This window comes from Dreissena polymorpha, chromosome 10 (assembly GCF_020536995.1).
Source record: "Dreissena polymorpha isolate Duluth1 chromosome 10, UMN_Dpol_1.0, whole genome shotgun sequence".
In the NCBI taxonomy this organism is placed as follows: domain Eukaryota; kingdom Metazoa; phylum Mollusca; class Bivalvia; order Myida; family Dreissenidae; genus Dreissena; species Dreissena polymorpha.
This window is the reverse complement of record NC_068364.1, coordinates 44,832,878-44,904,966: the sequence shown is the minus strand read 5'-3', so window position 1 is coordinate 44,904,966 and position 72,089 is coordinate 44,832,878. Positions and strand designations below refer to the sequence as shown.

The window sequence follows — 72,089 nt, the reverse complement described above, 5'->3', positions numbered from 1 at the left end:
CAACTCCAGTGTCAACAGTGTGGGTAGGCCATTATGGTTTCAACTCCAAGTATATAGATATATGAATCAGTGTTCAACTCCAAGTTAGTGCCAGTGAAAACATTTTTTCAGATCCAGTAAATGATCAAAATTGGAAAGCAACTCCAGTCAGTTAAATATACAGTAACAACTCCAGTCTTAACAGTGTGGGTATGCCATTATGGTTTGAACTCCAAGTATATATATATTTGGATCAGTAATCAGTGTTTAACTCCAAGTTGGTGCCAATTAATTTTAAGACATGTAACACTGGCTTTGAACTATTAATTTCAGCATTTTTAAAATTTCTTTGATACCAACATTTTATCTCCTAGTGTGCACTGATAAAAAAACACCCACAACAGGTAACTATGTATGCGCAACTGTAGTCTTGAAATATGGCATGTGATAGAACAAAAATTATTTATAATTTTTCAAATGATTATTTAATTTTTTCAGCAAAATATATTAATTTATGGTCTGACCAATAATTTTCTATTACACCTGATAAACCTTAAAGTTGAGTGAATATCAAATCTAGAGTTGATCCAAAGTCTGTTGTGGCAGAACTGATTAACTGTTTACATGCATAGGTGTCCAACATCATATGACAGAGCATGTTGTCTGTTTGAGCATTAATGTTAAAATCTCCAATAAATATTGTATTTATAGATTGAATTAAACATTGACTTAGATGGAATTGAAATTTTTCTTTAAAATTTGTGAATGACAAAGACGGCGCTTTGTAAATGAATACAATTTGTTTTTCATCACAACCAATTTTTACATGAAGGTACAGAATGTCAAGGTTTTCATCACTGAAAGTAATGTTGTTAAGAATTCTTAGATCTTGTTTAATATACACAATCAAACCATGTGGAGGTCTGTTATTTGGATTTGTTTCATTTTGATCATTCCTTATCACACTGAATCCTGCAATCGAGTAGTTTTCATCGGAATCTTTGGAACATAAACGTGTTTCTGCAAATGCAGCAATGTGTGAAGATGTGAAGTACATCAAGATCAACTTTTATATCATCAAAATGCAAGTTTAAAGACCTGCAATTATTTAAAACAATTTTGAAAAACTGATTTGAATCAAGATGCTCCAAGGGTGTATAACACAGTTGATGTGAAGCATGTTGTCGCAATCTTTCCATTTCTGCATGCACATGTTCATCAACGTGTTTAAATACTCTATTAGGATTGAAGAAAATAAATTATTCAAAATCAATAGCTTCTTCATCAGCAGTGTCGCCTTCCATTTGTTCGGTACTTGGTTATATGTCATCAAAACCATCACAGTCTGCTTCAACTACATCTATAGCAAGCTCTAATTCATCTGCAAAATGTTCATACTCTTTACATTTGGCATCAATGATTCTCTGCATAGACAGATAGTGAGATTTGTAAGTATCAAATTTCCCGAGCAAATCTTTGTCTTCATCTTTGCATGGATAAAATAGCAGTAGCTTTTTTCTGAAGTGATTTTCTTCATCAGTTTTTTTTTATTGAAACGGACATAACGAATGACTTTCTTATTTTTCCTTCTACATATTTTTACACTATTTTTTAATGTAAGAATAGTATCATCAGTTCCAAATGTGACATCATCATACTCACGAGAATCCTTGTCATCATCTGCAGCAAAATTGTCCTCATTTTCTTCATCATTTAATTTTGTCAAATTTTCTGGATAATGAATGTTGATCTGAGAAACATAATCAGCTAAGCACCAATTGTTTAAAGCTGATGGACGCCTAGAATATCTTTTTAAGAGGTTGTCTGACATAACATCTGTTGAATCATTAGCATTTCATCAAGCAGTGATTTTTGCTTTAACAATTGAATACGTTGATTTTGAGGGGAAGTGATTATGAATACAACATCTCTGGTGCTCTTTGTGAGTGACATTCCAAGAACTAAATACACAGCTTCCTGGGCACTTACTTCAACACTATTTGAAAAGACATTGCCAATATGTCGCAATTGTCTCAAGATTTACATTTCTTGCTTCTTTTGCTGCAGCATGCATTAAATTACTCATGCCTCTCTGTGATTTACTTATGTATGAAACAATGTACATCGCACATGCTTAAGGGTCAAGAACAAACTGAATGTCTATGTTTGCCTTCCAAGCTTTGAAAACAGATTCATTATATAAATTGACTCGTATGTCTTTAGGAGATCGCTTTAAGGAGAATTTGGAAGCTGCCAAAGAACTTCGTATGCACTTGATGTATTCTGCTTCAGGCATCTGCACAACAGTTTTGAGAAACTCCTCATATGTTATATCATACCCATCTTTGTGATCATTTATTTTCTTTTGAATATTTTGATACAATTTATAGTATTTGCCATCGTACTATCGCATTGTCGCCATCGTACTAGCGCATTGTTGCCATCGTACTATCGTATTATCGCATTGTCGCCCTCTGGATTTTAATGTGTAACCACGATGGCACTAACGGTATTCCGTACAAATTAATCACTTTGCCAATGTCCTTGATCGTAGGTCACAGCCTTCTCGAGTTTTTATGTAAGAACGAATTTCCTGTTATAGAACAGAACAGAAAATGTGCTTTATTATGACTTGCACAATGCACATCGTCAGTATAACAAAACAAACAAAGCATGGTTAATAAGATTCATCTAAGCTTAATCATATAATTTTAGTACCTACGGTATACATTTCAGTATATACGTATACATGGTCTTTATTATAAAACATATTACGTTTTATTATGATATACACACATATTGTGTATGGGTCTTTGTTTACGGGGATGAACTTACATTTAACAATCAGCCTCTTTTATTTAATGCGTTTTTAATAAAAACAGAACTTTTAATTACATGTATTTTGTTTTGTTATCAATGCCCAACCCATGTGAACATGACCTTTTACCGACAGACCGACAATCCGCCATGTCTATATTGTGTATTAAAAGCCACTTTTTAGAAAGACCTTATCTAGATTTGGCAAATAGTATCGTGTTCCAAGGGGGCATGCGTATACGGGAGCTTACCGGTTTTAAGTGATGTTAGTTGGAACTTACTTCCAAGATGGCGTCTTTTTGTGTTTTTCGTGAAGGAGTAGCTGATATTTTCACACGGTAAGCCACTTTATATATATATTTCTGTTTAATGAATACGCCCTTTGTGCTCTACGGTGTTTGTTCTCCCCTCGGTTTTTGTTTCAATACCGTTGACGTCGGAATAAAAAGTTATTGAAGCAAAACCGTCCACAAATGTGTCGTTTAATTTCTTGACCTTATATATTTTGGATGTTCGAATATCAGTTTCTCTCATAATAAACAGTATTTGTGCATGTTTACAATAAAATATAATATAAATCACATTTATGTTGTTATCTCAACGCGCTGTTGTGCCTATTAATTCATTTAATGCCGAATTATAACGGTTTATTCCCCTTTTTGGAACTGACTTCCTTTTAAGCATATTTTGGGACTTGACTTCCAAATGACAAACTGTCCTTCCTATGTTAGAAGATTTTAAACGAAATAACTGTCGTGGATGATTTGATGCGAATATTTTGAGGGACATTTTCTCTTTAGAGATCAAGAGTTATCATTTTTTTAATATTTGTATTAATTGGTATATTATTATTTATTAATATTTTATGTTTTCTCACATTCTAAACGCTAACATTTTGTGTGCGTAATATAAGGCATTTGACGGTATTGTTTACACAGTGTAATTTTTACTTGTTTGTTTTAACACATATGAACATACTTATGTTTGAATGTGCCTCAAACGGAATATACTATGCTTACTATACGGAATACTATGCTTACTATTTTCAGTTATCAAGACGCCAGTTAAAGACGTTGAGTATGCTAATATTAAATCAAACTACTGAAAGTACTGGTTTGACGATGCTTTTGAAGAGGATGGATATATATATATTTGTTGGATTCGGTCGAATATCGATTTTCCCAGAAAAACAGCGAAAAATATCGATATTTTCACTGTTATTTTTCACTGTTTAAAACAGTGAAATACCAGTTTATTTCACTGATATTTCTGTATAAATCACCGGCAAGCATAAAATAAATAAGCATCCATTTAAGTTAATCTACATCACCGCAATTGTGTAATTGTTATTGCTTGTCATTTATCCGCAGGTCAATAGTTAATGGTTGTGGTGCAATCGTTTTCGTTCTTGGACACTGCACTCCCTTCAATGAGATTTATTTACCTAAATATATCATATTTGAACTTTCAATTCTTTTGGGAGTAATGGTCCAGACAACTGGATAAAACAGCAACAATATGCTAACCCATTATTTTTCGAGGAACATAATTGAGATTTCCTGTGCTAGCCCCCGATCACAGTATGTTGGGGTATAATAATAGTCAAATTTTGTTTTTCTTCTCAAAAGATTGTCGTAGATTATAAGTTGAGGAATATATCATCCAAGACTACAACTTTTAGAGAGCCATTTTTTTCATTTATTTTTATTGATAAACAAGGTTTTGTAACAATCTATACGAGGAAAACCATGGAATTATCTAACAATATATACCTGGCCCGTTCATGTCTCCGCGTATGTGTGGTATTTTTCCTGTATTCCTCTTTTTTTAATATAAATATAGGGACGGTGAAAATAAATTAAATAGTAAGAAGATATACATGGCATGGTGCCCGATGTATTATCGTATTATAAACATAAACAATCTACATTTATGCAATATACTTAATAGCATCGTTGCAAATGAAACATAACTTAAAACAAGTTAAGCATTTGCTCGTTGTTGTTTTTTATTAGCTGATTGTGCATAATTGTCCATTTTTAACTGCCAAGGTCACAATAAAAACCAAATATATTTCTTAAAGGAATTTCTTGTTCTAAATTTTTTTTAAAGATATTAAATAAAAAACAAATAAATTTGCACAAACACAATTCAATATGGTAGACGCTTTTTTGTTTGCCGGATAAAAAAGTTCATGACATACCGGAAATGCTCAAATTAATCCATTTTAGGCTCTCATATCTCAGGTAAAAGGCCCAGGCTCTAAAGGATGTTTGTCGGTTTTGATAACATGTTTTTTTGTATTTTAATTTTATGCCATTATTTTTACGTTTGGTTAATAGATTTTTGATGTATATTATAAAATTATATAAGCGTAATGCCGATATGATTGAATAAAAAAATGAAATATTAATACAAATCCTGCAATGACGCCCCGATTATCACGAGATTAATCGTTTGACTCGTTTGAGTGTGTTGTTGTTAGAAGTGTGCATGCACCTTTCTCCAGGCGCCATGTAACATGTCTTATACGCGTGTTGCAATTTTATCCAGTGTCAGTGCCTATTAAAATCCAGAATGTTCACAATAACAATCAACTGGTATAAAATCATCGATATTTTCGCCAAACAATGTTACACGTTCAACCTTGTTCTGAAATTTGAAGCGTCCGTGATTGGTCAAACTGGTCAATTTGAGATGATCCGTAAGACCGCGACACCATTGCGGCATTAATCAGACTAATCAAGCGGTGATCATCGAACTTTCCTTACATTCATCAGGCCCTCAAACAAGTGGTTTTTGTTTCAACTTATCCATCCGATCCTAATTGTGTGTGCCGAACTTGTTTTCGTATTCCAAGTTTTATATACGTTCAATTTTGCTACATAGGACCATTAAATGGAATAACAAATTAAAGAAACTAAATTAACTTTCAATTAATTTAACAAAAACTAAGAAAGAATGTTAAGCAAATATCTGACATGAAACACCCTTATTTTAGTTTGAAATAATGTGTTAATCGTAAACAAAGGTGACCGGAAAACCTATCAAGTCCTCTTTCGATGTTAGTGGGAACAAATGCCATGTTATTTTCGGTCGTATAGGTAACCAATGACGTGCCATTTAATCAATGAACCGCGCGACTGTTGTGGTACTTAAAAGTTTGCACGGAGTGGAACGATTGCGGATATGGGCACTGTTTCCTTTAGTCCGATGCGGTATCATCGATCTGCCACGTGACTTGTGAAAAGTGAGGCAGAATCTCTGAGGCGGAACTTGATGACCATCGGTCAGCCATTTGAACGCTCATAAACTGAGAAGATCGATGTTGCGTGATCCATTAGCCCCTGAATGCCTGTAAGGTGTCGGTTCAACGGTTACTGATACTATACGTATTGATTGGATGCAACAATATTTGGTGTGTCCAAACACGGAGCGTATATTGAGACCGTAATTTCCACGCAACGAGATAATGAAACTGGTTTTAATTATTTATTGTCACTAAGGTAACACTGAATAAACAGTTTCTGACGAGGATAAGAATGGGAACAAGACTTTTCCAAAAAGCGTAACCTTTGTTGAAATCGTAGATACCGGTATTAGATCTGATGACTGGTTGTGTACGGTGAATCATGATGCATTCGAAAAATTGTCACTGTGTGAAACTAGTTTGTTTTAGAATTTTGTAAATAAAATTTGAAATTAAACGTTCATATCTTAGAACTCTTAATTTGGCATGATGCTTAAAGGCTAGTACACATTTACATATTTATTGGAAAAAATAAAAATTGGTTTCAATAATGGTTGCCTTGTGGCAGAAGTGAAAACATCTACATGTATATGAAACAATAAATACATGCAGCGTTTAACTTGAACGAATTCGTAAGATTTTTGTAAAATGACGTGGAAGATAAGCAAAAGAAATATAGTTGTCAATGAGTACTTTTCGTCCGAGCAATGGTGGAGATAGCTGTCCGGTTGGTCATACATGAGACAACGAAAAAGAACAATGATTTCAGGGTGAATTTCTGTTCAATCAGACAAGAAATAATGATATAAGCATAACACGCAAGTACATATGTATAATACAACTGACAATAAATAATGAATTTACATCTCATTCTATTATTGATACAATTGTCATTTTTCAGCTGAGAGCGCCAATAACATTGACGTGTAACATTATCACAACGTATAACAAAGTAATAAATAATGTATACGCAAATCGTGACTTATAGCTGAAGGCTAGAACTATCACATTTCCAATACATTCCAGGAGGGAATTCCCCAGTGAGTAACTGTCCAATGGCGACTTTTCCACCAAGAAATGTTGATGATGTAAACGAGGTATGTTTCAGTGGTTAATAATAACACAAAGTGACACGATAAATTCAATTAACTTTCAATCATTTAACAACAATTTTTGACATACCTAAGTGCGGGTATTATTTTTTTCTGCTTGCCATGCATTACATTCGATAAGAGTAAGCGTTGAGAAAAAAACATAAACACATTGCTATTGGTGCACTGGACAACTTTGGCTGAACCACTGCTGACAGTTATAATATTTAATCACATACTACATGTATATACTTTTGTAAATAAATTTAAAAAAAGTCTCACAAAGGTGTACATTTGTGCTCTGTTATGATTGAGTCCTTCAATGGATTGTCATGTCATACAGTGTTCAAATCCTGTGTTGATAAATTAACAATTAAGACATATAAACCCAAAATATAACGTCGACATTCTAGTTAGTCACGTGGTTATTGCTCTTTTAAACCCGTTTCATTAATGTTAGTGTTCATGTCGAGTCGCTTATTGAAGCTCTATTGAAAAAGGAAGTAAGACAGCTAAATAGCAAAAGTTTGACAATTAATTGTTGTGTTTTTAGCTTGCATAAAAGAGCTACTTGGTTAACTCGAGAAATGCACCGTCCATAAAAGTCAATAATTGTAATAGGTTGTCCCAAAATCCTAAATTGCATGAAGAAGTTACAGTCCGGATACGGGATCGAAAGTAAGACAAATTACTAGTATGTACAATGTAAACACGTTATACTGTTTTGTTCTTTAGGTTCACTTATCGAGAGTGCACGTCACTAACAAACGTTGTCCATCACTTTAAAGTATCTCAACTCTGCATTATTCTACAGGAGCTTGTATCTTTTGTTAATCAATCGCGTCCTGGAAACTCGCCCCATCAATGCGTAAGCGAAATCACCTCTCATCCTCATGGACGTTAATAAATTATACATGAACTTCAGCTATACGTTGCCTTGTGAACAACCGGAATAATAACAGACAGGCAGACAAAGGCCAATGGACAGGTGAAGTAAATGGCAGGTATCGGGGCACAAAATCAGCAACATGTTTACCAGTCGTCAATAGCAACGCGTCTGTATCGAACCAACCCTGGCAACGGCCTGCCGGTCTGCTATAAAACTGATCCTCCTGTACCTCGGGTAGCCGGTTATAGTAGACACTTGGAGAATACAGGTTGTCGCCCACGTAAAATACGTAATTTAAAATGGCATCAGCGGCGGTGTTATTTTTGCCTTGTTTCACGCTTTTCCTCGGATTCGCAGGTAATATACTAGAATTTATTTTAGTATTGGTGTGTATTCAACTACAAATTTGATCTTTTTACAACAGCTGCATGACGTTATTTGCAAGTTTGTACTGTAAACAAATAATTAAATATTTTTTAGGAACCCAATTTTGTTGAGCTCAAAGATGTTATAATGTTTAAAATTAATTGTGACGGCTAATGTTAATTATAATAATGGTGATACTGATGATAATGATTAAAATAATAATAAGTTTAAATGAATTAATTTTACAGACATTTTTTTGTGGTTCAAATAGTAAAAATTATAATGCCGAAATAATAAATCAACAAGTTGGCTCGGGCGTTTTCATATTGTTTACAATGTTTCATCAAAGATAGTTGCTGTTGGAAATATAATAATTCTCGTAAAATCGATAATTTCTAGTGTAAAATACAAAGAACAATTTATTCATTTTCATCAGACAGACAGACAGTTTATTTCGACTTGTACAATGTACATCGTCATGAACACCTAATGACAACAGCACATCACATACAGAAACATACATTACGTTTTAAAATATGTACATTTCGAAATCTCTTTTTCTTTTGTTTTTGTTAAAGGTTAAAACATAACTGCATATCCCCTTAATCCTGTATAACTGATTGACAACAATTATCTGACAACGTGTGCCCAATTTACAACGAAACCTTCTTTATTTATTCGTATTTGATCGTGTGTTTTTTTAAATTATTTATTTTTATTTTCCATTGGGGAACCGTTCGAATAAATTATAATTTTTATTTGCAAACATGTTTAAATTCATATGCCTATACTAGTATTTTAACCCATTTATGCCTAGCGTCAAGAAAAAAGACCTTGGCAAACAGCGTAGCATCATGCGGCGTCTCATCAGGGTCTGCGCTGTTTGCTTAAAGGAATTTCTTAATTCTAAATATAGAAATAAAAATAATAGAAATCCTTAATTTAGGAAATAAATTGATCCAATTAAGATGGATTGGAGAGTCCACTCGGCATAAATGAGTTAATATTTATGTTTTACTCCTGATTCAAGTTCACCACTTCGTAAGTTAACATAAACATATACATTTAATATTCCGATTCACAAATTAAATTTACTATTACAAAATAACAAAATAACAAATTTTGACTTCAAAATGAGTATAACTTATGTTATCATGACTGCGAATTCTCGAAAGTTCAACTTATATTATTATTACTGCGACTTGTCATTAATTCAACTAATATTATCAGTACTGCGATTTCCCGTTAGTTCAACTTATATTATCATAATTGTGCTTTCTCGTAAGTTCAACTTATTTTATCAGCACTGATATTTCTCGTAAGTTCAACTAATGTTATAATTACTGCGATTTCTCGTAAATTCAACTTGTGTTATCATTACTGCTAGTTATAATACATAACACCTTAGAGTACTATAACAGCAACTTCCCCGGTAGAACAATTTACGAACGTATGTTTCCTCGGTTCAAGTATGTGGACAATGCCCTCGTTAGTTACGTAAATATTGTACACGTCACTTTTACCAGCACAGGAATGCTTCTTTCACGTCCATAGATATTGACAAAGTTGTTTATTTTCTTTTGCAGACGCAGCGGTCACTGGTTGGGATGTAGCTCCGTTTACATTAACGGCCGGATCTGCTACTACTCTAAGTATCACTGGTACAGTCACCGCGAAGGTCCCGGAAGACACGCCTGCCGGCAACACCCTTTTCTCAGCGGTTGCTACAAAGGGTTCTGGCGCTGTTGTGTACACCATTACTTCCGGTAACACTGGCAGTGTGTTGGAGATAGATTCAAACGGTGCCGTCATGTTGGCTACCGGCAAGAGTCTCGACTTTGAAACCACGCCTTCATATACCTTAATAATAACGTAAGACTTTTCCATACCATTTTTAAAATAACGTGTATAATAATGTAAAACTTAATAGTGCGACATTGTAATAACGAAAGACTTGATAATACTTCGTTGTAATAACGTAAGACTTGACAATACTCCGTTGTTATAACGTAAGACTTGACAATACTCCGTTGTAAATTATAGCTGCTATAATCAACGGCACGACATGACGTCATTTTTTCGACAAAATGACGTCATAAATCCTGCGAAATTATCCAGTTTTGTTTAAATAAAAAGATTTACTGAATAAAAAGTGGGATAAATAGAATAATAGATTAGTGTTGATTATAGATCAGGTTTATCCTGCACGGCACGAAAACGAAAAGGCACTCGCCAAGACTCGTGCTTTTTGTTTTCTAAGCCTCGCATGATAAACCTGATCTATAAGCAGCACTAACCTATTATTCTCAATATTAACTGTAGACGGTACAAGCGCCTTCCCATGAACTGAAGAGACTACTCTTTGTCGTTATAGCGTGGGCAAGTGCAAATATTTGCCTTTGTGTAAATAGTAAAACAACAACAAATAATAATTATTACGTGTGTTCAAAAGCACAAAACGTATTTGTTAAAATGAAAGGCTTTATATATTCTGTTTGTTTTGATCCAAGAACAAATCAATTACACAACATAAGAATGAGTAAAACAAATTATAATGAATTCGCCTTTGTTCGACTTGCACTGACAATACGACGGTAAGCTTAGGGTCAAACATGATTGCTCAATGCCACACTGACCGCAAGTACATTTGATAAGCTCAATCGCCATGATTGATTAACCCATCTAAGCCTAGTGGACTCTCCCATCCTTTTAAATTGGATTAATTTATTTCCAAAATTAGGGATGTCCAGTATATGTATTTCTATATTTAGAATATTTCTTACAGAAATTCCTTTAAGCAAACAGCGCAGTCCCTGATGAGACGCCGCATCATATGGGTCTACGCTGTTTGCCAAGGCCTTTTTTTCTAGACGCTAGGCATAAATGGGTTAAGTTTGCTTTTCTTTTACAGTGCAGTGGAAACCGGTGCGACCACTGCTACAGGCACCGCGACTTTGACGGTCAGCATAAAAAATGTCCTGGAATTCGGACAGACCCAGTATGGCGTCTGTATGTCTGACGGAGCGACCGCAGGTAGGAGGTTGTTTTGGAGATGTAGTCTGTTGGTGAACGCCAGCACGATCTTCCTTAGTCCGTTTTTAAGGAACTAGTTCCTAATTTATTTAAAAAAATACAAGTACGTTATTTAATTCGTATGTACAATACATTATAAGTAGGAAAAACGGAACGCTTAAATCAATTGATTTATTTTATGATTTGTATGGTCCGACCAGACGTTTTTCGGTGCTATCAGATGCTTGTTTTCAGAGCCAGTCGCATGTACATGTTTATACAGAGCTGTTCTGAGTAAAGTAATTCTTTTTTCGTTTTCAGACACGGTCGTCGGAACTTACAGCATTTCGGATAATACGGCTAGCACAACGGTGACGTACGCAATAGATTGTAAGAACACTTTTATTTAAATATTGCTTGTTGACAATGCATCATACGTTAAGCTGAAAGTTACACATTTTTACTTAATTGGCGGCCAATAAATAGTCTTCATTCAGTATTAGGATTGCAATTTTGCATTCTACGTTATTCGCAATATCGGTTTATTCTGTGCTGTTATCACTTTGATATTTATAGATTTTTTTTAAATCAATTGCAGAAATACTTTTTTCCCAACAGTTGAGTCCCGTGTTTTTATATAATATTATAATGTTATTAATTAGTTGAATTCATATGGGCTTTGTTATTGAGCTGAAGACAGCCGTATTAATAATAGCAATAACCACGCACCTGCTATGCAAATTATTGCGCAATCGGTGTTCAGGCAAAAAGTTGACCGAAAAATGTGGGGTGTTTTTAACGCTTCACTACGAGCATGAAAGAAGTAATCCAAATGAAAAATTTGCATATGTGGGAGGAGATATGTCCAAATAAGCAGTATCTGACCTTGCCATGACCGGAAAATAAAAAATCATTGCTCAAAAGTGAAAGTGAAAAATTCGAAGGCCAATATTTTGCAGAAAGAATGCAGATTCACTTGAAATTTAGCTTTTAATAAATCAATTATTGTGTTTTTTAATAAATTCTAACCATTTGAATCAGGTATATGCGCGTGAAATAATATATATTTATTTATTTCCAACACCACTATTCCTGTGCAGTAGAGTTACTCCCCTTTACGCGGAATTATTACATTGTTGTTACGGTGAATTCGGGAGCGATCTTTTGAGCAGTTTTATGGATATCCGTACGATAAACACACTATTTGTTTGGCAGGAAGAGAAATCGTCTCATTTGGTATCGATGCAGGTATGAATTCACTTAAATCACCTAAATTATTGTGTTAATTATGTCAAAGAAAATCTGTTCCAGATCGTACCCGCGCCATGTCGTACTGGACTTGTCTTCATTTGTAACAAATGTAAAATGTAACTTCTGTGATTGATCATAATCATAAACTTAAAAGCTAAGTTACGTTATTAGTTTTAAGTTGATTATACATTTAGGGAGCATTATAATTCACACACCATCTCATTATTAGTTTTGTTAACGTGTTAAAACTGCTATAATTAATTTCAGTTCTTATTTCATTTACATGATTAATATACAAAAAATAAATGGATATTATTATATATAAAGGTTAGATTCTAGAATTAACCTTTGCAAAATTGAGGATGCAATGCTAAGACTCTGTTATTATGTGTCGCAGGTTTTGTGCATACCGGTATTGAAATTCTATTTTATTTACTTTTTATTTTATAGAGAACATGACTGACAAAGATCTATTGGACAGTGATTATGATGGGATTTCACAAATACATGAGCACAGTTACATTGTGGTAAGTAACATTTTAAGCAGTTGCATGTTGAAGACATTGAATTTGATGGTTAACAATTATATCCTGAATTTAAACTTAATTATTTAATAATACAGAATATACACATGCCCCTACTGTAAGAAATAATATTATTGTTGGAAATGTACTTTGTAAGTATGATGACAAAAATATGTATGTGTCTGTTCATTTGCATAGATATCGGACTCTGACGAGACACAACCACCTTCACCTTTTGGTTGACAGGAATATTCCAGTGAAAGATCAGTTATTTAACAGCCTTTTTGACAAACAGTATGTGTGACTGCATCTTATTATTAATTTTAATATTACTATTAAAATAAAATTGGAAATTACTTCAGTTGGCAAAGGAATTCCAGTTATTTCATCATATGGCGCTACATTAAAAAGATGACTTAAATGGATGAAATATTAAATGCCCTTACAATTGGCTAATTTTGATCTCAGCATGATTTTTTAGCAAACTTTGAAAAAAGAAACATTGAATCAGTAAAAGCTTGTAGAAAACATTTGCGGTTAAATGTTCTGTTCTTTCAGTTTGTCAGTATCACTTAATTAATAATTGCATGCAGTGCACTATTATATTTCAGCATCTTTGGAGTTCCTTTCATGAAGAAAACAAGCTCTTAATTAATGTATCGACAATGATTTACTAAATCCAAGAAGTTGTTTAAAGATATTGAGCTGTTACATACATTCGCCTATTATGAGTTCGAAACTTCTTACAGTAATTATTATAATATTTTTTTAATTATTTTATTATATGTTTATCTTTTTTTGAATAGGTGTGTGTTAAACTATTCTAACAAATAGTGTTTCTGTTTCATCTTACAAAAGTATATAAGATTTAATTTAGCAATGCATTGTCGATCTTTCAGAATTCCTGGTGCTGCCATTCCTAATCAACCGACATATCAGAATTTTGGATAAGAATTCAGATTACTGGCTGCATATTCAACCGTAAGTGTTTTTCCTGTTCAATTTAACTGCTAGTTCATAAATAAAATTTTGTTTAAGAGAAATAATATTTCTTAGAAAATGTTCTTAAATACCAGGTTGTATCACATTTGTATTGGATGGGTGGGGCAGTTGTACATGTTTTGGATAATGTTTTTTTTTTAAATACTAACCAAATAAGTTTTTGTTTTTTCAACATTTATTCTTGTTTTGTTGTACATTATTTCAACTGTGATATTGAATCACATGCAAATTTGCAATTTAGAAAAATCAACTTTTTATTGTCTATTTCAGGAATTTTTGGGTCCTGGGTTGGTGGGGGGTAACGTGTTTCAGACCAGAATCCTGCCGGACCATCCTATTGCAAGGACATCTAACATAGCTGAAATGTATCTGTAATGAATTATTAAAAGTTTGGATAAAAAATGTGTTCTTAAATCATTATTTTAAACAAATTATACACCCAGGTTGACTATTTTGAAAAAATGACAATTTTTACACATGGGATTTTTCAATGTTTCCGCATTCACTAACATTACTTTAGCATACATGCCATAATTTTTTAGGTCCAAAGCGGGACATTCCATAAAAAATTGTCGGGACATTTGACCAAAAAGCAGGACACCTAAAACGATCTATCATTCCACGTTTACTATAGTCAGTATAGTACTAACAAAAACTCTTGATACTTTTATTCAAGACATAAAACATCTGATATGAAGCATGAAATCTTAAACATAACAATAACAGTTTTATTAAATAAGACAATAGCAAACAACGAAGATAATATTCATCTGTTTAAGAGTACAAAATCTAGAACATTACGACAACAATACTCATTATATTAAAATCAATGGCAAACATTAACGCAGGGGAGGCTATCCAGTTGACTGAAAGTACGGGTTACAGTACACTATCTACGGAACAGTTACATCAGTTACACACGGAATGCGCGGCCGTACACATTTCCGTATTTTGTTTTTTTCCTATATACACAGATTAAACTGAATTGTGAATTTTCAGGCGCTGTATTGGGGTAGTGTCAAACTGTCATGAATAACAACACGTTGTTTTTATTACAATAACACAAGACAAGATGGGTAACTCTTTTACTGTTTGTTGCGATGTTTTTTTAAGCATGTGTCCATGCGCAGTTTGTTACTTGTCAATTGCCGCGGCTTAATTGGAGTAGGGTCAAACTGTCATGCATAGCACCTCGTTGTTTTTATTACAATTACACTAGACAGGATGGGTATCACTTATTGGACTGTTTGTTGCGATTTTGGTATATTGCACAATCGGATTATCCCGCTATATTGGAACTAAACATTGAATGTAAAAGACTCATTTATGACGTAGCGTTAATTTTACAAAACAATTGTTTTGTAAACCGTTTCAAACAAATACAAAATAAACACATTTTCAACATTTATTTCATTATAATAAAACTATCGATAGCAATAAGCGACCACTATCTTGAAGACCACCATGGTGTGAATGCCTGATGAAATCAATAATTAGCCGATAAATCGCTGATAAGGTGTCATAAACAACACTGGTACACACGATAAGTAGAATCGGATTGTTAATTGGAGGGCAATAAAGGGATTAGCGGTGTTAAGTGTTAGCGAAACAGAGCTTGAATAGCGAATTTTATTGGGAACCTATACACCTTACATCGTTTTTTACGAATGTCGGGACAAATCGTCTCATGGCGGGACGGCGGGACAAAGGGCCCAAAAGCGGGACTGTCCCGCCGAGATCGGGACGTATGGCATGTATGACTTTAGACAATGTAAGATAGACAAACCATACATATTTGGAAATGGTTTACTAATATCTATCAGAAAATGTATAATTTTACTGGGTTTATGTCAATTTTCAAAATCAGTGGTTATTGCTAGTATTATGCAAAAATTACCCGAATAACATTCCAGCCACACTGGATCCACTACCGTTGTTTTTAATACAACTCACAAAGACAATAAGGATTGAAAACTTACTAATTGCCATTAGGAATTGCATTTGTAATGTATAAATCCTCCATGATTTCGAATTAGTTTTGCTTTCAGCGATTTCAAGATTGTAGCGTTGTTATTTATGTACGCTCAAGTATTGAACCTTACTGCTGTGGTTACACTGCACTATTATTATTGTCGAAAAAGGGAGCTGAAAATATTAGGGGCTGAGTACTTTAAGTATTTTTTAAAGGTTTAAACTTTTGCACCAAAACTAAGCATACAACTTCAAAATTGCGTCCACAATTGTCGAAATTTTAGATTCTCATATAAGGACGAGTTTTTCCTGGTTCCTGATTGGCTGAATCTCGTATTGGTCGACCTTTTACCGTATTGGCCTTGTTTTTTTTCCATATTGACCGACTTATTCTCGTATAAGGCGAGTTTCGAGCTTTATTGGCGAGGCTCAACTTATATTGGGCGAACAAATTGAACACATTCTCGTCTAATATTGTTAAGTTAATTAATAATATGAAATATTGATGTTATTAGAAATTTGACTAACGGCCCAAATTTCTGTGTGGGGGGTCCTTTAGTCTGTCCGTCTGTCCGTCGACACATTTTGTTATTGCAGAAATACTATAGAGAGTTACAGCTGTTGATTTTGAAACTTCATAGGCGCAGCAAATACTATTAAAACATGTTCCAGATATGAACCGTTACTGACTTCTTTGCAATTCTAGAACATTTCCAATTAAAAAAAAATCATACTTCGCACAAAGTTAACGGTTTTCATTTAAAAATTCAAAGTATGTAAAGATATTAACTAGAAAAAAATAACGGTGTTAAAGCGCCTCTATTTATTATTAAATTTAACTGCATTGCGTTGTTCTAAGTATAGTGTAGTGGAGAGGTTGAAGCCGATGTCTACAGGCTAACACATTGAAGGGAACACATAACAGTGCTTCCAGGTGGCAAGATTCCAAGCCGCCATGCTGTATGCACCGGAGGCGTGGGCATTCTCTACTCGCTATTGTAAAGCTACTCTTACACTGCAACTCTGCAATAATTTTCACCAAAAACCTTTGTGTTTCTTCCAGCCTCCGGAAACACCAACAGCGCCTTTACGATCACTTCCGCTGGCGTGCTCAAGGTAGCCACAGGAAAGACGCTCGCCCAGAAGACCCTTGGCGGATACGAGATTGATCTGACTGCAACGGAATCCGAAGGTGCCGCTGACGAGGGAAGTACCACGGTCTGGATCGCGGTCGGAACGTGTGGAAGCTCTGCCATGCACGTGGTGGCGACGCTGGGTGTCACTCTGCTCGCCCTGATCGTTGCCATGTTCGCCTAGAGCGAGGCCCGCGGGCGATGGACGCTGGCAGACGTTGTATGTCTGCATGTGTCGTTGAACGAATTCATTCCTTTCCTATACATTCCAAACAGACAAATGACGTGTGTTTGATTTTGGTGTGGTAGAGCCTTGCGATTATGCTGGAAAGGGAGATAATATATTATATTATTATGTAAATTATCTCCCTTTGTAGTGATGATAACTAACAGTATCGTCTAGAAAACATACACATACGATTTTGCCTCATAAACTTTTATAATACATTCCAGAAAATCGTCTAGGGAACGGGTTTACATGTATATTACTGATATTTATTTTATTTAAATATTAAGCAAAAAGCAAAATCCAATTATTTAAGTTGACCTAAATATCCATGACATAGGTATAAGTATTTAAATATATGTATTCATACTAAAAGTTTTTTTTCAAAAGAAACAAAAATACAGGCTTTAAGTAATTGCTATTAGTATTTTTAAATATGATAGCGTACATATGGGGTGATGTCTATTTAACATTTAAAATATTAAAGAAATAAAATGGTTTGCCACGTTCAATCGCTACGATGTCAAATATGATTTTGTTTATATATCAATGTGTATATGTTGTTATATATATAATGTAATATATATATATATATATATATATATATATATATATATATATATATATATATATATATATATATATATATATATATATATATATATGTGATACCTTTCATTCGGTAGGGGGCGCCAGTATGAATGTCCTTTGGGATGTGACCTTTGGTCGTCCCCTCTGAACTGTCAACTGTCGCGATCTTTTACATTCGACCTTTGGTCAATTTTCGTGCGTTCGGGTTGTTATTGATGTCGTAAAGTCAATAGAAAACTATTTGTTGATTTTCTATTTCTTTATGAACTGTGACATCGTCGAGCGGGAGTGTTCAGTAAATGGACTGTATATAATACAAACATTGTATTGATGATCTCTTTTTGAAAAATGTTTTCCATTAATGACGGTACTTCAAACTTTTCAGATTAACACCGTTAAAGACTTTGTTAAATTCATAAAAGCGTCCGGCGCATTGGATAATAATGGTGTAATTTTTGATGGGTTTTGTATATTCGAAATTCAACAAAATCACAACGAGAGAACGAATTTTTAAATGAGTATAATATTCACAAAGTACAGTAATTGACTTAATAATTGTAACGAATAGTTTGTTTTAAAGATATAATTAAAAAAATCGACAGAAGAAACAAGAATGCGATCGTGATTCTGTTTCTCCTATTTCTACTCTTGATGTGTTACTTTTTTATAGTTTTGTACAAGTGATAGAAACTAATAAAAGCACATTCTGTGCATTGTGTTGTTTTAGTTGACTATGTTGTAACATAATCCAAGAACACCATACGTTGGGCAATAAAAACCTGACCTTACATTCGCGAAATCGCGAACTACTAACGTTCTCACTACACCTGGTCGCCACCTCTTGCCAGGTTCTTCCGAGAATATTGTCGACACTCATTACAACATATTTACTTCTACTAATAACGCTAACAAACACATCTACCAGATGCTTTCAAGAATATTGATGACAAACATGACACTGCCGATGTACTTCTACTGTCTTCGTACTCAAACGCTTATCGAATGCTTCCAAACATATTGATAAGATGCATGACAACTCCGTTTTTTTTGTTCTACCATACACGTTCGTAGACACTTGCCAGATCATTCAAAGACTGTTGATTACATTAATTACACCGCCTAGTTACTTCTACCATCAAAACTCACATACACTTGACAGATCATAACAAGAATATTGATGACAATCATTTAACTACCTAGTAACTTCTACCATCTAGACTCGCACACACTTGCAAGATTTTAACAAGAATATTGATGCCAATCACGGCGCTGCCTTTTAATTTCTACCATTCAGGGTCACAAACACTTGCCCCCTCCTTCCAAGAATATTCATAAAAAAACATGACACCACCAATTTACTTCAACCACATACGCTCACTTGCCTTATGCTTCCAATAATTTTACGATCAGGACACCAATCCCAATTTGTTAATACTAACATTAATGTTGCAACATCAATAAAATATTGATAACAATTAAATGTATATACACGTATTATGACACCATTCCTTCACCCATTGTGAAAAGGATGGGTAGCACATTTAATCTTAGTGACCGTATTGAGATATATCACATCTGACGTGAATTTCATGGCAAATAAGTTATTATGGAAATAAGTCAATGCCAGACTTTGCATGATGTGCCTATACTCAATGGCTGATCTTTCAACTTTAATCTTAAAGAGTGACCTTCATTTTGGGTACTGCATACATCGTTGCCTACTGTTAATAACCCCTTACAATACATGCATTTCAAAATTAGACAGTGCATTTACGTGTTACAAATCCTTAACAGCTTGATAAAAGTATGCCATAGAAATTGGTTTGTGTTTAAGAAATTGTTCGAGCCATTAGTTCTTACACGAGCATCTAGGATTAATATGAACACTTTCTGGGTCATTTATTGCAACAAGAATTACTATGTTAAATCTCAATGACCATTGGTGGTCGCGGCCATGTTGGAAGAAGTCCGAAATTTTGCCCAATGTACCATACATTTTTGATGCAATTAAACACCAAGTCCATGAGGACCTCCTGTTGGAAAAAACTTTGTAGTTGGGCTGTAATTTCAAGCTATACACATACACAAAACATACAATTTAATTAGCGCAAACATTATAACATATTCTAATGCGCTTCACAATTACATTATAGGAATGTAGTTGCAAAATAGTTTACCGTATTCATTTCTGCTCCAGAGCTGTGAAGCAAATCTGAAAATAATGTTTTACTAAATAATAATGCAGACGTTATGTTAATCCGACTTACATACTAATTGTGTGTGTACTTGTCTTTACAGTTTTGTTTTCAGCCTTGATCTAAAACTGGCTTCAGATTGAGAATCATTAACATACTAGTAATCAGTTAGATTGTTTAAACATTTTGGGCCGTCGACGGAAAAAACTGTATCTAGGGAAGTAGAACTTTTTCTCATTGTGTGACCATAATCTGTGAAGTTTTCGAGCAGGTAAAACAATTCACGTGAAGTTCTCGAGCAGGTACAACAATTCACGTGAAGTTCTCAAGCAGGCACAGCAATTCACGTGAAGTTCTCGAGCAGGTACAACAATTGACGTGAAGTTCTCGAGCAGGTACAACAATTCACGCGAAGTTCTCGAGCAGGTACAACAATTCACGTGAAGTTCTCGAGCAGGTACAACAATTCACGTGAAGTTCTCGAGCAGGTACAACAATTCACGTGAAGTTCTCGAGCAGGTACAACAATTCACGTATTTTTATGTCATTTAATATGAGTGCTGATATATGTTTAATTTTTGTAATAGTCTTAACTTAGTTTTGTAATAGTCTTAACTTAGTTTTGTAATAGTCTTAACTTAGTTTTGTAATAGTCTTAACTTAGTTTTGTAATAGTCTTAACACAGTTTTGTAATAGTCTTAACTTAGTTTTGTAATAGTCTTAACTTAGTTTTGTAATAGTCTTAACTTAGTTTTGTTATAGTGTTAACTTAGTTTTGTAATAGTCTTAACTTAGTTTTGTAATAGTCTTAACTTAGTTTTGTAATAGTCTTAACTTAGTTTTGTTATAGTGTTAACTTAGTTTTGTAATAGTCTTAACTTAGTTTTGTAATAGTCTTAACTTAGTATTGAAATAGTCTTAACTTAGTTTTGTAATAGTCTTAACTTAGTTTTGCAGTAAACAAAAAGGTTGAACAAAAATAAACCGGGATTCGGAACCGTGTTTTATGAGACCATAAGCAAATGCGCTACCACTGCGCAAGGCAATCGTGCATGACCTGTCGCGAAACATATATAGTAAAACAATATTAAACGGTATCTAAATCGTCTTCCAACATCCGGGTATTTTTCCGACCGCAAAAACACGCACCTTACTGTGAGACGGGTTTCTGATTTCCAGCTCTAAAGTTTATTGGCATATTGCAAACAGACTAAATATATTGCGCTGCATTGTATCGTTTACACAAAATTATCGTGATATGTGCTTAGAAATCTTTTTATGATAAACGTTTTATGTATACATTCCGATGCATACATCTGCACTTAAAGATGCAGTGGTGACACAATATTTGCCATTCTGTGAGTCGACTAATTAATTATTTAAGGTTCGACTGTGGTTTGAAACTTTCAAAAACTTACGCATCTGTACGCTGCTTTGTATTGAAATAATAAAACGAACATAACTTAATGTCCGCTTTAATGAGTAGTGTTTCGTCTGAATTATTAAAACAGGTTAACCGTTAAATTTACAACACACAATTTACAACAGAGGCGCGTGTTTGGAATAAATATTGACGGTTGAAAATATAGTAACTGAATATAGAGATATACACGTGACCACGTGCGAACGAATGGCACGAGTACATGTGCGGAAAAATTTGACTACAATTGATGAGTGGATCTTTCACGCTGCAGCCAAATAGTAATCACGATATAATGGGGACAGCGAAAATTGGAAATTTCCGCGTGCGAAATAATATTTTGATTTTATTAACGCCTTGGCTCAAATGGTACATATAGAGAATACTAGGTTAGCGTTTAAATACAGAGAAGTTTATGTTGCGAGGCTTAGAACGCCGGGAGCGCGAGCCTTGGCGAGCGCTTTCGGTGTTCGAGCCGAGCAACATAAACTTCTCTGTATTCAACGCTAATCCTAGTATTCTATTTATCCAATTTGATTTTTTTTCAACGTGACATTTAACATAAATAGATCTAATTTTTAACTTAACAATAATTTTAATTCAGTCTTAAAAGCGCTTAAAATCTAACGAATGTAACCATGCGTAGTGACATAAATGTATTTGTTCTGGTACGCAAAATAGCCTTTAAAAAATTCACACACAAACTGTAAAACAAGTAAAAATATCACCATATGCCTCGATTCAATTTTACGCAGTATGCGAATTGTAACACATTACGACCGCGAAAAGAAGATTTTACTTTACTATAATTCATTTTGTTTTCGAAAGAAAATGATCAAAATCCAATATGGCGGCGATTGCTCCTGACAAAATGATGTCGATGTCAACATACATGTACACTATCGACGACCTTGACAATTTCGACGAGTAAACAGACAATTGCAGCGACCGAAACTTTATTTGACTTAATATATAGGGCAATACTTTTTCCGACTTCGGACGACGAATTTAAGGACGCGCAGAACATGTTTTTTTTACATAATGTTATGGGTATGCCGTGTGTGATCCGATGCATCGATGGCGCCCATGTTAAAATCATTTCTCCGAGAACAGGGAACGACAAAAGTACAAAAATAAACCAAAACGCGTTCGAACTAGTAACATACCTTTAATTATCCTTTAAAATCCATCTTATAATCCATTTAACTCAATAATTGACGATTTTGCATCTAGGGTCTTTAATAATTATTTTAGCATAGTTAAATAAAGACCCTTATGCCATCCTATCACTATATTCAAATGAGTTTACGAACTCAATAAACTTTCTTCTTCGTCACATGCAACGTCATGTACTCTTTGTAAATTACTGCTGTCAAAATGAACCGGAGCAGTTTCTTAAATAATAGCCGTTGGTAAACTCGGTTGCATTTGCAGATTTCTGCATACAAACATATTTATGTTTAAACTGCACAATGTTTTATTTGTCTATGGTAAATGCCATTATTGTACAAGAAAATAAATAAATATATAAATGCACAAAGAATGGAAAACATTCCATTACACAACAGATAAATGAGTGAATAATACCCGTGTACAAAATGGGACGTTCCGAATTCCAGTGTGGTACTATTTTTACCATCTTATACTTTACACAGCTCTATGCTTAAGGTGAATTAAATCGGAAAGCTTTTATTGCAGATTATTTATGAATTGTGCGATATTTTGATGGCTTGTTGTACATTGTATAATATCAAAAGTATATATTATTAACAATGCACATTACACGAAATAGCGAAAATGTGATAAATTGACAATTCAAATATGTCGATATACAGTACATGTACATGTGAAGTAAGTCGCGTTTATCGTCAAACATTGTTTGGGGAAAATGACGCAATAAGTATGTCATTTTATGACGCCATCAATCAGCTGATTTATTATACGGATGGCGAAAAATTATGTCATATGACTAGATGTAAAGGTTGAAGGTCGTATAATTTTTAAGCTTAAGTTTTCTCGACTTTATTTCTGATTAAAAATCATTCAGTGGTAAAGTAAAAAGTAGTCCGTGCACGCGACAGGTATATCCCACAAGGTTGAATACAGGCTAGTATATTCCATAAGGTGTTATACCGTCAATGTCGCGTTGAAAATGGGATAAATACATTTTAATGAACTTGCAGTGGCGAGTCGGATCAATGATCTGCTTGGAAAAAAATTCAGAACAATTATAAAATGCATGTTTACAATTTCTAGTTTTGTTTCGATCCTGCATTTTACATATCCCTTACTCTCATAGTATCGGTCCTCCTCATAGTATCGTGCCTTTGACAAAAAACCTTCAAAAAGTGTCGGGAAGTTATTTTTTTTTTTCAATGTTTAGAAGTTGTTATTTATTTGATGGTTATCCATGACTATTGCGACGACCATTATCATGATTTTCGGTGTTCGTTGGAATATAGGTCATGTTTATTCCCTGGTGATGCGATGATTTTTAATTACGTAACACACAATTATGTTAATTTGTTTATGGATTAATAGTAGCTTTATCAAATGTTTTATATGCCACTTATTTTTGAATAAAATGTAAAAATATTTTAAGAACAATATGAGAAAGAGCTTCTTTTTTCCATGAAGTTACATTTTTTAGAATAAGCACATGCGCATAGTAACAAATCTTAGCAACCAATCAGAAGGGCCGATACTATGTGACAATTATACATAAAACATATCACTAGAGGGAGCTTAGTCTTGCCAGTATTTTGTCAAAACTTTGCCTATTTAAATGCAATTTGTTTTGCAATGTCGATGAATACCCATTTGACTATAGATTGACATATAACACATGCGTTTTTTTGTATTCATTAAGAGGACCGATACTACGGATAGACATGCTGGATGGAATATTTTTCGAGTATTCAATTATAGAAACATGTTCCCTACTGTACGCCTCACATGCGAGTTAGGAATATATATGCGCAATGGTCTGAGCAAACTGGGCTTAATGCATGTGCGTAAAGTGTCATCCCAGGTCAGCCTATGCAGTCCGCACTAAACTTGATTTTTGGTAAGGAGGGACTTCATTGAAACTAAAAATTCCATAACAGCAGAAAGTGTCGTCCCTGATAAGCCTGTGCGGACTGCACAGGCTAATCTGGGACGACACTTTACGCACGAGCATTAAGCCCAGTATTTTTCAGAACGAGGCTCACGTGTATATCAAATATGACATTTTACTGATTGCTTGCATTTCAAACTTATGAAACACATTACCCTCCAAACATGCATGCTGTTAATTACCACTGACTTTAAATCGACAAACTAATCAATGTTATTTTGTAACACTTAATACATGAATACGGTCACATGTATGCTGACGTAAATATTAATTGAAGTTTTAATAAAGTTTTTTTTTTAAAGTAGGATATCAAGGATTATCTCGAGTTGCGAAGTTTTGAAAGAAAACACGAACGCAAACACTGTGTTGTATTCTAAGACGCCTTATCAAACGCTGCTAAACGTCGCTATGGTGTAGTGAATATGGTGTCCGCCTAGCGACCAGGAGGTCACGGGTTTGATCCCCACTTTGAGCGTTCTTTCGATCTCCCCCAAAATTATATACTTATACTCAGGTCGCCGTGGTGTAGTGGGTATGGTGTCCGCCTAGCGATCGGGAGGTCACGAGTTTGATCTCCACAGTGGGAGCGTTCTTAAAATCTCCCCAATAGAAACCGAATACTGGATCTTAGTCCCCGGACACGAACTCGAGAGTGCTTCAATAAGCCTAAGGCTTTTTTTGCCATCGAGCTAAAATAAGTAGTATTAAACTAAACGCAGTTTAACATTTTAAACAATACATCAATTTAATATATACTATGTTATTCTTTAGGTTACGATGACAATTGTCCATGAAGTTGTCCGAGATGGTACATTAAACGTTATTTCCTCAAATTCAATGAAAAGGAAACGCTGTGTAATTATTATGTTAAACTTGCATAATACCCAAAAAATGTTATGTCTTAATGATTGTCGTTTAGTTAAAGCATCTTTGAAATAAAAAATGCATCAAAATTTAATGTTTAGACATCATCATCATCATCATCATCATCATCATCATCATCATCATCATCATCATCATCATCATCATCATCATCATCATCATCATCATCATCATCATCATCATTATCATCATCATCATCATCATCATCATCATCATCATCATCATCATCATCATCATCATCATCATCATCATCATCATCATCATCATCATCATCATCATCATCATCATCATCATCATCATCATCATCATCATCATCATCCTCCTCCTCCTCCTACTCCTCCTCCTCATCATCATCATCATCATCATCATCATCAACATGTCAAAAGCAACAAGCAATCTCATCTATCGTTTTTCTCATACAACAAAACTCAAATTTTCTATAACGTTTTAATTGTTCTTACTTCAACAACTTTACAACATATACAATGAAAACAGTTTAATAGTTGACTTTAAGTAACTCTTATGTTTTTAATGTCACAATAAATGTTAATTGATTAAAAATGTTTAAATTGATGAAACAATAGCCATTACAACATATATTATCATTTTAGAGCAAAAATTAAATGTTCATTTATCCCTGTGAGAAGACAGTTGTTGATTCTTTGGAAACTTTTTTAACATTGTCCCTCGAGACAAGTTCCATGCTTAAAAGATTGCGGGCACTTTCAAGATGTCTCCACCCCAATCACATCTGATAGTATTCCTGACAAAGCGAGAATGAGTTAATCGATAACGTGGAAAATTTACACATGTGTGTTATTTTTCAAAGCTTTGCTAAAAAATAGCACTAAATACAGTAAAAGCTAGACATCATGGATTCGTTTAATAATTGCGTATTCCTGTTATGGCTAGTTTAAAAAAGCTTTAATTGGTCTTTTATAGATGTGCCACATGAAAGGCTACAGAGTAAAAATTGAAACATCGCATTTTAACCTGCAAGCAGATTTTAAATCAAATCTTTAACATGAAAACAAAACAGCTTGTTTTAGGTAAGATCAATATCGTCAATAATTCGAGTACTAGAATCATCACTATGTGTCCGCGTATTTGAATCTAAAAATATAGAATATATATTTTACATTTTTGAAGACAATAGGCTCCGCGCACACTTATTGCAGAAGAACCCGCACTTAACGTTCTTCTGTATGTACCGAAAACAAGCCGCCTGTCGTTTTATAATTAGAAATAATTGATCAATTATAATTAATGGTATTATTACTATATAAGCATACTGGACATTTCTCTATGCGCTAGTATAACCGAAACAAAAACTCATTCTACATTTAAAGAAACCAAGCAAATTAAGTGTTCACGTTTAAAATTTGACCTTCTGACGAAAAATCCACTGTGTCCTCACAAATGACACCTGCTTATAGTTCTAATACGCCACTTAGAATTGATAACGCTTAAACAAATCCCACTGCGCGCAGTTAACGGGTAAGCTTAATAGACAAAAGGATTTGCATTTACTCTATATATCTTGTAATGACGTGTTTATACCAAATATAAGATTAATAGAGCTGATTTCAATTTGGAGCTTACGTCCTTTATGCAATCTTGGATTGACCGTTATGCAAAATGACAGGTTTCGTATTATATTGGAACGATTGTCTAGTCGTTTGAATGTGGGTCGTAGATGTTTAATAAACCTTCGTTCTTTATAAGCTTGAACAGTTATTGTAAAGTTCCACGATATAGGTCAATCGAATATTGAAAATAATAGAAACGGCAGAATTTAAATAACATAGCGCATGCGCAAACACTGATGTTTTGATATGTCTAAGGTTTCCACGGTCTCATACATATCACTGCACACCGGATTGAAAATGATTATTTTTTACATTTGCTTCATTCTTTAATAACTTTTCGTTGGATGCAAAGAAAAGAACATATAAAGAAGTTTACCTTCTTTCAAAACAATAATAATATGCATAAAAATAAATACAAGGTAGACATAATTTCATTAACAATTACTTCAAAATGTTTTAAACGTGATTGTGCCGTGACACCTCGATGTACTATAAAATTGCCATTTACAACATGAATATATAACTTCAGAAATTTATTTAACAACTACACTAACAATTATTATATTGTATGGTTTTTGTTGTATTTTCCCGGTCGTTGTATTTCTCTCTCCCCCCCCCCCCCCAAAAAAAAAAGGTCGTTCGACCATATTCTTTGCAAAACATCACAAGCAGAAATGGGGACTTTAAATTTCTGCTATCAAGAAGTACTTACTTTAATGAAATGGGTTACCGGTATGCAGTTTAATTGTTAATAAAGCATTAATTATGAACGTATAGTGTACTCATGCAAACTGGACAATCGTATCATTGTTGATAATATAACTCAAAGAAATGTACACACAAAGAACAACAGCACAAAAATAAATAAATCTACCATAAGAATGGTGATAAAACAATGGAGTCTGCATTCAAACTGCCAACTTTTGCTAGTCAAATAATATTCCGTGTGATCTCTCTAAAAATAAAAATTATGAAAAATAATGGTATCACAGAGTATAGAACATTTTTATGTAAATTAACATAATGTCATGTAATACGTGACGGCATCGCTCACATTGTGACGTCATCATGGATCAGTCGTGTTCCCACCCACAACGAGTCCTACTAGAAACCCAACGTTAATGGCGACAGTCACCGCCAGGAATATAATAAAGACGAATCTGTCCAGAATAATAGCCACATCCTGCCAGGTGACGCTTGCATCTTCGTCTGTGACGCTCTCTTTGCTACCCCCAGCGTTCGTCCTACTCTGCTTTCCAGCCGCACTTTCATGACCATTCACAGGCATCACCGTCACCATTTTGGTCGAGCCCCGTCGCCCAAAGAGGTGTCTTTTGGACGAGCAGATCAACGTAGCGGCGACACTGGCGAGTAGAAGAATGCATCCGCTTGACACGGACCTCGAGTCGCTGATGTCAACCTCGTTGTGGTACACCATCAGCAGCAGGACCGTTATCAGCATCCCTACCGCCGCCAGGACCGTCACGATCCCGAGGTACAAAGCTGTAAACCAAAGGCCAAAACACAAATTAGTGTCATTAAAATATGCAAGCGCGTTCCTTCGCAATTACGGACGAAACTTTGCGAGTGACGTATTATTATTTGATATTGTTCGTTTGGACATTTTCGCGTCATACACATATACCAGAGCGTATCGTTGCAATAACGGATGAAGCGATATTGCGAGTGCCGTATTTTACTTTGATTGTGTTTGTTTGTTTAGGGTTTTCGCTCTCAATAATACGTTAGTCAAATCAAGACGGACAGTAAACCTACTCAGACTTTTCCTCGGTACGCTTGTCCACCAGTACTAAGTATTCATACTTATGTATGGATCGTCATAGCTAGCATAACACGACAACGGACAAGTATATTTTATGACTATCTTTACCATTATATGATGTTGATTTTACATACTATGATGTTACTTTGGCATTATACGTTAATAATTAATGATAGTATGGTGCTAATTTACCATGATATGATGCTCACCGTTATATAATGTATGGAACGCCATTGCTGTCTTAACTTGACAAAGTATATTACATGACTATCTTTATCAGTATATGATGTTGATTTTACATTATATGATGTTATTTCGGCATTATACGTCAATAATAAATGATATTATGATGATAATTTACCATGATATAATGCTAACAGTCCATTATATAATGCTAATTGTTCATTATATGATGCTCACTGTACATTATATAATAATAAGTGTCCATTATATGATGCTCATTGTACATTATATGATGCTCACTCTCCATTATATGATGCTCACTCTCCATTATATACCATTATATGATGTTCACTCTCAATTATATGATGCTCAGTGTACATTATATGATGCTCACTCTCCATTATATGACTCTCACTCTCCATTCTATGATGCTCACTCTCCATTATATGATGCTCACTCTCCATTATATGATGCTCACTCTCCATTATATGACGCTCACTCTCTATTATGTGATGCTTACTCTCCATTATATGACGCTCACTCTCCATTATTTGATGCTCACTCTCCATTCTATGATGCTCACTCTCCATTATATGATGCTCACTCTCAATTATATGATGCTCATTTTACATTATATGATGCTCACTCTTCATTATATGATGCTCACTCTCAATTATACGATGCTCACTTTCAATTATATGATGCTCATTTTACATTATATGGTGCTCACTTTTCATTATATGATGCTCACTGTTCAGTATATGATGCTCACTCTCCATTCTATGATGCTCACTCTCCATTAAATGATGCTCACTCTCCATTATATTATGCTCACTCTCAATTATATGATGCTCACGGTCCATCATGTGGTGCTCACGGTCCGTTATATGACGCTCACTCTCTATTATGTGATGCTTACTCTCCATTATATGACGCTCACTCTCCATTATTTGATGCTCACTCTCCATTCTATGATGCTCACTCTCCATTATATGATGCTCACTCTCAATTATATGATGCTCATTTTACATTATATGATGCTCACTCTCCATTATATGATGCTCACTCTCAATTATACGATGCTCACTTTCAATTATATGATGCTCATTTTACATTATATGATGCTCACTCTCCATTATATGATGCTCACTCTCAATTATACGATGCTCACTTTCAATTATATGATGCTCATTTTACATTATATGGTGCTCACTTTTCATTATATGATGCTCACTGTTCAGTATATGATGCTCATTCCCCATTATCTGATCCTCATTTTTCATTATATGATGTGCAAATTTCATTATACAATGGTCGAACGTACAACAAGTGTATTTCTCGGCAAAGTGAATCATTTACTGTATTAGTAGCGCGAGCAAGCACATGCTTTTTATCAAGCGCCTCAGTTCTCCTATATATATTACATGAATATATAAGGGGAGGATTCTATGTAGAAAAGATGGTCGAAACGTATTTTTAAATATTCCTAAACACCAATACAAGTTTTTCACTGTTGAATAAAATTGTGTCATTGTGTCGTATGAACAAATCTGCATGTAAACTACATTTGGACTCAAATCGTACATCAAATCATTTATGTATTCAGTTGTCAAAACACCTTTATACACTGTTTGATTCCAATAATGTCGCTTTAATTGAATTACCATTTTTATTCATTTGCTTCTAAATATTAAATCACCTAAACTTGTTTTATTAGTAGCACAGCCCCATTAATATTTTTATTTTGTATTGCCCCTGGAATTTGTTCACGTCATTATGTCACTATGGATTTTTGTGACGTCATACGACCGACTTTCCCAGTTGTTATCTAAATGCATAGGTCATTGGGTTTATAACGTTCCATTTTATTTATATTTTCTCTCTGATAGGCGTTTCTTGTTTGATTTAATTATTTTTATTTTTTTAGCAGTCACATGAACAACCAAGCTATGTAATATGGAATTTTTACACCCATTATTGCTGCTTCTTCCTGTATTTGCGCGATGATTATCTGAGATATTAACTCCATGATGCTAAATTCTCAAATCTTTTCTATAAAGAAGGAATCTAGTTGACAATTGTTAATAGTTTTATTTGATCGTTCGTCAAAAAGTTGTAACTCCGTTACTCTTGTATCTCCAATGCAATTGAGTAATTAAATAGTAATAGAATTAAATGCGTTTTAATTCCCTTTTATTATTGTTTAATTTGAGTTACAATGCTATGACGTTAAATTTTATTTACATTTAAATGTATTATGAATATTGCTGTGCCAAGTGTGAGGTTGAGCGCTCTATAACCAGGTTTAAACCCCCAATGCTTTGCATTGACCGTTCCAAGGCGGTGACCCCAGCTTTATTCATATTTTGTGTTTATGTTGGTTTGTATTGTGCTGTATTGTGCTGTTTTGTTCTGTTTGGGCAATCGGTCACTTGCCTTAAATAAAGGACCAACTAATTGTTTTTAATGAAAATTCAATACTGCTCCAGCAGCTGGAGTTTCACTTCTTTATATTGCATTGATCTAAGATTTAAATTCGCGGCATCATGTTTATATTAGCCGTCTTATGAACATGTGCATATCTGCACGGTTGCCTCCCTTTGCTGTTAGCTAACTAAAGAAGCATGGCCGTCCGCAAAATGGTCGAAAAAGTGTTGCAAGAAATTATCCTCCATACACTGTTAGCAATTTTTTTGTTGGCCAGGGAATCGAATTTGAATCGTTGACCCACTTGTAAGACAATGAACTCGGTCATCCACATGTATCTATCCTATCGATTAAAACGTTCACATCACCATGAACAATTCAGCCTTAACAATAACACCCGGCAATAACAATTCATCAACATGGACATTTAATTAGCCTCCAGTCCCCCAATAATATTCTGAGCATTCCATAATTATAAATAATGAGCATAAAAAAAAGAACTAGCACCAGAATATAGCAAAAGGATCAGACATCATAATCGATCATACATTGAACAATGAGCATCATATAATGTGCAACGATATTCATATAATGGACTGTGACCATCGTATAATGGAGAGTGAGCATCATATAATGGAGAGTGAGCATCATATAATAGACGAAGAGCATCATATAATTGAGAGTGAGCATCGTAAAATTGAGAGTGAGCATCATATAATTGAGAGTGAGCATCATATAATGGAGAGTGAGCATCGTATAATTGAGAGTGAAGATCATATACTTGAGAGTTAGCATCGTATAATTGAGATTAAGCATCGTAAAATTGAGATTGAGCATCATATAATTGAGAGTAAGCATCATATAATGGAGAGTGATCATTATATAATTGAGAGTGAGCATCATATAATGGAAAATGAACATCATATGATTCAGAGTGAGCAACATATAGTGGAGAGTGAGCATCGTATAATGGACAATTAGCATCATATAATAGACAGTAAGAATCATATCATGGGCCGTGAGCATCATATAATGGTAAAATATCCTCATACTATCGTTAATTAACAACGTTTGATGCCAAATAAACATCATATAATATATATTCAACATCATATAATTATATATATAGTCATGAAATATATGTCTTCATGTTAAGGCAGCTATGGCGTTCCATAATAATGCCCACGGTCCATTATATGATGCTCATTGTTAATTATATGCTGCTCATTGTACCATATATAATGATTAGTGTCCAATGTATGATGCTCATTGTACATTGTATGATGTTACGTTTCAAATATATGCTGCTCACTGTATATTAAATGATGCTCAATGTCAATTATATGACGCTCACTGCTCACTATATGATGCTCACTCTCCTTTATGTGATGCTCCCTCTCAATTATGTGATGCTCACTCTCAATTATGTGATGCTCACTGTACATAATACGGTGCTCACTTTTCATTATATGATGCTCACTGTTCATTTCATGATGCTCACTGTTCAGTATATGATGATAAGTTTCCATTATATGATGCCCACTGTACATTATATGGTGCTCACTTTCCATGATCTGATTCTCATTGGTCATTATATTATGTGCACATTTCATTATACGATGGTCGAAAGTGGAACAGTGTATTACTCGGCAAAATTAATCATTTACTATACTAGTAGCGCGAGCAAGCACATGTTTTTTATCAAGCGTCTCAGTTCTCTCACCTATATAATACATGAATATATATTGTGGAGGATTCTATATAGAAACGAAAGTCGAAACGTATTTTTTTAATATTTCTTAACACCAATATAAATGTTGCATTGATTTAAGATTTAAATTCGTGGCATCAATGTTTATATAAGCCGCCTAATAAACGTGTGCATATCGGCACGGCTGCCTCCCTTTGTTGTTAGCTAACCAAAGAAGCATGGCCGTCCGCGATACGGTCGAAAACGTGTTGCAAGAAATTGGCCTCCATGCACTTTTAGCAATTTTTGTTGGCCAGAGAATCGAGTTTGAATCGTTGACACACTATTGAACCTATGAAGTTTCATAATCCTAGGCGTAAGCATTCTTGAGTTATCATCCGGAAACCGTTTTACTGTTTCAAGTCACTGTGACCTTGACCTTTGACATAGTGACCTGAAAATCAATAGGGGTCATCGTCCAGTCATGATCAATATACTAGTACCTATGAAGTTTCATGATCCTAGGCATCAGCATTCTTAAGTTATCATCCGGAAACCATTTAACTATTTCGAGTCACTGTGACCTTGACCTTTGATCTAGTGACATGAAAATCAATAGGGGTAATCTGCCAGTCATGATCAATGTACCTATGAAGTTTCATGATCCTAGGCCTAAGCATTTTTGAGTTATCACCCGGAAACCATTTTACTATTTCGAGTCACTGTGACCTTGACCTGTGACCCAGTGACCTGAAAATCAATAGGGTTCAAGTCCTTATTAATATACAGACACAGAACAAGTTTGAAAAGAATCGGATGAAAACTGTGGACTTAATCGCGTAAACAAGAAAAAGTCTAACGCACGCACGCACGAAAAGACAAAAACCACGCCATCCCATAAGCTTTTCTGGCCTTTTGCCAGTAGAGCTAAAAAAGACGAAGTTATGTCATTTTTTATGTGTCATGTAAACTTGACATAGCAATATCGTCTAAAATCTTCACTGTGACACCTACAAGGCCACAACGGCTCATACACACACCATGATTGATGGAAGAGATTCAGTTTAACAACAAATTTGCAATTTGTTGAAGTAAAACAACTTTAAAAGTAAGAAAAAACCCGGGGGGGGTAGGGTAACGTAACTTCCTTTATACGGGTATATAGGGGTGTGCCGATTTTATGGGGTGTGTTTTTCGACTAAAATTATAGAAATGGGTAAGGCTTTGAGCATCTAAGTATAGATATGGGTATTGAAATCAGAAATTTGCTTGTATATAGATGCATATAGATTTGAAAGTATCAGTATCAAAATGGATATGATAAATGTCATTCTTGTATATAAATGGGTATCAAAAAGTAAATTTCAGTAGCGGGAGAGATGCAGAAACTTGACTGTTTTTATATGCTGCTTGATCGACTAAGATGATATGCACTGACGTCATATATTAGCATACGTCATATATGTGACGAAATCTTCATAATCTTAAAGTGCCAGGAAAAGTGCAGTTACTGCAGATGATTTATGAAAATTGTGTCGGAATTAGACGACTGTCAATATAACCGACTTTACGCTACATGAGTTGAGTTGGGCGAAATTTATAGGTGGTTCTGGCCTATGAGAGATGACGTACTGTTGTACGATAGAAAGTTAATCATAACACTTTTTTATGAAGAGCCAGTACATGGTACAAAGAGGCACCATAAAATAAACGACAAAATTTGGGCTGCGGTTGAAAGTGTCCTAGAATAAATTAAACTGTTTATATTGTGCCATACACTACTAAATTGAATCGGACGCAATTAAATTGATGTTTAAAGTTCATTGTATGAATTCAACGTTCTGGTCAAAGTTTGAGAGTTTTGTTTGAATAGGAAGTTCTGTTTTAAGTTGGAGGAAGGAGTTTGAAATGTGAAATCGAACATATACATCATTACATTGCAAATTAACGGATTAATATCAGTGTCAGTGTGATCATTTACAAGTGAAAAGTGTGGGCATACGGAATCATGTTGAACTGTTTATATCTTAATCGACTTTTAATTGAAGTAGAAATATTATTTCTGAACCTAGAAGTTTGAAAAAACATGTATTCCTAAATTTTCGTATACATTTACATTCCGTTTACCTGGGTGTATTCAATCACTATAATTACGGCATTACTACAAACCCAATATTCATAGTAGTGCCCCGTTTCCAAGTCAGCTACGTTTCAATAATGAAAGTACGCTGCGCTTACAAACCGGCCACATATGAAAACGAGGCAATATTGTCAGTATCGTATTGTATCGTGCTGTAACTGCAGTAATGATCGAGTGATTTATATGGATATGGAAATGATTAGACCCCTACATGAAAGAAAGATGAAATCACGTTATGTGTCTGTCGAAGTACATGTTTGTAACTTGTTTTATGAGTTTCTAGATGTACTATCTAGTCTACAAATGTATTACAAACAAGTGTCATTAATTTGAGTTATAAATATAAATATATACGTTTGAACAAATTTCACTTGTCATTACCACAACGTTTCGTCATTTCCGCAACTATTCGTCATTTCCGCGACTGTCAAGATTTTCGAACATACATGTATTTGCATAGAAAACATCGCAACAGTAAATATTCTACAACATGAGTTCAAAGACATTCACAATTAAGTAAACTGTATGCATTTCAGTGGAAATTAGTTTTCACTTATGACACAAACAGGAGATAATCGCCGCGAAATTGTATCTTTTTCGAAACCGAGAGCTTCTTTGCAATCTACTTCAATTGTATAAGGTTTCGGTAAGTAGCTTTCATGTAAAACGTGAAAAGTGTACATATAACTATATGATTTGTGAAAATTTGGAAATATATTATTATTTTACAATTGAGAATTTATTAAATGAATGTTGCGGAAATGACATAAGTCCCCCATATGCCAAAATATATGTAAAAAAATGACATAAAGTTTACATTTAAAATCACTGCAGGTGCTTGAAGTGTGCAATAGACATGTCATAGTTCATCTTAATGTACACAGTTAAAACAATTGTGTTGGGACCAGTCTGAATTTTCTCTGTTCACTTTATGACAATTTTTTTGGTAGAATTACCCACATGTGTACACGGAATTATACTCTGTAATTCCCGGCTGTCATTGTGACATCTTGGATAATAGCTCTAATTTATGTTTTGTAGAAAATTTTGATTATGTGTGGAATCAAGAAATCGTTATCACAGGCTTTGAAAGTAAATTAAGAAAACATATTTAATTTCCGGTCATACTTAAATATAGGATTTTATTAAAAGTTGAAAACATATTGAAAATGGGGATTTATATTACGATAGACGAATTGAAAAGCGACCAATCTGTTTTCGTAGACAGTTTAGATATTTCTCTAGCTCAACTAAGGGTCCAGTTATTAAAATGTTTGTATTGAAATGGGTATCGTATACAAATGGGTATGCTTTTTCAAAAATCTTGTATCAAAATGGGTCTACTTTATCAGATTTCCGGTATAAAAATGGGTCACATTTCGGAAGTCTCCGCGGGACACCCCTACCCTAAAATTTGGGAAGTTACCCCCCCCCCCCCCTCGCGAGAAAAACTCACCTTTAAAAAAGCAGGAAGTTTATCAGAAATGAACAATGTCGAACTGTGCCCTACTGTATTGATTCAATGTATAAGCTGATATTAATTTAAACCATATAAAAACCATAAGAAAATACGGAAAAGTATTGTTCCCTTAATTTGATTACCATGTTTTAGGTTATTCTTCAAAATTAAACAAGAAGTGTGTTGACAAAGTACGCAAAACGGTCATTACAAGTTAAAGTCATTATGGAAACGACGTCAGCGCAAAATGGGTCAAAATCTCATTCCCAGCCACATAGTGCCTGTAGTGTAACGGTTATCAATAAAGCAATAAACCGTGTAATCGCTGTCGTCTTGTAAAAATGAAGAAAATACGCGTTAACCAAAACTCGAATAGCAAAAGTCTGCGCTTTTGTTCGAAAAACCACAAAACAAATATATTTTGATTATGTTTTGTTTTTATACAAAACCAGAAAGTTTCGCGTATTTGTCCAGTCCCTGTGATCTTTCCCCTGTGATCAGTTGTAGATCAGTTAATAATTAAAACAATTAGCTTTACATTATTGGCAATAAATGTTGTAAAAAATGGAATAGGCACAAATACAGTACTTATATACACTAATTTACAAAAAAAAATCACCACTATGCAAGATATTCTTAAAACAAAAATAAATACATTGATCCGTAAAATAACTTCTCCTCCCATAAGCGAAAAAATGCATTACATACTAGTCGCCGCACTCCAGTGCGACGTCAATAATTAATAGTATAAGTGCAAATTTTAAATAAGATTTAAATGCTTCTTTCTGAAGTAATATATTTCAAGTGACGACCGAAAATGATTGTCTTAATAATAAATTTTGTTTTTAAGTGGTAAATTGAGATTAAGAGAATTGAAAATACAACGGATCATGTGGGGCAACACGACTGTGTTCAATTGAAATTATAGCAGGATTCTCGATAAGGGGGGGGGGGGGCAAGGGGTCTTAAAGCGGCCAATACACCTCATTAGACTTGCATCATGAAGGCGAAACTAATGCGTAGCAATAAACTTTTAAAGAGATTGGAAAACTCCCTTTTTATTGAGCTCTACTTATAGGAGGCACTTCCCTTTCCCTTTTATTATCATATTCCAAAGGTAAAAGAACATGTTTTGGTAATTCGTTTTTAATTAACGTCAGTGCATACATTTGTATTTATTGCCTGCTTACTATAGCAGTATTCCACAGCGAATTCTGCATTTCTGATTCACTAAATAGAGTGTGTTATATCTGATAAAAAGTGTCGAGTTATCTGGAATCGAAGTGCCATTGTCTTTGAGATAATCGGTAAAAGAAGTGTCCATGAAAATTTGGCATCCGACTCTTAAAACATTTGAATTTCCTCAAATACATTATTCAACTGAAATTTAACATGTTGTAACATTAATGGACATATTGATCTTTTATTTAGATTAGTTGGCACGTTCTTGATTTATTTCCAAGTATTTTTATTTTGTTGAAATACGTACTGATCATCGAATTAATGACGATTATCGATGAAATTATATCTCTTTTTTTATAATCCACTGTTTTTTTTCACCACTTTCTTGCTCTACAATACGAAGAACTATACCATTAATCGACCAAACAATGTTACGTGTCTAAAAAACAAATGAACAGAACATTAATGCAAAAAAGCTGACGAACTCAACTCTCGCGCGTGGCTTTTGTTGTTAACTGGTATCGAAGTGCCATCTGTTATCAAAGTATCCGCTTACCCGGCGTGCTCATGTTTTGAATGACTGTCATCCTAAACTAGAATCTGAGCATTGCATAATAATAAATAATGAGCATAAAATAACGAACTAGCATCAAAATTAAGTATTGCAAACGGACCAGACATCATAATGAATCATATATTGAACAAAGAGCATCATATAATCGACAGTGAGCATCATATAATGGACAATGCTCATCATATAATAGACCGTAAGCATCATATAATGTAAAATGATCAGCATATAATGGACAATCGGCATAATATAATGGACTGTGACCATCGTATAATGAACAGTGAGCATCATATCATTGACATCGAGCATCATATAATGGACCATGAGCATCATATAATGGACCGTGGGCATCATATAATGGTAAAATATCCTAATACTATCGTTAATTCACAACGTTTAATGCAAAATACTTTAAGTAACATCATATGATATAAACTCAACATCATATAATGATTTACATAGTCATGAAATATAAGTGTTCATGTTAAGGCAGCTATGACGTTCCATATTTATGCCACCAACGGACAAGTTGAGGACACCTGTAGCCGTAGATATCATTTCAAGACCCAATCCGAACAGAAGTTACGTGACCGGGCCATAGGTCGAACCCGAGATTCTTTAGCACTGTCTTATCAGTGTAGCTACATATATTTACGGTCAGTTAGGATATGGCAAAAAAATAAATAATATGTTTATTGTAAACAACTAAGTAAACTGACCGACATTAAAAAAGCAAATTTCTTGTTATGATATTATTATTATGTGAACATTTAACAAGCTGGTTAACTGCCCGTTCAAGTTTTGATCATTCGATCACACGAGCCGAGCTTTGTACCAAATTAATAGGACAGGTTTGTTTATTATCTTATTTATTTGTTACAAATGCATACCTAAATTTGAAACTGTGATTGAAGTGGGCGGGAGTGCGTCCGCAGTGATAGTCAGGAGCACGGCAAGGGACAGAAACACCGTGAGAATGTACGAGAGCTTCTCGCCGGATTCGAACGGCACGATGAACGTCAGTGCGATCAGTAGTGACGTCACTACCACAGGCATGATGACATTGAGGTTGTAAAACGCATGACGTCGCTCTGGAAGTGACGGCAACTGTTTGCTCAAATATGACGAGCGGAGAGAGAATGCATACAGAACAATGTAAGTTTTATGTTGGCTGGCTGTTATGAAATAATGTTGTAAAGAGGAATTTAGTAACGTATTGCGCCTTTTAGCCTAGTAATAGAAGTGGACTTTTAGTGTGTCGTTGCGTTGTGGACTTGTGGTTGAACGTATTGACCCGATGTTTTATTGGAACTAACTATAATATTGGGATACTTGTACATTTAATACTATTACAAATCTACAAAACACAATTATACTGATGCTAATCCAGAACTCAAGTTGTGGAAATTGGCGTTTAGTCCCGTCGTCCAGGGTTTCCTCTAACAAAGCTTTCACGGTCTCCGTCTTCGTGACCATCCATTCGCCGTGCGTTCTATTTAAGATAATATTGCATTACTGGACTATTCAACTTTCGTTTTTATTGACAATATACATTCAGAGACTTGTCATTTTTCAAACTTGATTATTTCATATATGAGTATAGATTTTGATTATTTTTTTTTACATGTGATCAGTTAACTACATTTTGTGCTACCTCGCGATAAAATCATTCATCCGTGACGATTGGTTTATCTTTTTGCACGTGGAAATGGTTAAAAACCATGAGTTTTAAAATTTATTTCTAGTGGATTTTTACACCAGTTTAACATACAATTAGTTGTAAAAACAACATACAATATGGCTCGTATAAATATTCAGGTGCGTAACCACGTAATTTGCATGTTGCAGACTTCCAACTTTACGTGCTTCAGTGTAGATCGATGAATGGTGTGATGGTGAGCTTGCGAAGATTGTGGTAAAATGATCACATGTTCAATTTAAATTAAAATCTTTAATCCCAGTGAGATATTCAAATTGTTGCGTTAGAAAAGTCCCCAAGTGCGGAATGCGTTAGAATAGTCCCAAAGTGCGTGCAGCGTTAGAAAAGTCTCCAAGTGCGTGTTGCGTTAGAAAAGTCTCAAAGTGCGTGTTGCGTTAGAAAAGTCTCCAAGTGCGTGTTGCGTTATAAGAGTCTCCAAGTGCGTGTTGCGTTAGAAAAAGTCCCCAAGTGCGTGTTGCGTTAGAAAAGTCTCCAAGTGCGTGTTGCGTTAGAAAAGTCTCAAAGTGCGTGTTGCGTTAGAAAAGTCCCCAATGCGTGTTGCGTTAGAAAAGTCCCTAAGTAAGTGTTGCGTGAGAAAAGTCTCCAAGTGTGTGTTGCGTTAGAAAAGTCCCCAAGTAAGTGTTGCGCTAGAAAAATCCCCAAGTGAGTGTTTCGTTAGAAAAATCCCAAATTGCGTGTTGCGTTAGAAAAGTCTCCAAGTACGTGTTGCGTTAGAAAAGCCCCCAAGTGCGTGTTGCTTTAGAAAAGTCACAAAGTGCGTGTTGCGTTAGAGAAATCCCCAAGTGCGTGTTGCGTTAGAAAAGTTCCAAAGTGCGTGTTGCGTTAGAAAAGTCCAAAAGTGCGTGTTGCGTTAGAAAAGTCCCCCCAAAAATATATGGCCTTAAAAGCTCAGGAATTGACAAAGAAAAAACTTGTTTAATCGTTTTTGAAAATATTAAAGAGGCGCGCTCTCTGAAAAGCGATTGTAATTAATGTACGTTAAGTGTCGTCCAGACCAGCATGTGCAGTCAGCGCATGCTAATCAGACAGGGCACTAACCGCTAAGACTGCATTTTCGTTTAGAAGAGATTTTCCTGAAACAAAAAGTTCCACAATAGGGAAAGAAGTGTCCCGTTTCAGCCTGTGTGGACTGCACATGCTAGTCTGGGAGATACTTTACGCACATGCATTAAAATCGGTTTTCTGAGAGCGCGGTTTAAAACATGGTAATGAGCACACTTGTGGTATAATACTTCATAAAATGTATGTAATACATCAAAATGTGTCTTCTATTAACCATAATGAAAGCTTCAAAATATCATTTAAAATCTACAAAAATGCATTTGGTGAAAAGCACACTGACATAAATTTATTCATTAATATATATATATAATAAAAGTAAAAACACGTGTCTGGGATTTTAAATATATATTGATTTAGCCAACGCGTTTCGCATAGCTCATCAGGGCATAATACAATATATTACAACGTCAAAATGTCATGGAGATAACGTCATATCAATTATGACGTCATAACGTCAATAAATATTAAATGAAATTTAATTTGGGTTTAAATACATGTATAAAATGTTGTTCTTTTGCTAACCTAGCTGAAATATTGTTCGAAAATAGCTTATAAAATGAAAATATTTTAAATTTTGGTTCATTATGTACAAAAAGATCTGTCTCAATGTATCAAAAGGATCTTATTATAAAACTGGATCAAAAGGATCATATTATAGAAATTGATGCTAGAAGCTCGCCGGTAAAAAGAACGAAAGCCCATGTAGCCAAACTGTAGCAGGCTACGGATGGTTGTTACATTTTAGATGTAGTAAATTGCGGTTATATGTTTCCTTTTCCGTCGGAAAACGGTAACGTACAGAAAGAGATAAAAGGAGCAATTGATCAAAAGGATCATAGAATAGAAATTTATCAAAAAGGAAAAAATCATGGAAAAAAATCATGAAAAAAAAAAATAAATAAATAAAAAATATTGTTACCGGAAGTTTGTCGGTTAGTAGACTGAAAACCCACGTGACATTTATCATGTTGTTAATACGCCCGTTAATACGTTTATAGTCGTATTTAATAAGAATGGGAGGCCTCGATATATTTAAAATTATTATTTATTTATTTGTTCTACTTTCGATATTAGAGGGGCGTATCATGATATTGATACATTCACGAACGGTGTGGTTTGAGCTATCAAGAGAATAGCAGGCAGTGTTAGGTTGTTATAAGCTTATATTTGGCACGATAACGGCCGATCATATATTTATTTATTTGTTCTACTTTCGATATTAGAGGAGCGTATCATGATATTGATACATTCACGAACGGTGTGGTTTGAGCTATCAAGAGAATAGCAGGCAGTGTTAGGTTGTCATTAGCTTATATTTGGCACGATAACAGCCGATCATATATTTACTAAAACTCGTTAAAACTAAAATGAGGTGTACTAGCATTCTTACGTCAAATTGACTTAAAATAGTTATTTGCTTTTGTGATGATGGCATACATCACAGTGTAGAATATGAAAAAAACAACATTATATGCTAGTGACTAGACGAGTTTGGATGTTAACTGGCTGACGAAACAGTATTTTAATTCCTTCTCAGAGAGTAGAATGGCTCGGGCATGTGATCGATATGCATAAAATGCAGTTTTTCATAATTAAAAATTGAGTAGCTAGGCTAGAAAAAAGTAATGATTCGATGATCTATCTAATTTATCAAACGAAAGAAAAAGTAGTACCAAAAGATAAATTAATAGCTAGTCTTGTAGGGCAGATAATTTCCTTTTAGAGTGTGATTGTAAATAAAGTTTGTGATAACAATGCATATATACAATTGCATAAATACCAGAGCTAGTTGGAAAGCTCCCGTTATTGTAACGTTGCAAGCTATTTCCAAACTTAGATTATGGAAAGAAAGCACTAGGCAGTTAATCAACGGTGGAAAAGATTTCAAACACAATCAGTTGTTTTTGTGTAATATATTTGCTGATGCAAGTACCACACGTTATGGTTTATGGAGGTTTTATAGAAAGTTGTAGCTTTAATGTAGATATAGGCGAAATGACTGTCAAGCTAACGATTTTCATAAAAATAAAAAAAAGCAAATTTATTTTCAATTTGTTTTATTCCAATGACGAAGAGAGTAAAGGTATGTACTCGTGGTCTTTGAGACCCGAAAATGAGAAAATTGGAATGTACATGATCTTAATAAAAAGAGCAACCTGTTCCCGGAAGTGAACAGATTATTGACGAAAAGAGAAAAGTTATTCCTGGAAGTGATTACTATATTACACTGTTAAAATCAAGGAGGTACACTGCCAGTGTTTTTTATAAAGTAATGCATATTGTGATTTAATATGAAGTCAATACATTAAGCCACCGGAAGTTGGTTTTCAAGATAAACCGGATAAGTATTCCGTCGTTCAATATGACGTAAGTTAAATTTCTTATGATCAAGAAAATGCCTTGCATACGGCTAGAAAAGGTATGTTTTTGCTCCAGGAAGTGAGCAGAAAGAGTTTGCTATGGTCCCCGGAAGTGGACATAGAGCCCAGTAGATTGCTCCCGGAAGTGAGCAGAATTTGTAGGCTATTGTCCCCGGAAGTGGACATAGAGCCCAGTAGATTGCTCCCGGAAGTGAGCAGAGATGCTCCATGAAGAGAGCAGAGAGTATGCTATGGTCCCCGGATGTTATGTTATATGAAATGTTTTAAATGCTTTGCAAAATTCGTCCATCAAACTGTATTCAGACAATAAAATGTAAAATCTATATTATTGAATGGTAGTCATAAGAAATAGCTTTAGATTTAAATATGTAGTGTGGATACTGGATTCAATGAAAAGAGGCAGTGGGTGCCTTAGTTCAATATGGGGAAACAATGTAAACTGGTTAGTTCAGAAACTAGGTTGGTATCAATCTGTATCAATAAGATGATATCGGAGAAAGCAAAATGCATCCTTGTTGTTCCAAAAAGGGGCAGTTCGCCTTATTGGCTTATGTTGATTTGTCATACGGACACATTGTGAAATATTGCAAAAAGTTTGGTAGAGACTGTATGATTCCAGGTTGTTTTGGTAACACTAGATTATCATTAAATAAGATAGCGTTAAGATGCATATCACAATACAGTTATTGATGTATAGTACATATGTTTGACAGGAAATGTTTTGAGAGGTACTCTGAAGGAGCGATAAGAGGGCTCGGGCTTGCATGGGCTTCGAAGAGATTAGATGGCGGACAGAATGGCTAAGTAAATACTTAGAACAGTCAAGAGCAGACAATACGGTGAAGAAAAGAATTCTTCATGTGCACATTTCAAATACTGTGAAGAAAATGTAGTCGCCATGCCAGCCTTACATATATCAGTAGTAATGTACATGGCTCAATTGATGGGTCGAAGAAATCTAATAACGTTTTTTACATCTGTGTTTTACAGTATTAAATGGATCCATTCTATTAATAGTGTACATGATCCAAAGAAAGATTTAACAAACTATTATAAGAAGCTTCAAAGCGTGTGTGTTTCAAACCATCTCACAAGAAAGATGTATCATGTACATGTGCATTCATTAGAGATGATACAAACATTGTGTTTGATATAAGGAGATTCCTCTGTTTTCATTGATTGATCATTTTTTGGGTTATGCATGTACATGTATCATGAATATTAACAAATTATGTGAGTTTCATTGTAATGACCTACAATTGAAATCTGATCACTTTGTTATTAATGTACGCCATTATAATACTGGCATGTATACGAATGGTTCGGATATTATAATTGCAAAATGTACAACTACAACTTCCCATATGGCGTTTTATTAACAAATATGTAATTAGAAAATTGGTCAGATGAATCAAATGATTTTTGTTCAAACCAGTTATTGGTTATATATATGTAATTATTTAGACTAGCTAACGCCGAGGGCGTGTTTTAGAGATGTTTGAAGCGACATGGTCGATGGAAGTCTGATAGGGCTAAAGATGAGTACATTGATGATTCTCTAGACAAAAAGCTTTTTATCACTAGACAATTGAAATTATAATTGATTTGCGGTTCGAATTTAAAACCTTACTAACCTTTGTTTTTGTTCTATCGCAAGCCTTGCCCAATGCAAAACGTGTTGTGTTTTGTGCTTAGTTGTGTGAAGACTTTTCAGTTCTGTGCGTTACGGAGTATAGCACAGAACGTATGTCTAAACAAAACGCACCGCACAAAACAGGTATATGTGCGGTTCGTTCATGCGTGTGGTTGTCACGTGAGTGATGGTCACTCAGGTGGACACAGGCGGGAATTTGCACGGGGTGTTGATTGTTTGGTCAGTTCTACGCTAGACTTCGATCAGTAAACTTTTACTTTTTTAAATTCGAACCGCATTAGTAGTAAATTGGCTCAAATGACATGTAATGTTTGTGTTACATAATGTTTAGTTACATGTTAATATTGGTTGTTTTCAGGTACAGTTTTCCAGAGTTATTTTACATTGGGCTTCTGATGAATTTTTATCTCTGGTTTTTAACCTGGCCTTGAAAACACCAATTAAGGACACAATACTAAAAGTGATGTATACACTTTATAGTTATAATTTGTTATATAATTTATAGATCGAAAATTGTCCTGTCATGGTTGTACTACGATTGTACTTGATTGCTATTTGATACGAATATGTAATATTCGTGGATGTGTGTTGTCAATAAACTGATCGCAAGCCTTGCCCAATGCAAAACGTGTTGTGTTTTGTGCTTAGTTGTGTGAAGACATATATAAATTAATTGAACTAACCGTCTAACGATGAAATCTGTGGAAAATTTCAAGCACTGATCAAGAAAAAACTGACGGTTCGACAATTATTTTCGTATGCTGATATGAATGTCAAACTTTCCGTAAATCGAAGTTCTTGAAATCGAACAACAAAACTGGGCACCCTAACGACTTCATAATCAATGGTTAAACAGAATCATGCATATAACATGCTTTCTTTGATTATTTCTGTTTGAATTGATTCGCGTTTATAAAGTGTTAATATCCATTTGCATTAAAATGTAAAATGAATAATGAACGATTCAGATTTGATGTTCGGGCATGTTTAACCAGTTTTAAACAATTTGAATTGCGCCCCGCCTCTCACATGTTTTATAAATTGTTGTTGTGCCTATATGCCTATATGCTTTCTGTGATGCGATGCGTTGTTTTGGGGCCAACAACCGAGAGTTGCGCTTAATTATATTAATGATTAATACAGTGTAGTTACTCACTCGATATCGTCAAGGTTGATAGCATTGGAAAGGAATACTAGACCCACTTCTTCAACCGTGTAGCCCCATCCAATGACCACTATGGAGCACTTCTGTTGGTCGTACGGGTAGAACGTCACGTCAACCTGTAACCCATTGTAAGGAAATAAGTACCTCCCGAGAAAACTACGCAATCGCTACTTGGCCTATATCAAACAACCGAAGAAGAACAATTACCGAAGAATCCGTATAATTAGAAAGAAACGTTTCAATCTTGGCTAATAAACGTCACTTCAACTTAGAACCAATAGTGAAAACATTAATACTTCCCTCGAACATTACGCAATCGCTACTTGTCCAAGATCGAACAACCGAAGAAGAACAGTAACCAAAGAATCAGTTGGAAAAATCCGTTTCAATCTTGGCTTATAACGATAAAATTCATTATTATATGTTGCAGAAAGACATTCCGGAGAGTTCTCAAAATTTGCAACTCTTTCTGATAAGAATTAAAACCGGCATTTACTCGCTTTGTTTTACATTTATAATGTCAAACTTGGATGGGGATCTACAATCCGCTGTTTTAATCCGATAGTTATAAGCAAGCAAAATCGTAGTATCATTACGAAGTAATTTGTTAACTTACAAACAGGAGATTACGGATTTGCACTAACCTGAAACTAGACTAATCCCACACACCGACATTTGACAACTCCCTCATAAAACTGACCTGGCACTTTTTCCAACACATAAATGTCCATACACATAACAACTCCCACACATAACTGACCTGGTACAGTACAACTCCCACACATAACTGACCTGGTTCTGTTCAACTCTCACACATAACTGACCTGGTTCTGTTCAACTCCAAAACATAACTTAATTGGCACTGTACATCTACCACACATAGCTGACCTGACATTGCTCAACTCTCAAACATAACTGACCTGACATTGTTCAACTCTCACACATATAACTGACCTGACATTGTTCAATTCTCACGCATTACTGACCTGGCACTGTTCAACTCCCTCACATAACTGACCTGGCACTGTTCAACTCCCACACATAACTGACCTGACATTGCTCAACTCTCACACATTACTGAAATGGCACTGTTCAACCCTCACACATAACTGACCTGGCACTGTTCAACTCTCACACTTAAGTGACCTGGCACTGTTCAACTCTCACACATTACTGACCTGGCACTGTTCAACTCCCACACATAACTGACCTGGCACTGTTCAACTCTCACATATTACTGACCTGGCACTGTTCAACTCTCACACATTACTGACCTGACACTTTTGAACTCTCACACATAACTGACCTGGCACTGTTCAACTCTCACACTTAAGTGACCTGGCACTGTTCAACTCTCACACATTACTGACCTGGCACTGTTCAACTCCCACACATAACTGACCTGGCACTGTTCAACTCCCATACGTAACTGACCAGGCACTGGTAAACTCCCACACATTACTGACCTGGCACTGTTCAACTCCCACACGTTACTGACCTGGTACTGTTCAAGTCCCCACACATAACTGACATGGCACTGTTCAACTCCCACACATAACTGACCTGTCACTGTTCAACTCCCACACATAACTGACCTTTCACTGTTCAACGCTCACACATAACTGACATGGCACTGTTCAACTCTCTCACATAACTGACATGACACTGTTCAACACTCACACATAACTGACCAGACACTGTTCAACTCTCACACATTATTGACATGGCACTGTTTAACTCTCACACATAACTGACATGGCACTGTTCAACTCCCACACATAACTTACCTGTCACTGTTCAACTCCCACACATAACTGACCTGTCACTGTTCAACTCTCACACATAACTGACATGACATTGTTCAACTCTCACACATAACTGACATGACAATGTTCAACTCTCACACATAACTGACCTGGCACTGTACAACTCTCACACATAACTGACCTGGCACTGTTCAACTCCAACACATAACTGACCTGGCACTGTTAAACTCCCACATATTACTGACCTGGCACTGCTCAACTCCCTCACATAACTGACCTGGCACTGTTCAACTCCCACACATAACTGACCTGACACTGTTCAACTCCCACACATAACTGACCTGGCACTGTTCAACTCCCACACATAACTGACCTGGCACTGTTCAACTCCCTCACATTACTGACCTGGCACTGCTCAACTCTCACACATAACTGACCTGGCACTGTTCAACTACCACACATAACTGACCTGGCACTGTTCAACTCTCATACATAACTGACCTGGCACTGCTCAACTCCCTAACATAACTGATCCGGCACTGTTCAATTCCCACACATAACTGACCTGGCACTGTTCAACTCCCACACATAACTGACCTGGCACTGTTCAACTCTCAGACATGACTGACCTGACACTGTTCATATCCCACACATAACTGACCTAGCACTGTTCAACTTCCACACATAACTGACATGGCACTGTTCAACCCTTACACATAACTGACCTGACACTGTTCAACTCTCACACATAACTGACCTGGCACTGTTCAACTCTCACACATAAATGACCTGGCATTGTTCAACTCTCACACATTACTGACCTGGCACTGTTCAACTCTCACACATAACTGACATGGCACTGTTCAACTCTTAGACATAACTGACCTAGCACTGCTCAACTCCCTCACATTACTGACCTGGCACTGTTCAACTCCCACACATAACTGACCTGGCACTGTTCAACTCTCAGACATAACTGACCTGGCACTGTTCAACTCCCTCACATAACTGACCTGGCACTGTTCAACTCCCACACATAACTGACCTGGTATTGTTTAACTCTCACACATTACTGACCTGGCACTGTTCAACTCTCACACATAACTGACCTGACACTGTTCAACTTTCAGACATAACTGACCTGGCGCTGTTCAACTCCCTCACATAACTGACCTGCACTGTTCAACACCCACACATAACTGACCTGGCACTGTTCAACTCTCACACATAACTGACCTGTCACTGTTCAAGTCTCACACATAACATGCTTGGCACTGTTCAACTCTCACACATAACTGACCTGGCACTGTTCAACTCCCACACATAACTGACTTGGCACTGCTCAACTCTCACACATAACTGACCTGGCACTGTTCAACTCCCACACATAACTGACCTGGCACTGTTCAACTCCGACACATAACTGACCTGGCACTGTTCAACTCTCAGACATAACTGACCTGACACTGTTCAAATCTCACACATAACTGACCTGTCACTGCTCAACTCTCACACATAACTGACATGACACTGTTCAACTCTCACACATTACTGACCTGGCACTGTTCAACTCCCACACATAACTGACCTGGCACTGTCCAACTCTCCCACATAACTGACCTGACATTGTTAAACTCTCACTCATAACTGACCTGTCACTGTTCAACTCTCACACATAAATGACTTATCACTGTTCAACTCTCACACATAACTGACCTGGCACTGTTCAACTCTCACACATAACTGACCTGACATTGTTCAACTCCCACACATAACTGACCTGTCACTGTTCAACTCCCACACATAACTGACCTGACACTGTTCAACTCTCACACATAACTGACATGGCACTTCTCAACTCCCACACATAACTGACCTGGCAATGTTCAAATCCCACACGTAACTGACTTGGTACTGTTCAACTCCCACATATAACTGACCTAGCACTGTTAAAAGTCCACACATAACTAACCTAGCACTGTCTCATACATAACTAATCTGACACTGGACAACTCCCACACACAAGTGGCCTGATATTGTTCAACTCCCACATCTACTGGCCTGGCAGTGTTCAACTCCCACACATAACTTTACTGACACTGGACTACTCCCACACATACATGTACCGACACTGGACTATTCCCACACATACATGTACCGACACTGGACTATTCCCACACATACATGTACCGACACTGGACTATTCCCACACATACATGTACCGACACTGGACTATTCCCACACATACATGTACCGACACTGGACTACTCCCACACATACATGTACCGACACTGGACTATTCCCACACATACATGTACCGACACTGGACTACTCCCACACATACATGTACCGACACTGGACTATTCCCACACCTAACTGTTCTGACAATGGACAACTCCCATACATTAAAGGGTTCACACAAACATTTGTAAACTTAATTCAAGCACTTTTTAAGCACTTTCAATATCCAAAAGGGAAATTCAAAACATCAAGGACTGTATCTCTATGAAGCTTTCAAATGACAACACTTGAGTAATTTTTATGTCAATATTTACGAAGATGTAGGTGTACATACATAACAACTACTTATGTTTAGCTTATTTAAGACATAATATGAACAATTGTGTTTTTCATAATGTATTAATTTGATGAAATAAAGGCGTACATAAAAAATGCCATACATTGCCTATATGATACGGAAGGACACTGAAAGACCCGGACACAAATCTGACCTGACAATGAACAACTCCGACACAAATCAGACACAAAACTGACCTCACATCGGACAAAAACGACACATAAAAGTGACCTTACATGTGCAACGAACCACTCAACCCAAAACTGACCTGACAGTGGACTTTGAAAAGTGTAGGAGGTTCCCACTCCACATCTCCTTCGAAATCATATCGGAGGTTGAGATTTTCGGCCGTTATCACGCCTAGGTCCTCTAACCTGGGGACGGAAAATGGAGATTCATCATCATCATTCATCATCATTCATCATCAGCATCAGCATCATTATATTCACTATCAATAGTATCGTCATCATCATAAGCAAGTTAAGCAACGCAAACTAGAACAACACAAGCAAATCCAACTACCAGAAATTGCAGTTGAATTGCTACATTAGTATTGTGACTCACGAATTGTCTATGACTAATTCCGGTTTCCATATTTTGTCGCTCGGTGAAAAGACGCTCTCTATGTCCCCATTCGCCGCTGAGTCAAAGGTCAGTCTCTCGTCCTTCCATTCCTGCAGGTAAACAGACATCTCCCGTTTGGATTCATAAGGCAATTATTTGAATATAATTAACATATTTGCGATTAGTAATTCTCCTCAGCGTTACTGATTTCTGAAAGCCTTCCATGTTCAATTTTCAAAACCATTATGGTATTAATCGATTTACCTCCAAATAACAGCAAAGGAAGTCTGTCGCATACAGAATATATACGAAACAAACAGGCCAAAATGTTGCCTTTCTCACTGATTTCAATAGCATAATATCGTTGTTGTTGCTGATACCGTTTTAGATGTTTCTTTAGTAAGGTCGGTTCATTTATGTAAAATAAAGATATATCTTTGCTACATAATTAAATGTGATTAATTGTTCATAGGTGTATATAATTACAAATGTTTTCATTTTTTTATTAACATTGCATTTGATTGAATACTCCGCTCATATGTCAGGTATTTCATGACCGAACTTCGTACTTTTTACAAGTGAACAATATTGGTAATTGTATTTTGTGAATCTTAACGACGTTGCTTTCAGTTCGATAATAGTGAAACGACGTCATTTTGACGTAAACATTATTTGTGGCAGTGGCTAGGAAAATGGGAATTATGGCTCAAAAATCACATTTTCAGGCTTTGATAGATTTTATTCTCACATTCTTTTAGAAACAAAATGCAAAAAAAGGTTCCTATCATTGTTCGTTTTCGAGATATTGATCTTAACGTTATACCACTGTTGGTGCAAAATGTTTTGCAAATATGCTTACAAAAAATAACATAAGACAAACACTAGTAGATGATCAATATACGGCAATATTTTATACTATATTCCATAAGTGTATTTTATACGTTACATCGATACATACGAATATTTTATCTGTGTCCTTTGATACCATTTAAAATATGGTTTCCATGGTAACATAATTTGAAATTTGATTTTTTTTCAATATAATAATTTTTCGGTCGTTATTTAATTTTCTATACAATAAAAATTTCATTTGTAAATTGTATATATATATATATATATATATATATATATATATATATATATATATATATATATATATATATATATATATATATATATATATATATATATATATATATATATATATATTTTATATCCAGGAGTACCATCTTAAACTATGAGTGAAGAGTAAAGCAATTATGTCTCACCTACAAAAAATGACCTAATCTGAGTGGCTTAAAGCGGTCACGTGCCCATGGTGTATTTTCCATACACCTCGAGTAATTTCCATACACACCGAGTAATCGAGTTGTCGGTTGAGATATAATCGTTACACTGTTAGTAACTGATGGTGTATGAGATATACACCCTCAGTACTTTCATACAATACTGGAGCTTCGCTCTCGTATGATATGAAATTACTGAGGGTGTATATCGCATACACCATCAGTTACTAACAGTGTAACTTATAATACTAATACTACAGCATTTTAAAGTAAGGACGGGAATGTACAAACACATTTTGTGCGCCGTTCGACGTACATTGTACCAAAGGTGAAACGAGATTTGAAAGCCAGTGATAAAAAATGTCCGGCTTGGCTCCCATGGTTAAAAACAATGCAGTTTTGTAAATATTAGACTGCGTTAAAACTATAATAAAATAATTACATCGGCTGACTTAAAATTCTTGGACTTGCAACCTTGAAAAAAAAAGAAGTGCGGTGCGTTCTGAGTTGGTTAACTGGTTGTTTCCATGTATTGCTTACAGTTTGATGTTCTAAGTTGAATTGTTTTCTTACCACCACCATCCAACCAGCAACAGTGAACATCTGGTTGCGAAGATCCTGAAAACCACGTTAAAAAGCATTAATCAGCACGTGCGGGAGTTGAACAGTGCCAGGTGCGTTAAAATAAACAGTAAAGAACAAGCCGTAAGAGTTGCGTATATTTCATGCATTTAATTGTATATCGTATGGGCAGTTGCTCTTTTGGGGAGCGCATTAGTTGGTACAATGGCATCTCACCTAAGCGACCCGGGTTCAATTTCTGCAACGGCTCTTAGTTTTGTTGGATGGATCGCTATACCGGAAAGGTGGGGTTTTCTGTGGTTACTCTGACTCCCCCTCTCAACGGCACAATACCACTCTTGGCACGGGTTGCCATGTCTTCAGTCGGCCCATACAGGTCCCAACTATGGGTTTTTTACGCCAAACCTCTTAGTGTAACGATATTTTAATTTGCCTGAACACTATATATTTCGAGTTCAGCACACACAAAGTTGAACTCAGACTGCAGTACAGTGGGCGTTTCAGTCACTGACAGTAATATGTGAACCTGATCGTCTAAAAATAGTTTGAGCTTACGTGAAAATGAGTCGAGTGTTGAATATTGTCAAAAAGCTTATTGTGCATACAGGGGAATCGATGAAAAGTATGAAATATCGGCATTGACCTACGTGGTAGCGGCGAGAAAAGATTTAAGTGTTGAATCTTGTCAATTAGCGTATTTTTCATACCAATTGATCGATGGCTAGGATGCCGATGCCGACTTTGACCGTCGTGGTAGCCTTGGGACGGGAAATAAGGTCATATCCTGCTTTAAGTACAGTGCTGGCACGAATGACTGTTTCATCTTCGGGGGTGTACTGACCGAGTACACACCGAGCTCCTGAAATAGAGGTTGAAGTAGCGGTCCATGGCAATTATTTCCATATATTATAATTTTTAAAAATATTTGGTTATTACCGTACCATTGTTTGTGGCGCTATTTCCACGAAACTGTAATTAATTTAAAAAGAAGCATTGACACTTTCTTTGTTCGTAGATAATTGGTATTTACTAATTTTTGTCGGACAACAGACACTAGAAATGTAAAAGATCGCTTTTATACATTTTAAATCGTTTTTTTTTCACATTTTATTTTCAACGAAAAAAACAGCATCCAAACCCTTTCTTGTCAACGTGTTTTCAGCAATCTTTATTATCGATATTGTTTATTTGTCTATATTCTGCACATTTCAATTATCTATGCATTTTTATAAAAGTTCAATTTGAACTCAAGCATTCTTGTCTATCGCTCATGAAATATATTATTTGTCAATACTTTGGAATAATATACTTATTCAAAGGATATTTAAAGCTCGAGTAAGATTAAAACTTTAGATTGTGAATCTAACATTTGGCTGCTCCATTTAATATCGATTGAACAAACGTTTATCTATCCAGTTGGCAATTTCACGAATAACAATTATTTCCTAACAAAAAGTAGTAACTTGACATGTTTTCATTTCGTGTTACCTGTAAATATAATTAATTTGAAATCGCAAAATGTGCTATAAATTAAAATCAGCAATAAAGCAATTTCCAACAAAACAGATCAAATAAAATGCAAATGTGAATGTAGTTATTTCAAAAGGTGCAAACACTACCAGAACTTGAAAATGATGTAGCAAAAAACCACTAGCCTTTCGAGCGGCTTATTATTGCTCGATTGGTCATTGTCGGCTCGAGTACTACTTATAAGTACCCCGGATACTCTTAAGTAGACTTACATGTACCCCGGGTACGGTAAATACACTAAAACGTACCAGAGAATTTTAACGCTAAATCGGTCGTTGTCGGCTTTATTTTTTTTTTATTTTGGTAACATTTTGTCAATTTTCTGTTAAATGGCCTCTATATTATCGAAACTCATACTCAAAAAGCATGTTGCTTCCTTTGAAAAAAAGAGAAGTTTGTTTAAAGTAAAAAATACCGTTTTACGGAATTCGGTAGCGCGTTTTACGACACCGGATTTCGGGCGGGAATACAACTCGGGTACAGTCTAATATCGACCGGGTACGTTAAGTATATTTACCGTACCTGGGGTACATGTAAGTAAAATTAAGAGCACCCGAGGTACATGTAAATATTACCCGAGCCGACAATGACCAATTGAGCCTTATTATTATATTTAACTATTTTCCGAAAATTTTATTTAATATATGTACTTACAAAACTATAATATTTTTTACAATCTTTAATAATTATAAAAGCAAGAAAACAAGTTGTATCAAACACCGTTATCGGGATTCGAATCGGGACATTTGCGAGCAAAATTTAATATTCTTTCAGTGTACCTTCAATATAAATACACCATAAGTGCACAGCGATCGATATATAAGAAATATACATAGTTCCACATTATATATGAAAAGCGGTAACAAACGGACATCGATTTTAAATTATCATTCATAAACGGAACTTTTTTTAAATTGTCCATAGTCAGAAGAATTACTCTACTTCTTTGAATGATGAGGTATACATTCTTATTTTTAAATTCCATTTTCCAATTCGTTAACAAGTCCCTTTAATTGCCAATCAAGTATTACGTTATCACGTGCGGCCACCTCTTTGGCGCATACAAGTGAATTATCAGAAGAAATTTATCAACTTTTTGATGTGCAAACAATTATTAATCTCAAGTATCAAAACGTCTTTATGACTTAAAGGGCCCTTTTCGCAGATTTTGGAATGCCTTGAAGTTTGCCATTAAATGCTTTATATTTATAAATGTAAACATTGGATCTAAAAAGCTCCAGTAAAAAAGCAAGAGTAAAATTAAGAAAAGATAAAAAGTAATCTTCAACAGGGCTCAAATGCGAAGCAAAGAAAACGTGTTCAATGTGAAATTCTTTCATATAAAATATAGAAAATAATAATCCTATGTCCAGTGAAGTTAATATTTATTTTTCGTTTAAAATATAATGATAGGTCTTCACATCAAACGAACAATATATAGATTGAGCCTTGTTCTGAGTAAACTGGGCTTAATGCATGTACGGAAAGTGTCATCCCAGATAAGCCTGTGCAGTCCGCGCAGGCTAATCAGGGACGACACTTCCCGCTTTTATGGTATTTTTAATTTCAAGGACGTCCCTCCTTACCGAAAATCAAGTTTAGGCGGACAATGTCGTCCCTGATTAGCCTGTGCGGACTGCACAGGCTAATCTGGGATAACACTTTACGCACAAGCATTAAGCCCAGTTTTCTCAGAACACGAATCATATAAACTAAAAGTATTCTTTCATACAAATATATTTTTTTAATTCGCCAACCGAGCTCGTTAAATTACTAACATTTTCCGTACAGATATAATGTAACATTAAAACAAGTAACATAAAATATAACTTTACATATGTCTCCACCGCAAACAGTTAAAATTTAGAACTGTACAGGAAAAACAACAGTACTTACCTACAATTCCCAGTATAAAATTTATATATGTTACGGCCCTCATGCTGTTTGAACACTATTTCGTATTCCAATGAGTCTTCAAGAGTAAAAAATCTTTAACCGATCGGTATAAACCTTTATCAAAGAACTGTTATGGCGCACTGCAAACAAAACGACACAGATGGTCTTATGGTCTTAAGCATGGTTTTATGACAAAAGACCTAATTGGCTAGGGTCGTCTTTAAAACGCGTTAGGCGAAGTTTACTGAATTAATTTATAACGGGACAAAATATTCAATACAATTTAATACAAATACGCTAATTCAATAAAATAAATACGCGAGCATACATGGACTTGGCGCGTACATAAACTACGACCCAAACCCTAATTTGACCTCCGTCTGTTAAGGACCGGAAAAACATCTTTTAATACAAAATAATTACATAAAGTAATACTTCCAGTAGTTCGAAATACTTATCTCATAATCGTATATATATATATATATATATATATATATATATATATATATATATATATATATATATATATATATATATATATATATATATATTTATATATATATATATATATATATATATATATAAATATATATATATAATTATTTTCAAAGAGGTGCAGTATTTTATTAGCTACATAATTACTATTGTTAATGATCAAAATCGCATAAACGGCCTGTCGAATTAATACGGTCGATTCATTACTTTAACCCTCATTTCCTATATTGAGTTTTGTGTTGTGACGCCTCATAAATGTTTCGCCGCTAAAACGTGACGTATACGATTATTTTCATCGTGTTAAAAGACCCTCGTTTGTGTGGAGTAAATGCGCATATATACCACTTAAACAGGATGATTTGTGCGTCATCGCATACAAGTAGCCGCGTTGAAAAATATTCGCTTATGGAAAATCTTACGCGCATATGCGGAGTCAGAAAGCGTAATTAGTAGTCGCTGGAGTTTTGGGCTTATGAACTTTCGAACTTGTCGTATTGTATTGTTGATACAGGTAATGCGATACACACTGCTTTATTACTAAAACCATACACACTATGATTATTCATTATGCCAAAATGGTACACGCCATGTAAACAATTTACCACTACTCTTGGAAAACAGTAAAATTCGTAGATCTAACTTCAGTAGCAAAAAAAGGATCTGATTTTAACCGACAAATACGTGTCTTTATTCGTAAAAATCCAATACTAACTTGTCCATTACCATTATCAATATGCCACTAAACAACGGTTTCTGATGCAGATATACATGTATGCAGATAATTATGTCTTGTTTTATGTTTCATGTTTGTAATTGTTTAATGAATTGTCAACAATTTGTTAACAGATAACTTTTAATATGCTAGCTCTGCAGATACATCGATTGTGTTTATATAAGTTCGGGGACCAAATGAAAACCGCTTAAGCAATATTTGCAAATGAGCCTATTATATAGAATAATTGAGAAAAAATCCGGTTTAATTAATAAATCTTTACAAATATTTCTTCGAGATGGAGACCGACCGTCAAATCCATTAAAAAACGTTTGACAAACACATAATGTAGTAGCTATGAAGTACGATCTCATCTGAGACCTATGACCGTATTGTGTTCTTTCCATTCATCTCGTTCTGCCCGATCAATCTTATTCAAATGAAAGTACGGTCTCTCTTTGTAATAATTATATGTGGATTGATTAAAAAGCTGAAAATATTTCAAACTCGGTATAAAATATTTCATCAATACATGGTTATATTTGTAATTAGAATAATCATACATATCGGGTGCTTCAAAAACAGATTATAAATAAATGTATGTAAGACTATAATTAAAGCAAATATTTCGTAGACGAAGGTAGGTTTATAAAAAAGTTTACAAATGCGTTTAAAGGCTCACGATCAACATTACCTGCAAACACACGAATGATTATATAACGCTGGAACTGTAAATATTAATGATAAAACAATTGAATGAATTGTCTAGGCTCTTCGTTAAATAGACCTTTGTCACGTTAAGTTGTACAAAAACGACGATGAATTAATGTATGTAACATGATATCAGTGACACAGTATCAATTATAATTGCCATGCGGCCATAACATAATCAAACAAATCCTTGCCTGTAATGGTCGTATTACTAGCTAATTTGAACTTTTGATCATTTAATAATTGGATACATCTGATATCTAGTTTAATTGAATTAGATGGCCTTTCTAATTATCGATTTAAGTAAAGTAGTCCTAACTAGTCCAAGCCAGCCCGCTTGAACTACTTTATGACTACTTAAGCCGATCTTCATATGTAAACCAATTGGATTGTGTATTTCATTGAACTTACAATTAAAACGATTACTGTTTGACGTAACGTCGTGATACGCGATTCAACTCAACGATGTTGCTTAAACGACAGGGGCTCACGTTTTTTTTTGTTCTTGGAAATAAATTCCTAATAAATAGACTGTGTCACTAAACCGTTTCATTTTCGTTTATGCGCCGGTATAAAGCGAGTGAAATATTAAACACTTAAAGTGAAAACGACCAATTTAAATGTGTGTCAACTTGACAAAAGCATAAACTTAGATATATATATATATATATATATATATATATATATATATATATATATATATATATATATATATATATATATCTTTATTGCCTCCATTTTCTGAAGATGTACACGATACAAACAAACGATACAAACATAGCACAAATACAAAAGACAGTCTATGTAAATAAGTAGAGATTAAGTCAAATTGTTATATACATGTATATTTACATGTAAATACATAATTAGTTTCCAAGAATGACATTGAAAGTCGCAATGGTGTACTTTATTTCTCAGTTCTTTGAACGCGTCATATTTATACCCTAATCAGCGTCCAATGCACTTCACTAATAAAGAAAGCGAAATTTGGAAGTGGCAGGTTTAGGGTTCGACGAAATGCGTGGAGGTTTCTTGATGACTATACCGCGAGTACCGATTGTAGAAAATTGGCGCAGTTAATCGGAAACTCTGGGTAGAGTTTTATAGGCAGCAAGTCTGCTATGACGTCATCGATCATACCCATAAAGTTCAACACCAGTGTTGCAGGCTCTACGTTATTCAAGTGTTCGTGCAGTGTTGCGCTTAGTGGCCGAACGGTTTCTACGAACGTTTGTAGACGAGCCGGCGAGTCGGTAAAGGGGCACTCAAAAAGTGCGTGTACCACTTCGATGTGCATATGCTGGTGTGTGCACTTTGAGCATAGGACGGGTTGTTCAGGAGGTTTTTTTACAGCATAACCGAGACAGGAACGTCATGAGCGATTAGCTGTCTGGGCGGATCCTATTGGTGCCAAACTAATAACATGATTATTAATCCACTAAAAACTACTTGTATGGTATTAGGGTCAAAACGGAAAGCTCAAAACATGACAGATCTAAAACTTAAAATTTCAGATACAGTGATCAAAACAGTAAATTGTCAAAAACTTCTTGGCCTTTATATTGACAATACTCTATCTTGGAAACTACACATTAACAGCGTTTGTTCAAAAATGTCATCACGAATGTTTCTTTTGCAAAAAATAAAACCATATTTAACCCTTGAAATGCGTAAGCTCTTCTATAATGGTTATATCTCACCTATATCCGACTACGCATGCGTTACCTGGAGTTCAGCGGCCAAAACGGAAATTAATAGAATAGTCAAAATACAAAAGCGTTGTGGTGCACATATTTTAAATAAAAAGTACAGCACAAATTCAAAAACACTATTTAAAGATCTAAAATGGTTGACTTTCGAACAGCGTAATCACTATTTCACGTCAGTTATTGTATTTAAAGCATTTCACAATCAAACCCCAACATACATACGTGACCTTTTGACACCATCACAAAATATTCACTATAACTTGCGATCTTGCGAAAAGGGGGATTTAAAGCTAGTGCGAATACCAAAAACAAACTATTTCAAACAATCGTTTGAATTTTCTAGCAAAACAATTTGGAATTCGTTACCCCAATCTATACGTCAAACAAACAATTTAATTACATTTAAGAAAAAATTAAAAGCTTATCTTTCTTCCACACTTTATGAAATAAACTGAACATGCTTCATGTTGTTTTAGTAAATAACATTAGTTTAATGTTTAAATACTGTTCTTGCATAAATGGTTATTGTAGTTTTATGTCTGTCATTTTGTTTTTAATTATAATATATATCATTATATGTGTATGCATATATGATTCTTTATGTTTTGTTCATATTGCTCAAGATGAAATATGATGTATTTGTTGTAAATTGTTTCTTGTTAGAAGACCTTGTTGAAAATAAGAAATGTATTATATAAATTGCATATTATGTAATTTCATCTGATGTATTTCTTAACAAGTCTATCTTCTTTAAATAAAGATTTTATTATTATTATTATTATTATTATTCTCGCGACTCTCCATATGGTAGCCGGTTCCAGGCTCTTGTGTACTTCTTTGAAAAACGAAAAATCTTTATGTTGTGCGAGCCTCATACGCCAGTGACTGGTTTCGTGTTGGCGCACTGCTTTTTTACAGACAGATTTCCATTTCTCTTTTGACGGGAATAAGCTGTTGGTCTTAAAGGTCGTTAAGTAGTCTTCAAGGTTGTATTTTTGCAGAATTTTCACAATATCTGGAATAAAGCCAATTTTCCGGTTTTCGCACAAGTCAAACTGACACAGTCTTAAAATGAAAAGCGTATGGCACGGTTCGCCTGTAGGAGCGTGGCATAGTGAGCCAAGGAATGCTAATTTTTGCACGTCGATTAGCGCTTCGATGGAAGTCATTCCCGCAAGGCCGAGCACCATGTCTGAGCGCGTGAGATGGGGGAGACCTTGGGCACGTTTCAAACAAAAGTGGTGGGCTACCTCGAGTTGTTGCATATCGGCAATGGAGATACTGTTCCACAGCTCGCAGCCAAACAGCGCTTTGGGAATGACTGCGGTCTTGTACAGTTTAATCGCGGCGTTTGGGTTTGCTCCGGACCTTACGGAGGGAAAGGAACGTGCCTCTTATTGTCTGTTTCACAGCGTCAATGTCGTTAGGGTATTTTCCACTGATCGACTGTATTATACCACAATGTTTGTAATTTGCCGCTTCAGGTATTGGTGTTGAATCATATGCGATCTGGCGAGCGGGTATTGCTTTGGATCGTTTTCGGCCATAGTCATAACGGCACATTTGAAAGCGTTGTAGGTGAAACGCCACTTGTTGGCGTATGAGTTGCAATTCTCCGCTAGTTCGTTTAAGCCGCGGCGCGAAAACGACAGGAGTACCACGTAATCAGCTTGGGTTGGGGAACATAAGGACTGGTCGCCGATCTTAAAGCCGTATGAGGAGGTCGTGAGTTCGTTTAGCAGATCGTTTATGTAGACGATGTTAAAGAATGGTGTACATATGCTGCCCAGCCGGGTACCCTGTTGAATCGGGTAGGGTTCCGAGACAAATCCGCGTGAGAGTACGCGACTGGTGCAATTTTGGAGTGACTCAAAGATAACTCGGAGTAACTTCCCACAGACACCAAGTTGGTGAAGTTTGTAAACCAGCCCGTTGATCCAAACTTTGTCGAAGGCGGACTGAGCGCCCAGATAACACGCATGGAGGCTGCTTCCACGTTCGCAACAGTAGTCGTATCATTATGATACCATTTTGCAGTTTTTGTTTTTCTGGAACCCGTATTGTAGTTTGTTGAGTTTGGACCATGCTTTTCAAATAACTTTGCGACCACAGAAATAAGTAATATAGCCCGATAGCTGTTGGGGTCGGTCGGTTGCTTCCCCTTTCCTTTATGCAGGGTGACAATAAGACCATGTTTGAAACCGTTAGGTACTTGGCAGTGGGTCAGGATCGAGTTAAAGACTTTTACAAGACACTCTGTGAAGGTTGGGCCGCCATATTTCAGGTGTTCATATGTGATGTTGTCGAGTGATGTGCTTTTGTTGTTTGGTAGTTCCTTGATTATTTGATCCAGTTCAGTTGCGTTTGTTTCGTAGGCAATTTCTGTGTAGTCGTGATCGACGTCTGGAGTTTTGAGGTACTCTTTTACTGAATTTTCAACTAGTTCTTTGTGAAAAGGGTCGAACTTGAGGTTTTCTTCGAATGAGTAAAGGCGCTTGAAGTGGGAGTTCCAACCTCGGAGCACCCAATCGATGGTTGTCTCCCGCTTCCTATCGAAATCGAGTTCGCGACCATTTTGTTTGCTTTTTGCGCATTTGGAGTTGACAACTTTTCAGAAAGCTGTTTGATCTATTTCGGCTAAAGTGTCTATTTTCTCCATTTCATTGTAACGGTGACTGGCCATGCAAAGGTTTCGTCGAAAGGTTTTCTTCATTGCTTTGTAGTGCGCATATTCTTGTGAACCAGTGCCCCTACCGCTCCAGATCCATGCAAGGCGTGCTAGGCGTAGTTGGCGATGTTTGTTTTTAAGTTCGGAAGACCAAAATGGTTTGAGGAAGCGTTTGTATTTCGTTTTTAGACGCATTTTTCTGTCGCAGAACTTATACATCGGACTTTATTGGAGTACGTCTCATTTACGCCTGTGTAGTCCAACTGAGTCGCGCACAGATGCTTACGGCGTTCTTGTATTCATTGATTTCATTGGAGTTATACCAACGGTATGTCACCCTTGGTAGTGCTTGAGAAGAACATGTTTCATCTTGGCGTATATCGATAGAGAGGCTAATAAAAACTGGGAGATGGCGAGAAACGTTCAGTTGTGCATCAGGTATGACCCCGCAGCTGTTGGCTATATGTGATAAACGTTCGTCTAGTAGTACATGGTCAATGCGCGAGGGATTGACAGCATTGTAAGGGTAAAACGTAAATGGAGGACCTGTGCATGACACTGTGTCCGTAGCAACATATAAATGGAGAGATTTAGCAATTTCCGTATAGTACATGTCACGTGATCGGAGATGAGTGGTGACGTCTGATCTGGGAAATCTGGCGTTGAAGTCGCCCATAATCAAGATGTAATTAGAGTCGGTGTGCTAAGTACATATGTCCCATAGTTGGTCCACTGCGCTTTTGAAGCTGCTAATGTCATGATTAGCCGCAGGCAGGTAGACTTGTAGTATGAGAATTGAGTTAGAGCCGCAGCATATGCGTATGGCTGCAATTCTGTCGCTGTATGTGTCTACGATTTCAACCAGGTTATCAAGATCTTTATGCCACATGATCGCTACGCCACCATTCCCGAAGTAACGACCATTGGCGTGGGCTGGGTTGGCGCATGTGATGATATTCGCACGATAGTTTTTGTCAATACTGTTTAAAATGTTAGCGTTGTTGTCAAGGAGCCAATGTTCTGAGATGCCACATACAGATTTTCGTTTGGTGTTCAATTCTTTCAGTAAATACGGTATGGCTGTCATTAAGCCTGTAGCGTTATATGAAAGTAGGCGTAGATCCATGTTATTTCGTGAAAGAGCTGCTGCGGTTTGTTTCGTGTCGAAAACGACGCACGTATTCATTGCGCTGAATCCATGGGCGGCATGATATGCCTTCTGGCCAAGTGATGCCAGCGTCAATTTTCTCAGCCTGCTCGGTGTCAACTACAATTTGAGCAACTTTGCAGTCTTCGCGAGATGTTACAAGAAATTTCACAGATCTATATGTTATTCTCATATCATTTGTGAGAAAGTCTTCTAGGCCTTCAAGATCGCTGTCTTGGCCGATGCCCTTCAGAACGAAGGATTTGTGATGCTTTCTAGCGACTGTGCTGAAACGACCGCGACGCCGGTTTTGTTGCTGGAAGCCATCCAGATGCGTCGCAACATAGAGATCATGTTGTGAGGTGTGCTGTAAGTTGTGTGAGTCGGGCTGCTCGATAACGCTCTGGTTGCGCACTGGGCTCTAGTTACAAGCAGATGCTCTGATGGAGGTAATGTGTCGATGAGTATTTCGCGTTGTTGGCGCGCTCCTGTGGTGTTGTGTTGTTCCATTGAGCAGGGGTGCATAGCTCTGGGAGCTGGTTTCGGGCGCACAGTCTGTTGGATTTCGGTCAAGCATGACATGGTATTTGTGTTGATGCTTATGTCTGCTGGAGTAACTTCTCGTGTTTTTTATTTTTGATCAGCCGCACTGTCTTCCGCGACAATCATATGGGCGTATGTTGTTGAGCACGCGCACGTTGGTTTCATGCCGGAGAGCCTTAGACTATCTTGGATGCTGTTACACACTCTATCAAGCTTGGAGCTAATTGTCGATGTGAATTTTTCGAGCACCGATTCGACTCTTTCGCCGAAATTGTCAGAGGCAATTTTATGTTCACATTGTTTGAGACGTGTATGAACAGATTTCAGTACTGCTTCGTGTTCCGACTTACTTATAGTGTCGCTAGTGGAGCGCGTAATGTCGTCTTGAAGCCTTTGCGTCAAATTGTTTAACATGATTTTGTTACTGTTTTTTATTGAGGTTTCAGCATCCTTTAACTGTTTGATGCAAATAGAGTTGTCGCGTACCGTTGTTTGTAGAGCAGAAATATTATCCGAAAGAGTGTTCCGTGATTTTTCAAGTTTCATTAGTGTTCGCGATATGGCTAGAATTCCATTTGACAGAACCAGATTGTCGGTATTCGAGTTGCTTACGTCGAGATGCTTGCTAATGATGTTTGAGCATGATTGTAATTCTGACTTTACTGTGTGAAGATCGTTATGTAACGTGTCCATGTTCTCGTTAACTTTGAACATATTTGTTTTCAGTAAAGTAACTTCTGCTTTCAGAAACGCAACAGTCTCTTTAAGATCAATCATGTTCCGATCTTGAGTTTGGTTCCGAGCTGGTGTTGGTTGTGAATTGACTAACATTGCGTGCTGGGAACGGTATAGATCGTCGACGTTAATAACATTTTCATCTAGGAACTGCTGAAGTAGGTAGCAGTCTTCGGCGTACTTTTTCGAGCGGTTAGCTCCGCGGCGTTCCTTAAGACTTCCGGTCGGGCAATTTTCACATAGACGCGCTCGTCGAGATAAGTCTTGGCGGTATTGTGGCAGAGTGCTGTCAATGTTTTCTGACATGTCTAGCAGTTAAGATATGTATGCGTCTTTCACCAAACCAAAGAGTTCATTGTTGAGGCGATCAAAGACTACGTCGTCAACTTGAAGTGATGATTCAAGGATCTGCGATATGAGTGATTGCGAACTTTCTTCAACGTTTTGACTAAATTGTCTTGTTTGTCCGCATTGAATATCTGGTGAAGACGGGTATTTTTGCACAGAGTTCAGTGTCGTAAAGCACAGGTTATCCCCCGTGAGTGACATGCTTTCATAATAATCCGCGGGTGATCTTGATTTATTTTTTTTATCGTGTCATTGTGTTCTCCGTCAAGTATGTCACACGATTATCTAGTTTTACCTTTAAGTTAATACATAGTTTGTGCGTTTTTGTATCGGCGCCTCTTATTATTGTCCATAGTCTAACACGAAAGAGAAATATGGCAATAAATGGTGATCTGGGCAAAGAAAATGGTATCTTGACACCTGAAATTTTGAGGTGGGGAATTTTAATAGGGATATTGGTCGTCGGACATTTGGATTTTGTAAAAAATGTTCATATTAGCATCTGAAATAGTGATCTTGTGTCTTGAAACCGGGATATATGTTATAACAAAAGTGAATATGAGCACACGAAATTAGGATCTTGCGCATCTCTACCGCTTATTACTGGCACCTGAAATGTGATTATTGGAATCAGTAATGTAACCTTAGGCATCTGAAACTGAGATCTTCCGCACGAGAAATTGTGATCTGTCATCTGTCATTGGAAACCTGGACGGTTGAAACGGGTATTTATTTTACTTACAATGGAAACTGTAGGAGTCTGAAAAAGGGATCTTTGGCGTCTGAAATGGGAATCGTGTAATTGGGCATCTGTGGCACATGAGAGGGGGATTTAGGGAATCTGAAATGCTGATATCGGGCATCTGAAAAGCGATATTGAGGATTATAATCGGGTATCTGGTCATTTTAAATGGTAATCTTGTTCAACTTAAATGGGGATCTTAGGCAACTTTAATCATCTGGGTACCAGAAATGGGAATTTTGGCCCCCGAGTTTTTATCTGCATAAGTTTGGAAACAGGAAAACGGTCGCAATCCGATTTACTCAATATTTTTTTATGATTTGAATATACACATTTTATAAACAAGGAAGATTATATCCGTAGAGGACTTTAAACGATCGAAGATATGGTTATTTTACTTTTGTTTTATCCAAGCGTCTACAGCAATTAAATTTATTTACAGCAAACCGCCCGGAAATGTAACCGCGTAAGGTCACGCTGTTAACGAATGGTTTCCATTACAATCTATTGTTGTTAAATACATTGCGTGTAAGAATTGCGTTGCTTTTTTGCGAGTATCAACAGACATGGTAATCATTACACTTATAATACCGAACATCCTTTGGGATGCCATATTGTATCTAGAATAAAGGCTGTACGATTCTCTTGTTGATTGTCAGACTTGATGTCGATTATGGAATACATTATTATGCAAACATGTGTCACTGATGCAACTTGTGGCACGAAACTTTCACTTATTAACATTCAATTATTAAACTATCCATAAGCGCCCGCTAAAATAAGTTTGTCTGATCTAAATTCCAGTACAACAACACGTGGGACAAGTTGCTTCACGCTGATGATATTCCTCCTGTGACAGAAAAAAGACGCTAACTTTGCCAATTTGACCGGTACCGGTGCCAAAAAAGGACAAGAAAATCGCTGAATGTATTCAATATGCCTTTTGATTTGAGAAGGTCCATATACAAGACTAATGACACGCATTGCTAATGCCATACTATGCTCATGAATTTGATTAATAATAAATTGTGAGGTTACGTGTATTTATAATACGATCAACCGACTAACACTCGTAACAATCGACACGTTCAGCGCATGAAATTGCGTTTGTTTAATTTGTATGACTACAAAAAAAGAGAACAAACCAGAAAAATAGTAGAAAAGACGTCGCGCAAACTTTTGTCTTCATCTATAAACGAAGTCCATGTTAAGAATATGATATTGCCTACGAACAAAAGCATGAGGCTAAATTCAACAAGAAAATTTTATCCGCAGTTTGTTCGGGAAAGCCAGTCCCGTTTTTAAGCTATTTAATGTACAAAACCAATGTTTATCGCACGAAATAAATAATTCGCGTTAAAAACAAACTTCGGTCTTACTCATATTTGGCGGACGTTAAATATATTAATATTTTATATTAAAGAATTCGTGAATTATTTAATATAAACGCATTCTAGTCATGTTGGTTTCGGGTGACATTATTTCATCATTAAAGATGGAGTGACGAATATTATTAATACACTTTACCGTATTGTAATTCTCGAATAAAGCAAACTCGCTCACGTAATTGAGCTGTCTTGTTTATTTCGATTACAGTGTATGTTGCTCAGAAGAGTAAGCGTGTATGCTCTAGTTGAGTTTATTTTAAACCTAGAAGAATGGAAATTTAGAAATAAACGAAACATAATGCTTATTTGATAGGTGTTGAATATAAGTAAGTTTATATTTCTCGAATCGAATATAAAACATTTCCGTGTTTAGAATTCTCGATATTGAAAAATATACATATATTTTAATACAGTAAGTGTGCATAACTTGTTCAGATCTTTCAATATAGTTTGTTATGAAAATACCTCTGTTTTGTTCTTAATTCAGTGTAATTACAAATGATGTTTTAATGCTCTTCTTTACTAGTTGTGTGTAAAGTTAAGCATAATAATCATCTATTGCTGCATAATAAAGTGTTACATACTATCTCTGAATTGTATCTGATCAATTTGAAAGTTCAATTCGCATTCCTTCGTTATACAATAAACGCACGCGCTTTGTTAACATAGACACTTGTATTGGAAAAACCTGATTAATGTATATTACTGCTTCTGTCGATAACCTCTATTTTTTTCATTCACGACAATAAACAGCTGTATTTTATTGTTGTTTTGAAACGTGACTTGATTGGCCATTTGTTTAAACATTTAAGCATAATGTCTTTACATTGAAATTTGATGAATATTTATTTCAAAGGTGCCTACCTTTAAGACTTTCATTAAGACATAACATTGTGTTGGGTACTATGCAAATGTTACAGACTTACTCTTAGACAACTTCAGGGCCTGATATTGTCGTCGTTACTTAAAGAATTACATAGAAGTATACATTAAATTGAAAATAACACTTCATACTAACCAACCGAATTTCTATTGAGGTTTTGTCTTCGATGTTTGACTGCGTTTGATAATGCGTCTTGGAATACCACAACATATTTTGCATCGTGTTTTCTTTGAAAACTTCACAACTGGAGTTTATTGTTTATATCCTTATTTAAAAAAGAAAATTCGTGTATTTAAATGTATTACAGTCAGCATTTAAATGACCATATTCGTATAGCAATTCTTACTAATTAACGTGGATAAGTTTGTTGATTTAGGCAAAGTCGCAATAAAACAGCACGCATGTTTTTAGGTAAATGTGTTGCATAACTTTAAAATTAGGCGATCAGTAAATATCATATTTCACATATATTCTAAAATCGCATTTATGGCGTATATATGGGGACATTTGACTGTTATTTAAAACTGGAAAAATATCCCATCACTTTAAATTGCAAGATTTAATCAAAGCGCTGAAGGCACTGAAGTTGTTCGCTTTTGCATAATCTTAGATGAAACTCAGTTTTCAAAATTATGTTATAACTTTGTATATCGCAAGTTTGAAATGAACACAACCCATTCAAATGTATAAAGAGTGTGTCTTGAAGCACAGGTCGAGATGTGGGTGCACTGTTTATCCTCATATTTATGTTATAGAGATAACTTAAAATAAAAACAATATGTCTCTTTTTTTCGCAATTGATTGCTGCACTGGCAACCATCTTTAGAATTTTGGTTGCCTTGCTAAAGAATAACAATATAAAGAAGTGAAACTCCAGCTGCTGGAGCAGTAAGCCTAGAATCATGTAAATGTTGTGTTATGTGTATCAAATACCTTTATTTATTTTCTTTAAATTATTGAGCAACAATTTTGCCGACATGACAGACTTTTAATGCATCATGTCTTGTTGTGAGCCGGAATTGAATCATTTCCTATGGCTATTTGATCCACAGTCGCCAATTTGTATTCTATGTTTAATTAGATTGAGCTGTTTCAAGCTTTGAAAAAGCTAGTTGCCCTGGTTTTTAGCCCAACTGTAACTTTGAAATAGAGTTTCCTGGGCTTAAATCTATTGGCCCCAGGCTAACAGGCAACCACTAAACCTGTAAGTTATTCATGATGTAAGATAGTGTATTGAACTCATTCAATTTGCAAGTATGAAACCATTAAAGGGACCTTATCACGTTTTGGTAAATTGACAAAATTACACGATTTAATAATTTGGAGAGTTCTGTTGTTGTCGTTATATTTTTTTTTCATACTACGAGGATTGCTTATATAAAGTATAAAATACATCTCTCATAGTATGTGCACGGATGGCCGAGTGGTCTAAACTATAGACTTTTATTCCAGGGGTCAGTGGTTTGAGCCCAGTTTAGAGTAACTTTATTGTTTCTTTAATATTTTAATGGAGCTTTTAAGATCCAATGTTTACATTTATAAATATTAAGCATTTAATGACAAACTGTGAAAAGGTCCATTTTAGATGTTTACTTAAAAATGCCACAAGGTAAACATTTAGAACTCGTTTTTTTTTATATATGATTTAAACGTGATTACCTTGTCAGCGAGGAAACTTTGAAGTAATTATCACTTTTATCTTTTTTTCAAATCATTAATAGAAAAGATAATTTATGCTTCATTTTCGGAAAACATGGCTTAATGCATATGCATTAATTGTCATCCCAGTACCAGAGACTCTCTTTAAACGAAAAACTCAGAAAGTGTCGTCCTTGATTAGATTGTGCGCACTGTACATGCTAATCAGTGTACACAGGCTAATGCATTAAGCCCCGTTTTCCATGAACGCAGCCAATATGTGCAGATTTCAATGACAAACTGGCCAATGTCGTCGCACAAGCTGTTAAACACTATTGATTACATACACACACTCGCTGTCTGCAGTGTACCAGTGGTGAAGTATAAACAGGCAGATACGGTGGTTATCGTTCTTAGCGTAGTAAAGAGCAGACTGACTTGCAAAATGTGGTCTTAACATTAGTTGTCCGCTAGCGCGAACAACTAAAAAGTACTAGAATCTGTACAAATTCATATTATAATTGTGAACTTTTGTTAAAGCAAAACATGTTTATGTTACATTTGAGCAAACAATTTATTTTAACAGGCGAAAATTTCCAATTTTCGCATTGCACCTAACGTCATGACTACTAAATGGCTGATATATGAGCTATCCGCTCCTCATTTGTAGTCACATTCTTCCGCACGTGTCCACGTGCCATTCCTTCGCACATGTTTATGTTATCTATTTACTAAGTAAATAAAGATTTAACCTTTAAAGGGATCTTTTCACGCTTTGGTAAATTGACAAAATTGAAAAAAGTTGTTTCAGATTCGCAAATTTTCGTTTTAGTTATGATATTTGTGAGGAAACAGTAATACTGAACATTTACCATGCTCTAATATAGCCATTATATGCATCTTGTGACGATTTTAAAACCTAAAAATTATAAAGCGTTGCAACGCAAAACGATTGAATAATTTGGAGAGTTCTGTTTTTGTCGTTAAATTTTGTGAAACTACAAAGATTGCTTATATAAGGTATAAAATACGTGCAGCATGTGTACTCGGCGGAATAGCTCAGTAGGCTAAAGCGTTTTTACTTCAGGACTATGGCAGGACTCCAGGGGTCACTGGTTCGAAACCTGGTCCGGGCAATGTTCTTTTCCTTTTTTAAATTTTATTCTTGATTTTTTACTGGAGCTTTTACGATCCAATGTTTACATTTATCGATATAAAGCATTTAATGAATAAGTTAAAAAATGCCAAAATCTGTGAAAAGGCCCCTTTAATAGTTTAAAAAAAGCGTGCCTTTGGTCTGTGTGCTGTCAATTCAACAGGAACATTTTGTTAATATTTCAGACGAAAATACTACTCATACAGCCAAACATTACGGTATGTGTGTTTTATATTTCAGTTTAAAGCAGCATACAGATGTGTGCTTTTGTGAAACTTTTAAACCACA

At 35.6% G+C, this 72,089-nt stretch overlaps 2 protein-coding genes and 1 long non-coding RNA gene across 3 annotated transcripts; 2 read left to right on the top strand and 1 right to left on the bottom strand.

Moving 5' to 3' along the window:
* Positions 1–10,202: 10,202 nt before the first annotated feature.
* LOC127849082 (cadherin-1-like) lies at positions 10,203–17,873 on the top strand. The gene is made up of 4 exons (XM_052381805.1): positions 10,203–10,264; positions 11,304–11,425; positions 11,726–11,794; positions 17,216–17,873. The coding sequence occupies exons 1-4, from the start codon at positions 10,203–10,205 to the stop codon at positions 17,467–17,469; spliced, it is 507 nt and encodes a 168-aa protein (XP_052237765.1). The 3' UTR covers positions 17,470–17,873.
* Positions 12,032–14,583, top strand: LOC127848253 (uncharacterized). The gene is made up of 5 exons (XR_008034433.1): positions 12,032–12,652; positions 13,106–13,182; positions 13,378–13,473; positions 14,079–14,160; positions 14,452–14,583. It is a non-coding gene; the product is annotated as an uncharacterized LOC127848253 (long non-coding RNA).
* An 8,284-nt stretch (positions 17,874–26,157) lies between the features above and the next one.
* LOC127848250 (neuronal acetylcholine receptor subunit alpha-2-like) lies at positions 26,158–51,863 on the bottom strand. The gene is made up of 6 exons (XM_052380597.1): positions 51,633–51,863; positions 51,337–51,442; positions 46,716–46,840; positions 40,119–40,234; positions 39,633–39,833; positions 26,158–28,810 (listed from the first exon to the last, which is right to left on the bottom strand). Exons 1-6 carry the CDS (start codon positions 51,758–51,760, stop codon positions 28,374–28,376), a joined length of 1,113 nt encoding a protein of 370 aa, XP_052236557.1. The 5' UTR covers positions 51,761–51,863; the 3' UTR covers positions 26,158–28,373.
* Between the last annotated feature and the right edge of the window lie 20,226 nt (positions 51,864–72,089).

Bases quoted from the DNA above. Each gene is read 5' to 3' on its own strand.
- LOC127848250 (XM_052380597.1), bottom strand. From the start codon at position 51,760: ATGTCTGTTTACCTGCAGGAATGGAAGGACGAGAGACTGACCTTTGAC. The intron at 46,841-51,336 runs GTCAGTTTTGGG...AATGGGTTACAG, and splicing joins TTTTCAAAGTCCACTGTCAG to GTTGACGTGACGTTCTACCC. The intron at 28,811-39,632 runs GTATGCATTTGT...TTTGGTTTACAG, and splicing joins AATCACAGTTTCAAATTTAG to CTTTGTACCTCGGGATCGTG.
- LOC127849082 (XM_052381805.1), top strand. From the start codon at position 10,203: ATGTTGGCTACCGGCAAGAGTCTCGACTTTGAAACCACGCCTTCATAT. The intron at 10,265-11,303 runs GTAAGACTTTTC...TTTCTTTTACAG, and splicing joins TCATATACCTTAATAATAAC to TGCAGTGGAAACCGGTGCGA. The intron at 11,426-11,725 runs GTAGGAGGTTGT...TTTCGTTTTCAG, and splicing joins GTCTGACGGAGCGACCGCAG to ACACGGTCGTCGGAACTTAC.